Raw genomic sequence first — 72,089 nt, 5'->3', positions numbered from 1 at the left:
CGAGGATCCCTGCGGTACTCCACATGGCAGGGAGAAGGTCTGGGATGTAAAATTGCCTAGCTTTACAGTTTGCGGACGGTTTGCCAGAAATGAGGCCAGGAGGTTTTTGGCTTTGTCTGTGATTCCTATGGCCTCGACACGGTCGATCAAGGTGGCATGGTCGACCGTGTCAAAGGCCGCGGATAGATCGAGGAGTATCAGTACTGCAGCTCCTCCGTTATCCATCGTAGCCCTAATCTCATCTGCAGCTTTTAGTAAAGCCGTCTCCGTTCCGTGGCCTTGTCGAAACCCAAATTGGGTGTCATCTAGTAAATTGTTATGGTGAATATAGTGTGACAGCTGGGTGTTCATAATCTTTTCAAAGATTTTTGCAGGGAATGGGAGGCAGGCAATGGGCCTGTAGCTGGCAGGCAGGAGAGGGTCTAGGCTGGGTTTTTTGAGTAGGGGTTTGATTATTGCTTTTTTCCATACTGAGGGATAGACACCTGATGCCAACATTGCATTGCATATGATGGTTAGAGGTGGAGCAATGACTTCCGGGATGAGGTTAAGGATACTTGGAGGGCAAGGGTCCAAAGGTGAACCAGATTTGGTTCGAGCGATCAGGGGAAGGGTGATTTCGCAGGTGGTAGGTTCAAAAGCTGCAAATGTGGGGCCAGTATCGGCAATCGATTGAGGGGGAGAGCGCACTACGTCAGGTGTAAACGTATTAAAAATGGCTCTGACCTTGTCCTCAAAGAATTTTGCCAATGAATCAGAGAGGGCTTGGGATCCCTCTGACTGGGGGGCAGGTGGGCTAGACAGATAAGTTACTACTTGGAATAGTTTCCCTGAGGAGTTTTTAGCCTGATTAATTTGATTTGTGTAATACGTGGTTTTCTCTATTTTAATGATTTTTTTTATAGTTAGAGAGAGCGCTTTTGTAAGTGATCTTATCAGACGTATTAAAGTTACGACGCCACTGCCGTTCGAGGTTTCTGCAGTGCTGGCGCTGGAGTCTGAGTGATTCAGAGAACCAAGGGGCTGAAGGAAGTTTTCTACTCCGATGGGATGATTTGAAAGGTGCTAATTTATCGCAGGCTTCAGTCAGATTGTCCATGTAGGTTAAAGACTGTCCGCCCCTACTCCCAGTACCTCTAATGGTTGCTGGTGCCAGGAACAGGTTCCAACAAGAAGCACATCCTTACCCGCTCAGAGCCTCATGACGGACCTACCCGCTCCGCTGCCCCCTGGAATGTATCTTGTCACAGCCGGTACCTGTTTAAAAACCTGCCATGGGCTGCGCGGAGTAGGTAAAGTGGCCTCAGATGGTAACAAACTACATCACTTGGAAGTGTGAGGGTGATGTCATAGATGGAACCATGGCAGCCATCTTGGACTGTGTTTATAATTACTCTTGGCCACACAAGAGGTTAAGTAGCCATATCTAATGTCAGATTACATCCCGTGAAAATAGGTGTCACTGTCAATTTGGCCAAGACGGTTATACTGCAGTGTATACATCCGCGTACCATAGCGGCAAGGTGGATGTGATAGTGCATGTGGTACCATTATGGGCGGAACCATGTCAACCATCCTGGGGTATATTGATGATAGATGCGGTTCAGCTGGCAAGGGGAATGGGTATGGGCTCGAATATAATTCAATTCAAAAAGGGGGTGGTGATGAACAGAGTGTCTGAATTAAGCAGACCACTCTTACCCAGTCAAGAGATCAGAGCTTGATCCATCACCGTTATTTAGCTCACTGCATCACCCCAGTTCAGAACCTGGCTATATGCAAATTAGTCTGACCCAGTGCCTCATGGGAACAGGGCAGACCAAACTACCAAGCCAATTCTTCACCGGAAAGGAGACAAGCTTCCGGGGACCGGTTTCTGGCATTTCAGCCGTCGTCGGCCCGGCTTGCTTGAATCCTGGTGGTGCAGTGAGCAAGGGTGTTAGACCTGACATCTTTTGGCGTGATTACCCCTATCTTTTTGCCTCCGCCTCCTGTATTTTTGATGCTGTGCTGGATTCGTTTTTGCTGGTTTAGATGCTTTGGACACTCTGCCACTGCTGATCAGTGCCAGAGTGTAAGTGCTCCTATGTAAATTGTTATTCTGATTGGATATACATGTTTGGCATATTTGTATCACCATGAAGTCCCTCGTAAAGTGCACTGGGTGTGCCAGGGCTGGTGATGACAAATGCTACTAGTGGGCCTGCAGCACTGATTGTGCCACCCACAGGAGTAGCTCTAAAATGGTGTCTCGGGCCTGCCACTGCAGCGCCTACGGGCAGTTTAGAACTGCCATGTCCTCCTGGTCCGCGTCCCCGCTGACCAGGCCTAACCCTTCCCTTTTCGTGCACATCAGTCATCCCTATGGAAGGCGCAAGGTACCCCCCTGGGCAGGGTGCAGTGTATGTGAAAGGTAGAGCATGTACTAGTGCAGGTACCATGCTCTGGTAGTGAATTACAGCCATCCTCGTTCTTCACTATTGTAAGGCTATCTTGCTCCATAGGTTAACATGGGGGATGCTGGCTACAGTGGTTATCGGCATTTCTTCCCATAGGAACAAGATAGGACATGAGTATCTAGTATCCCTGAACTCAGAATTTAATAATGCATCTTTTAGGAAAGATGGTTTTTGGATCCTGTGTTTGAGGACAGCGCTTTTAGAAAGTTGCCGTTCTCTTGTCTGACCCTTCTGTGTGCCTGAGACTGTTTGTGTATTGACTGTCTGGTTTGTGAGTGACAGGGGCTGGGGAGTCCCCCCAGAGACTGGATGAGTCAGCACTAGGCTGAGTGGAGCAATTGCTACCTGAGTGGTGGGAGGAGTTAGCACCTGGGCTGAATAGGGCTGTGCCTGCCTGCCACAATGCTGGCTCCACCTCCTGCTGGGCGGCTGAGGACTCTGCCCCTCACTCTGAAAGGAAAGATGCAGCCAGCAAAACAAAGTGCTCAAGATCCACCCAGAACTGGTTCAGACCGGGCTCAGGGCCCACATGCACAGAGAGAACAAAGACTTTAGGGGTATAAGTACAGGACCCCTGACAACAGAAAATTAGATCATCCTGGAAATCAAGAAGGAACCTCTGCCAAGGAGAAAGCTGACTCTGAAGAAGGAAGACTGTCCTGCTGTTGCTCTGCTGGACTGACCTGCTGTTGCTTTGCTGCCAAGGAGAGGGGAAGGACTTTGCTGTGAGCTGTGTCCCCTGTCTTGAAGGAATCTCCAAGGGCCTGAGAAGAGCTGGCTCCCTGTTTTGAAGTCCCAGGAACAAAAGGGCTTCACCCCCAGTCTCCCTGAACTCTGCTGAGAGAGTTCTGTCCTTCCTAGAGTGCTTGATCCAGTTGTGGGGCCTCTAGAAGTTGAACCTGAGCTGGGAAGCTTGAGACTAAGCTGAGAAACTTGTGAAGCTGAAAAGTGTCGCATCGCTCGCTTGCGGAGCGCATCCCCGACAGTGCGAGAAGTTTCCCGCCGCTACGAAGGTCGAGATCGGCGCAGCGCCTGACATCGCTGCCGGAGCCGTCGCACCCTTCGTTTGCGGGACGCACCAGACCGGTGCGGGAGAATCGAACATCGCTGCGAGTGTCGTCGCAGAGCCTGTCGTCGCTGGGTGAGATCGCCGCACCGCTTGCTTGCGGACCGCATCACGTCGCTGCGAGCATCGTCGCAGAACCATCGCATCGAGGAGCTGCGAGAGAGAGGATCACCGCTGGACCGCGCATCGTCGCCCCGGAGATCGTCGCAGCCCCTACGAGATCATCGCATCGTGCCTTTGCGAGAACAGACTTCCCACGGAACCTACGCACCGGAATCTACGCAAGCTGCCTTCCTCCCCATACAGATCGGATTCGTCGCCACACGCCCGCTGCTGCAGCGGGGCTGTCGCATCGCCTCCCCAGGGTCTCAGGAGTGACGCATCGCTTGTTTCCACCGCACCAGCTTCCTGCTTGTGGAACTTTGTTGCATCTAAAAGGTACTGTGAGTAAACGTGACGCAACTGTGAACTTTTCACGCATCTGTGGATCATTTGATCACAACTTAAAGAACTTTGATTACAACCTGAAGAACTCTTTTGAAACCATATCCTTGAATTGTGTATGTTGGATTTTTGCCGTTTTTGGTCTTGTGTAGTTAACAATAAATATCTTTATTTTCCTAAACTGTTGTGGAATCAGTTTGTGGTGTTTTCACTGTGTTACTGTGAGTGTTGGTACAAATACTTTACGCATTGCCTCTGGTTAGCCTAGACTGCTCAGGCCAAACTACCTTGAGGGCGAGCAGGGGTTATCTGAGAGGGTTATCTCCTTGTCCTGACTAGAAGCAAGGGTCCCTATTTGGACGGTGGTACCTACCCCTGCCAACTAGAGACCCCCAGTTCTAACATTGGTGGTCAGGCGGTGGGATTTGAACTTGTATTTGTACTTGACCCACAGTAACTGGTGTACATCACTAGTGAGTGCAGACCATTACGCCACCGCATACTATTGGTTTTTGAGTTTTTGAATTTTATTTTTGAGTAACTCTTCGAAAAGCATCATGTCTCAGAATGGGAAGGCACCCAGTGAGAGGGCAGAAGAAGCAGAATTAGAGTTTTGCATTGAAGATTTGTGTTCATACAAAGTTGAGCAACTGAGGTACTTCTGCCAGCAGTTTGAGTGCCCCATAAAAAGCGCCTACAGAAAGGAGGAGCTACAGAGAATCTTGAGAGCCCATTGGGAGGCACAAGCGGAAGATGATGTGGATGTAGAAAATGGTTTTCAAAGCAAAGATCTGCCAGTGGGCAGAGTAGGCTCAGGAGCTGGCAGCAACCACTCCGGTAGGGGCCTCACCCCAGAAGAGTTACAGGAAAATCAAAGAATAAGAGAATATGACTTGGAAGTCATGAAAATGAAACTGAGGCAATTGGAGTTGGAGAAAGAAAGGGCAGCGGAAGACAAGAGAGAGGCCCGCGCCTTAGAGGAAAAGAAATTGCTTTTGGATCATGAATTGAGAATAAAGGAGCTGGATCTGAAAAATAAGGAGGTGGATGCCAGTTCTAATGGTGGCAGCGCGCAGCCAGTGCATGGGGGTAAAGTATATATTCCCAAAGACCTGGTACAGAATTACCATAGGAGCGAGGATATTTATGCCTGGTTCACTTCGTATGAAATTGCATTGAAGATGAATGATGTGCCTGACAAGTATTGGAGGGCGGGCCTGTGGAAACATTTTGAGGCGTCTGGGAGGAGTGCTCTAGAGCCTTTAGAGTTGACAGGTGCCATGACCTACCCCAATATGAAGGAGGCCTTATGTCTCAGGTATGGCCTTACTCCAGAGCAGTACAGACTGCAGTTTAGAAACTCCAAGAAGAAAGAGTCTGAGACTTGGATGGAGTGTGTGAATGGGTACTCACGTGCACTGGAAGGTTGGATGAAGGGCAGTAAAGTAACTGATTTTAAGTTTTTTTTTGCATTTAATCAGTTGGGAGCACTTGAGTAGTCTTTGTGTTCCAGAGCTGCGCCAGCATCTTTTAGACAGCAAGCTGACAGACCCCATTGAGCTTGCTAAGGAGGCGGACCGCTGGTCCAGTACCAGGGTCCACAAAGGAATTGTGGGTACCACAGCCAAAGGTGGGCAGGGTCCCCAGCAAAAGAGTGGGGGGGACAAGGGTAACCAAAAGGAGTTCTCACAAGGGCCCCAAAGTAGTTCCCCGGAAAAGGATTCCCAAACCCCCAAGCCTAAACAGCAATGGCCCTCTAAGGGTAGGCGGGACAAGAGAAATAACCAGGGTCCCCCTACCTGCTATCACTGCAACGAGGTGGGCCATATTGCTCCGAAATGTCCCAAGAAGAAGCCCGCACCCACTGGTGCTCCCGCCCCAGCGTTAGCTAGTGTAGCTTTGGGTGGGGATTTGGTTTCTAGTGATTGGGGAGAGCTAGCAGTTATGACCCTTGTCTCGCTAGGAGACCGAGAGATGGTCCCGGAAACCTTACTGCCCTCTAACACTAAGAAATATGGGCAGAAGGTGACCATCAATGGGAGGGAGGTCGAGGCTCTGCGAGACACCGGAGCCAGTGTGACATCCGTGAGGTGTCAGTGGGTGTCTGACGAGCAAATCATCCCTGGCGTACTCCGCCCTGTAGTGGCCGCTGACAGCTCAGTGCGCCTCTGCAAGATAGCGAAGGTTTCCTTTGAATGGGGAGGAGTCTCTGGTCTTTTGGAGGTAGTTGTCAGTGATGCCTTGCCTGTGGACTGTCTGTTAGGCAACGACCTGGAGAGTTCTCCATGGAAAGACATAGAACACCGAACTCACTTGGAGATGTTGGGTCTGCCTGCGTGGATCTGCGTGACCACGCGTGCTATGGCAGCCAGTAAGGGTGAATTAGCAGAACTGGAGCCTGAAACAGTGGCCCAGAGACCTGCCAGGAGAGGAAGAGGCAGAGGGCGCGGGAAACCAGCCCCAGCCGTTCCCACGGTCCAGGAGGAAGCAGAACCTGAGGGGGATGCCCTGGAACCTACAGGGGAACAGGTGGCCGAACTGGGAGACCTACCTGAGCTGACCCATTGGCAGCAAGAGGGTGGTCCCTCCAGGGAGGAGTTCTGCCGGGAGCAGAAGGAATGCCCTTCTCTCATTGGTCTGCGGCAACAGGCTGTAGATCAGGCAGCAGGCGGAGCAGTCAAAGATCACTATGTTTACTGGGAAGGTGACCTACTTTATAGCAAGCCTAAGTTTGCTGAGCCCGGTGCAGCCCGTGTGCTGGTGGTACCCGAGCGCTTCAGAAACTTCCTAATGGGTCTGGCTCATGACGTGCCTCTCGCAGGACATCTGGGGCAAGACAAGACCCTAAACCGGCTTGTCACCCACTTCCACTGGCCCCAGATGAGAAAGCACGTCGGTTCCTTTTGCAGATCTTGCCAAACCTGTCAAGCTAGTGGCAAGACTGGAATGAAGTTGAAGGCCCCCCTTCAACCCTTCCCAGTGGTGAGCACCCCTTTCGAGCGGGTGGGCATAGATATCGTAGGGCCCCTGGACCCCAAGACAGCCTTAGGCAACAGGTTCATCCTGGTCTTGGTGGCCCATGCCACCCGGTACCCGGAAGCAGTCCCTCTCAGGACAATCACAGCACCCGTGGTGGGCCGTGCATTGATGGGGATCTTTTCCCGTGTGGGGTTCCCCAGAGAGGTGGTCTCCGACCGGGGTACCAACTTCATCTCTAGGTACATGAAGTCTCTGTGGGAGGAGTGTGGGGTAACTTATAAGTTCACCACTCCTTACCATCCTCAAGGAAACGGGTTGGTTGAAAGGTTCAATCGGACCCTGAAAGGTATGATTATGGGCCTAGCGGAGCCCATGAGACGTAAGTGGGACGTCTTGTTACCATGCCTTTTGTTTGCCTACAGGGAGGTGCCTCAGAAGTCCTTAGGGTTCAGTCCCTTTGAACTCCTGTATGGCCACCCTGTCAGAGGACCTCTCTCGCTGGTGAAGGAGGGTTGGGAAAAGTCCCGTGGGAAAACCCCCCAGGATGTGTTCAGCTATGTGCTGGCCATCCGCAACCAGACACAACGCTTCAGGAAACTCGCTCAGGCGAACCTGGAAGCAAGCCAGGAAGAAATGAAAAGATGGTACGACCAGAATACCACTCTGGTCGAATTTCAACCTGGGCAGAAAGTGTGGGTGATGGCGCCAGTGGAGCCTTGCGCGCTCCAGGACAAGTGGTCTGGGCCATACGAGGTGGTGGAAAGGAAGAGTGAGGTAACCTACCTGGTTAACCTGAAGACTCCCAGGCAGCCCCTGAGAGTTTTGCACGTGAACCGCCTCAAACCACACTTTGAGAGGTCTGAAGTAACCATGCTCATGGCTACAGATGCAGGAATGGAAGAGGATAGTGATCCTCTCCCTGACCTCCTGGCAGTCAAAGAGCAAGATGGGTCAGTGGATGGTGTGGTCCTCTCGCCCACCCTGACCCCAGAACAGCAGAATGACTGTCGCCAAGTGTTGGGTCAGTTCTCCTCTCTGTTCTCCCTGACCCCAGGAGTCACCAACTGGTGCGTCCATGACGTGGACACTGGAGACAGTCTGCCTGTGAAGCAAAAATTTTACAGGGTAGCTGACAAGGTCAGGGCCAGCATCAAGGAAGAAGTTTCCAAGATGTTGGCGCTAGGGGTGATTGAGCCCTCCAGCAGCCCCTGGGCTAGCCCAGTGGTCTTGGTCCCCAAGAAAGCTGCTACCCCCGGTGGCCCGCCAGAACTCCGGTTTTGCGTGGACTACCGTGGGCTCAATGCGGTCACGAAGACTGACGCACACCCTATCCCCAGAGCTGATGAGCTCGTGGATCGGTTGGGAGCTGCCAAGTACCTCAGTACGTTCGATTTGACTTCGGGGTACTGGCAGATTGCCTTAACTGACGGGGCCAAAGAGAGGTCAGCATTTTCAACGCCAGAGGGGCACTTCCAGTTCCGTGTCATGCCCTTTGGGTTGAAGAATGCCCCTGCCACGTTCCAGAGACTGGTTAACCAGGTACTGTCCGGGCTGGAGGAATTCAGCGCCGCATACCTGGATGACATTGCTGTGTTCAGCTCCACGTGGGAGGAACACTTGCAACACCTCTGCGAAGTGTTAAAGGCTCTGCAAAAGGCAGGCCTCACTATCAAGGCCAGTAAGTGCCAGATAGGGCAGGGATCTGTGGTGTATTTGGGACACCAGGTGGGGAGCGGCCAGGTGGCGCCCCTACAGGCTAAGATTGATACCATTCTGGCTTGGGAGCCCCCCAAGACCCAGACAGAGGTGAGAGCCTTTTTAGGACTCACCGGGTATTACAGACGGTTTGTCAAGGGATATGGCACCATTGTCGCCCCCTTGACAGAACTCACTTCCAAGAAGTTGCCCAAAAGAGTTGACTGGACTGACGCCTGCCAAACTGCTTTTGAGGCCCTGAAGACTGCAATGTGCACAGCACCGGTGCTCAAGGCACCTGACTTTTCGAGTGAGTTCATAGTTCAGACGGACGCTTCAGAGCATGGTGTGGGAGCAGTACTCTCACAAGCCACTGAGGAGAATGGAGACCAGCCAGTAGCTTTCATTAGTCGGAGGCTACTCCCCAGGGAACAGAAGTGGAGTGCGATTGAAAGGGAGGCTTTTGCTGTGGTCTGGGCTCTGAAAAAGTTGAGGCCCTACCTGTTTGGGACTCACTTTCGTGTTCAGACCGACCACAGGCCCCTCAGGTGGTTAATGCACATGAGGGGTGAAAATCCAAAACTGTTGAGGTGGTCCATCTCCCTACAGGGAATGGACTTCACGGTGGAACACCGCCCTGGTACAGAACACGCCAACGCTGATGGTCTGTCCAGGTTTTTCCGCCTTAGTGAAGAGAACTCCCAAGAGGGTGGGTAGTTCTCCCCACTTTCAGCTGGAGGGGACACGTGTTAGACCTGACATCTTTTGGCGTGATTACCCCTATCTTTTTGCCTCCGCCTCCTGTATTTTTGATGCTGTGCTGGATTCGTTTTTGCTGGTTTAGATGCTTTGGACACTCTGCCACTGCTGATCAGTGCCAGAGTGTAAGTGCTCCTATGTAAATTGTTATTCTGATTGGATATACATGTTTGGCATATTTGTATCACCATGAAGTCCCTCGTAAAGTGCACTGGGTGTGCCAGGGCTGGTGATGACAAATGCTACTAGTGGGCCTGCAGCACTGATTGTCCCACCCACAGGAGTAGCTCTAAAATGGTGTCTCGGGCCTGCCACTGCAGCGCCTACGGGCAGTTTAGAACTGCCATGTCCTCCTGGTCCGCGTCCCCGCTGACCAGGCCTAACCCTTCCCTTTTCGTGCACATCAGTCATCCCTATGGAAGGCCCAAGGTACCCCCCTGGGCAGGGTGCAGTGTATGTGAAAGGTAGAGCATGTACTAGTGCAGGTACCATGCTCTGGTAGTGAATTACAGCCATCCTCGTTCTTCACTATTGTAAGGCTATCTTGCTCCATAGGTTAACATGGGGGATGCTGGCTACAGTGGTTAACGGCATTTCTTCCCATAGGAACAAGATAGGACATAAGTATCTAGTATCCCTGAACTCAGAATTTAATAACGCATCTTTTAGGAAAGATGGTTTTTGGATCCTGTGTTTGAGGACAGCGCTTTTAGAAAGTTGCCGTTCTCTTGTCTGACCCTTCTGTGTGCCTGAGACTGTTTGTGTATTGACTGTCTGGTTTGTGAGTGACAGGGGCTGGGGAGTCCCCCCAGAGGCTGGATGAGTCAGCACTAGGCTGAGTGGAGCAATTGCTACCTGAGTGGTGGGAGGAGTTAGCACCTGGGCTGAATAGGGCTGTGCCTGCCTGCCACAATGCTGGCTCCACCTCCTGCTGGGCGGCTGAGGACTCTGCCCCTCACTCTGAAAGGAAAGATGCAGCCAGCAAAACAAAGTGCTCAAGATCCACCCAGAACTGGTTCAGACCGGGCTCAGGGCCCACATGCACAGAGAGAACAAAGACTTTAGGGGTATAAGTACAGGACCCCTGACAACAGAAAATTAGATCATCCTGGAAATCAAGAAGGAACCTCTGCCAAGGAGAAAGCTGACTCTGAAGAAGGAAGACTGTCCTGCTGTTGCTCTGCTGGACTGACCTGCTGTTGCTTTGCTGCCAAGGAGAGGGGAAGGACTTTGCTGTGAGCTGTGCAGCGGGGCTGTCGCATCGCCTCCCCAGGGTCTCAGGAGTGACGCATCGCTTGTTTCCACCGCACCAGCTTCCTGCTTGTGGAACTTTGTTGCATCTAAAAGGTACTGTGAGTAAACGTGACGCAACTGTGAACTTTTCACGCATCTGTGGATCATTTGATCACAACTTAAAGAACTTTGATTACAACCTGAAGAACTCTTTTGAAACCATATCCTTGAATTGTGTATGTTGGATTTTTGCCGTTTTTGGTCTTGTGTAGTTTAGAATAAATATCTTTATTTTCCTAAACTGTTGTGGAATCAGTTTGTGGTGTTTTCACTGTGTTACTGTGAGTGTTGGTACAAATACTTTACGCATTGCCTCTGGTTAGCCTAGACTGCTCAGGCCAAGCTACCTTGAGGGCGAGCAGGGGTTATCTGAGAGGGTTATCTCCTTGTCCTGACTAGAAGCAAGGGTCCCTATTTAGACGGTGGTACCTACCCCTGCCAACTAGAGACCCCCAGTTCTAACAAAGGGACTCATGTCTGAGTATACCCTGCCACACTTGTGGTGGCCAAAAACGATTCAAAAAGGGGGTGGTGATGAACAGAGTGTCTGAATTAAGCAGACCACTCTTACCCAGTCAAGAGATCAGGGCTTGATCCATCACCGTTATTTAGCTCACTGCATCACCCCAGTTCAGAACCTGGCTATATGCAAATTAGTCTGACCCAGTGCCTCATGGGAACAGGGCAGACCAAACTACCAAGCCAATTCTTCACCGGAAAGGAGGCAAGCTTCCGGGGAACGGTTTCTGGCATTTCAGCCGTCATCGGCCCGGCTTGCTTGAATCCTGGTGGTGCAGTGAGTAAGGGACTCATGTCTGAGTATACCCTGCCACACTTGTGGTGGCCAAAAACAATTCAAAAAGGGGGTGGTGATGAACAGAGTGTCTGAATTAAGCAGACCACTCTTACCCAGTCAAGAGATCAGGGCTTGATCCATCACCGTTATTTAGCTCACTGCATCACCCCAGTTCAGAACCTGGCTATATGCAAATTAGTCTGACCCAGTGTCTCATGGGAACAGGGCAGACCAAACTACCAAGCCAATTCTTCACCGGAAAGGAGACAAGCTTCCGGGGACCGGTTTCTGGCATTTCAGCCGTCGTCGGCCCGGCTTGCTTGAATCCTGGTGGTGCAGTGAGCAAGGGACTCATGTCTGAGTATACCCTGCCACACTTGTAGTGGCCAAAAAACGATTCAAAAAGGGGGTGGTGATGAACAGAGTGTCTGAATTAAGCAGACCACTCTTACCCAGTCAAGAGATCAGGGCTTGATCCATCACCGTTATTTAGCTCACTGCATCACCCCAGTTCAGAACCTGGCTATATGCAAATTAGTCTGACCCAGTGCCTCATGGGAACAGGGCAGACAAAAACTACCAAGCCAATTCTTCACCGGAAAGGAGACAAGCTTCCGGGGACCGGTTTCTGGCATTTCAGCCGTCATCGGCCCGGCTTGCTTGAATCCTGGTGGTGCAGTGAGCAAGGGACTCATGTCTGAGTATACCCTGCCACACTTGTGGTGGCCAAAAACGATTCAAAAAGGGGGTGGTGATGAACAGAGTGTCTGAATTAAGCAGACCACTCTTACCCAGTCAAGAGATCAGGGCTTGATCCATCACCGTTATTTAGCTCACTGCATCACCCCAGTTCAGAACCTGGCTATATGCAAATTAGTCTGACCCAGTGCCTCATGGGAACAGGGCAGACCAAACTACCAAGCCAATTCTTCCCCGGAAAGGAGACAAGCTTCCGGGGACCGGTTTCTGGCATTTTAGCCGTCGTCGGCCCGGCTTGCTTGAATCCTGGTGGTGCAGTGAGCAAGGGAATCATGTCTGAGTATACCCTGCCACACTTGTGGTGGCCAAAAACGATTCAAAAAGGGGGTGATGATGAACAGAGTGTCTGAATTAAGCAGACCACTCTTACCCAGTCAAGAGATCAGGGCTTGATCCATCACCGTTATTTAGCTCACTGCATCACCCCAGTTCAGAACCTGGCTATATGCAAATTAGTCTGACCCAGTGCCTCATTGGAACAGGGCAGACCAAACTACCAAGCCAATTCTTCACCGGAAAGGAGACAAGCTTCCGGGGACCGGTTTCTGGCATTTCAGCCGTCGTTGGCCCGGCTTGCTTGAATCCTGGTGGTGCAGTGAGCAAGGGACTCATGTCTGAGTATACCTTGCCACACTTGTGGTGGCCAAAAACGATTCAAAAAGGGGGTGGTGATGAACAGAGTGTCTGAATTAAGCAGACCACTCTTACCCAGTCAAGAGATCAGGGCTTGATCCATCACCGTTATTTAGCTCACTGCATCACCCCAGTTCAGAACCTGGCTATATGCAAATTAGTCTGACCCAGTGCCTCATGGGAACAGGGCAGACCAAACTACCAAGCCAATTCTTCACCGGAAAGGAGACAAGCTTCCGGGGACCGGTTTCTGGCATTTCAGCCGTCGTCGGCCCGGCTTGCTTGAATCCTGGTGGTGCAGTGAGCAAGGGACTCATGTCTGAGTATACCCTGCCACACTTGTGGTGGCCAAAAACGATTCAAAAATGGGGTGGTGATGAACAGAGTGTCTGAATTAAGCAGACCACTCTTACCCAGTCAAGAGATCAGGGCTTGATCCATCACCGTTATTTAGCTCACTGCATCACCCCAGTTAAGAACCTGGCTATATGCAAATTAGTCTGACCCAGTGCCTCATGGGAACAGGGCAGACCAAACTACCAAGCCAATTCTTCACCGGAAAGGAGACAAGCTTCCCCTTTTCTGAATCGAATATAATTCAAGCAGCAATAAAAATTATTACTTTAGATACAATATGGAAAAGACAGTTGATGCTGTGCTGGTCAGTTCATTATGATGGATAATGCGGTAGTAGGGGAACCTCTAGGAGACTATAGAGGCCAAGTTGTAGTGTATATAAACCTTCCAGAGCCCGCTGTAAGTTTAGTACTATCTATTACTTGATGGTGCTCCAAGGAATATAATCATTTAGGCCACCATTGGCGGAGTCAAGGCGAAACACCCACTTTTATTCCATCCTGAACAGGACTGTGGATGTGGGGGAACAATCACAGTGCCAAAACGCACACAAGGTCACTGATTACATTTTCTTGAATTCCATTATGTAGCTGTATTGTAGAATACACACTGGACATTTACCCAAAGAGTTAGCACTTAGTAATTAACCAGTGAAAAGTACAGCATTTTGGTAGATATTTTGTGCAAAACTGTGGACTCTTTGGATAAAGGGGCAGATGTGGTTCTATTGTGACCCAATCACTGAACCAGCTACTGAAACTTAGACACCAACTCAGCACTCACACACCCACTGACAAACCCATTGACACTGATACACCCACTCACAGACCCACTCAGACATCTCATATGCACTCATAGACCCACTCAGACACTTATGCACCCACTCACAGACGCACTCACACCCACTCACAAAACCAGCCAGGCACTCCAAGACCCATTCAGATACTCAGGCACCCACTTACAGACCCACTCAGACATATATACCCACTCAGACATTCATGCGTTAACAGAAGAACTTCTACTCACACACCCATTCACAAACCTACTCAGAGACTCACACACTGACTAACAGACCCAATCAGAGACTCACACACTCAATCACAGACGCAGACACACAGGCACTCACTCAGAGACAGAATCCCACACTCATGGAGGCACTCCCAAACCCACTCAGACACTCTCACACCCACTCAGACACTCATGCACCTACCCAGACACTCACGTACCCACTTTCATACCCACTCAGATATGTACCCACTCATGCCCATTGAGACACACACACATGCACTGAAACACTCATGCACTCACAAACTCACTCTCAAAGGTTACAGTTAGGAAATAAAGTTAACAAAATAACCTTATAAATTCAGTAAAAGAACAAAGGTTACAGGGACGTTATAGTTAGGAAATAACATTAAAAAAACATGGAAATTCGCAAAACATAAAGGTAACAGGGATGCTATAGTTAGCAAATAACGTTAAAAAAAGTAGAAATTCCCTGAAAAAAACAAAGATTACAGCGACGTTATAGTTAGGCTCAGATTTAATTTGTACAAAACTAGTGAAATTCCGCAGTTATAGTTATCTGAGCTTGCTATTACTTACGTCCCGGCAATGCAATGGTTATTATCTCACATATTACATCACTCATGACATGGTCAGTGATGTCTCTGATGAGCCACACAGAAAACACTCTTGTTTCAGTGAACTGAAGTTCACGGAAGTACAAATAAAGGGGTTAAGTAGTTTATTACTCGATAATTAGTGGGCAAGCCTCTTGAGTACAAGGGGGTAAAACACTTAAGAGAAGAAACACTGAAATGAAGTTGGGTGGAGAAGAGATGTCGGCCAATGTTAAAGTAGTTATGTGAAAACCCTTTTCAAAGCGTAGGTGGTCAATAGCAATTTAATGCCTGGTTCAACCCCCAAAAAACAATAAAAAAACAAAAAAACAAAGGATGGTGGGTATGGGAGGAATATGGTACATTACAATGCGATGCATTACATCGCGTGCTTTTACAACGCAGTCGTTACAACTACCACGTTGTTAGTACGCGATGCATTTACATCTCAAGCCATTACAACGACTTGCACTAGGGGACACGCTGGAATTCGGAATAGTATTATTTACTATTCCTACTCCAGTTTGCGCAACAGTAGAGACGGTGTTGGAATTAATTTCCAATACCTCATCCCCCCTAGTGCAAGTTGGTGTAATGACTTGCGATGTAAATGCATCATGTACTAACAACTCAGTCGCTGTAACAACCACATTGTAATAGTACCGTGATGTAATGACAATGTTGTAAATGCTGTTTCCAGTATGTGAGACAATGGAGGAGCAGATTTTGATGAGAATAGGCAGGTAGTGGGTGGCAGCCGGGAAAAAGCACACGTGGGAGAGCAACACGAGGCACAGAAGAAGCAACTAAATGAAAAATCAACACAGAACATTGGGGAACCACACAATAGATTTACAACATGAGGGAGACCGCAACGCAGAGTTTGGAGTTGGAATTGGTGAGAAGAGAAGCACATAAGGGATAGATCTTGAAAAAACCTGAACTTACATGGAGTATTTAAGCTAAAAGAAAAAAGTAGTTCCCTAAAAGTGGCAGCCAATCAGAGATGGTTAAGAGGCTATGCTCCTAGGGAGGAAAAACACAGATGAACAAGCTGGGACAATGAAAGCCCTTGAATAAGAAGCAATCAAATGAACCAAAGGTAAGCAACAGGTGTCCTGCAAGCCCTGTACGTTCTTGGTAAGTCCACAATAGGATTTTGCAACACGTTAAGGACATTTTCTTCCTATAGATTTTCAATTATCCATGCTTCAGGCTCTAGCTTCATGGTGCTGTTGGTCCTGGGTTCCTACCCCTAGCAGGATATTTGTAACAAAAGCCCAGATGGGATAACAAGTTACAGAAGAACCTAGTGGTACTATCAGCAGGAGCATAACTGTATGCTGGATCTTTGCATAGTTTGATCCCCAGGTTCAAGTTTGAAAGAGAGGGGTTTTCTTACGAGCAGAGTTTAGGGATTGCCAGTTACTGCTCCTGTTGGCATCCTCACCTGTAATTTGTCATGATTGGTTACAGTCACTCCATTATCCTTCGTGAGATGTTATCTGCAGGCTTCTTAGTGAAGAGGATGGGCACCCTCACTCCTACGCAGTATTTGAGTCCGGCAAGCAGGAAGAAAGACAAGCAGAGGCAAACTCCTCACCTACTGCCTGACATGCTGTGTAAGCTAGCTGCCTTCTAGCAAGTTATGCCTTTATGACTTCAAATCTCTGCCTTTCCTATTTTATATATATATATATACATTTTTGAAGAGACATCTTGGAGTATATGTTAAGGTATTCTGTAATATATACCCTTGTCAGGCAATAGTCTTATTAGGTTGTACTACTACACCCACAAACCCTGTGTGGAAAACATTCCTGATCCCTTATCTCTTCAGCCCCTTACTTAACAAATACTCTCTCCTCAAAAGTTTTTTTGAGCACTGCAACTCTATCTGATCTATGTATTCATAGTTCATGAATTATTCCATGGTTTTAGGCCCAATATTTCAAAGTTGCAACAATTTTCCAATGATTCTAACTTTTTTTCAGAAATATATATCACTGGTACAGGACCTGGCCACAGCTACTGAGGTCCCAGCTGTGTCATATAAGGCTTCTACTTTACCCACCCTGTATTCCTCTGTACATTTTATTTATCCGTCAATGCAACATATTTTTGATCTGTTATCAAAACAACTTCACAGATTCAGTCATCTTCAGACTCTGTCTTCAGTAACATTCAATTTCCTGCGCCGACTGCGCCTTCTCCTCCCTCATCACGGAGTGCTCATCCTGCAAAAACTAAAGAAGAATTTACCTGTATATTTTCCTGTACAGGGCCTTATACCTGATGCTTCATTATTTTCTCCTTTAGTTGTGTTTATTCATGTAAAAAAAAAAATGTTTTACTTTTTTCACCCTGATGGTCCCTGGATGTGGACATTAATAATCTGGCCAGTGTTCACCTCATTATAACCCTACATGTTTTTGTTGGCTGACCTTGTTAGGAACTGATGGGTTGGCTTCAGAGCCATGCTGAATGCCATAACTGTCTGTCCCCCATGCAATCCATATTTAGGGTTGATTTAATAGTCTTCTCAATTCTTAAAATTGTCTGCCTTCCTTGCAATCCATATTTATTCCCCCCACAAGCCTGAAACTGCTCTGGAAGGCTCTGGAATGATACTTTAAAAATCCATTGCTAAGCAATTGCAAGAGCATGGCAAGATTTACTTCTGGCTCTGTTGGTCTCTTGTTCGTCAGTCTACTGCATAGGTCATGTTACCCTATTAAACAAACCTCCCAGTGTTGAAATAACCTTGGAGTCATTTGACCCCACATTATGATGATGACTACCTATGCATTGATCTCCAGGAGGCCATTCGGCTCAATACTTCCCCTGATATTATGTGGATCCTCCAATCCCCCCACATGCTGCCAGCAGAAGTGCTTCCACTGCTGTGATGATTAGACATGCAGCTGAGGCCTTGGACCTACAAATTTCTTCTCTGGAGAAGTTGCAGCCTGGGAAGAACTCATCTGAGCGCTTACTACAATTTAATAAAGCTCTAACACCCACAGTACTGGGCAGCTGGTCTAAACCCTGTTCTTCCCACAAATGAACAGGCAGGTAGCTAGACAACCCTTATTTTTTGAGTCTACATCCTACTCTAGAGAGTCTGCTGGTATGGGCCTCCACCAGCAAGATGAGCCCGATTCATTCCCTACAACCCCCTCTGTAGGAAGGTGGCTACCTGACTATGGTTACCCCAGATTTTTTGCCTTGTGTTTAGCTGGTTTTCGACTTAGTTGGCCTGGTTCCCTGCTAATCAGGGCCCCAGGCTATCTGCTCTCTCTGTAAAATGGATTCCATGTACCCTAGGTGCATAACTAGATTGGCTTGGGTCACCTTATCAGCCCCTGTACAGAGCACTATAGGTGCCCAGGGCATAGGTGCATCCAAGGCCTACCAGGGGCTGCAGCATATCTTTTGCCACCCCTGGCTGGCTATCTAAAATTGACACAACTGGCTGATCACTCAGCTGGGGCAAGGTGGTGTAATCACCCCTTGCTTAGATATAGTATGCCTATATCTAAACCTATCTGGACACATATAAACCTGTGAGCCACTCCTATGGCAGGCCTTAACAATTCTGAAGGCAGAGTGCGAGGTTTAATGTGAGATGGTGCTCTAGCATGAGCTGAGCCTGTCTGCAGCTGTCGGGACCAATTCCCTCAGCTGTTCCGGGATAATGCCAAACCATATACTATTAAGTGCATTATAATCCTCGCGGTTATATGTCAACTTTGGTTTGGCTTTATCAAAACATGTCGTGTAAGGTGTCATACGATTTGGAATACTACCCCCTCGCCAGTCCTGGCGACGGGGGTAGCATTCCACCCCTCTAGAGGGGACGACATGTTACTTTTGCTAAAACGCGGTTGATTTTTAAAAGAGCCTCAGATCCACAAAATGGATGCTTCTGCCACAGACACATGTCTGACCTCCTGCTGCTGACCGAAACTCAGCAGAGGAGGCCTGGACAAAGGATTTCCTGTCACAGGGAGGTGTGACACCACCCCAGACAGGAGATAGTGGATTGTAGCAGGGAGGTTTGAATGAAACCAGACAGTGCCTGGGGAGCACAAGGCTTCCCCTTGCATAATCCGGTCAAAGCGGTTCTGGGGCAGCCCAGCCCCAGCTCCAGTGAGACCTGGACAAAGGAAAGGGGGTGTAACCACCCCCCTTCCTGGTCCCACCCATAGGGGAGGGACCTAGCAGGAGATCCACCCCTCAGATTGGAATAAGAGTGGGAGCAGTGCCAATGCAACTCAGATCATCCTGAAATCAACTTTAAACTAAGAAGACGACTGGACTTCGACATTCTGATGACAGAAGACTGAAGAGCATCTCCCTTGTGGCCTAGGAGGGGCCACCCTGTGAACACAGGCATCACCCAGCACCTCAACATCTGCTTTGCTGCCGCCTCCCGCCGGAGTCCGAGTGCAGAGCCTGACAAGACCCAGCTTCCCAGACTTCTCCCAGCCCGATCCACAGTCCCTGCAAAAAAGGGACCCGTGGAGGCACCGAGAGACGTGGGAGCGGCCATCTTGAAAGACCCCTGAGACGCTGACTGCGCAGCACCCGAGGCACCCTCGACTCTGTGCTTTGGGGTTTGAGAAGCCCCACAACCGAGCAGCATTTGCACCAAAGATCAGCCCTCCAGCATCTCCACGGTCTGCGTGGGGCCCTTTTGTTTTGTGCCACTTGACTCGCCATCCCGGCCGCTTGTCACGTGGTCAGCGGCCATCTTGGTGACGAAACCTACAATTTACACTATGGGTCTGGTTGCTTTAGACCTGCCCTCGCTCCTGTAGAAAGGAGTACCCGCTCTGACCTTGCTGGTCCGAGTAATAAGCCTTTTTCACTTTCCCCGTGGCTTGCATTAGCCAAGGCTTTTTTGCATCAATCGAGTTGCCGACACCGCCATCAGCTAGAGCCTTCGAGGGACAGCTCGTGATCGACTCCTGGACATCCTTGACCTCTTCGTGTCTACGTGGCTGCAGAGAGAAGCAACCCCTGATCACCTGTTTGCACCCGACTTTGCCTGGTTCCAATCTGGTTCCACGGTGGTCACTGGTCAGTGACTTTGAACATTGTCCCCTCTGCTTTCAGGTCTTCACCACTTCAGATCCACCCTTGGATCCACCGGACACTTCTGCTTCACATCGCCTGCAGCATCTTCAGCTCCAAGCGCCAAGAGCCTGCGTGTCAAAACCCGACGCCACTTCGACCCTGTGCACCCACGGCCTGTGGGTGAGGTAACATTGCAACGCCGGTGTACATACACTGGTACACACCTCTAGGGTCTGTGTCTAAAGTTTTGTTCCTCTAGGTTCAGCGGAAGTATCTTTTAATTCACTTAATCTAACTTTTACGCACCATTGACATTGCATTGGTGCGAGCCGCACTTTCCGTGCTGCACCCGTCTCCTGTGGGCTACTCCCGACTTCAGCATTGCTAGTCCTGACTGCTCCCAGCGAATCTCTAGGCCCTAGGCCTAACCACTGTTCGATTGGTGGTCCTTATACCACTTTTTTAGTATATGGTTTGAGTGGCCACCCGCCCTCATCCATAATTGTGCAACTTTATATGTTTTACTGTGCTTTTGATTTAACGCTTGTGCCCCTTTCCTCATAAAGAGTACTGGGGAGTAATTTAGAAATAAATACATATATTTTTATAATATATACTTGTGTGGTGTCCTTTCATTTGATTACAGGATTGTATGTGGTAAAACAGCTCGCTTAACACGACCTCTTAAGTTAAGCCTTTAAGGCTGCTTAGTCCATGCTACCACTAGGATAGCTTGTCTAACAAGGTTGACTTACAACCAGACATCTTTGGGGTTTGTTTGGACTGATACCAAGTGGTTCCAGAATTGGAAACACTACATATCAGGCCAACTTCTCACATTGGTGTGCAGCGGTGCGGATTTGAGCTTGCTGTTTGTTTTACCATTGCAATCTTTACATCAAATTGAAAGATCACATCAAGTACCTTAGGTACATATAAATCAAAAGCTTAGCATATTAAGTTCTACTGAACTTAGTAGTTGTAGATTAAAGGGATTAGCACACCCTGACTACAACTCACTAGCAAGGTACAGTAGGAAAACACTTAGTGTAGGTAAGTGCACCACTTACACCTCACTAGCAGCCATGTCTGACACAGGAAGAGCTTCAGGCTCTGCCCCTGTGATAGTTGACCCTACCAAGGCAACTTCCAGATATGACAACCTTAGCCACAAAGACTTGTGTGCCTTGTGCACTGCAAGAGGGCTAAAAAGGGGCAGAGGCCCTACCATTCCTTCCCTGATAGCCATCCTGGAAAAGGATGACTTAGATAAGGTGAGTCAGGCTCCCTTAGAGTCAGAAGATGGAGTGAACCCCACTGAGACTGAGACCACCCCAGAGGTGGAGGAGGAGGAAGAAGAGGAGGAAGAAGGCTCAGATTTAGAGGAGCCTGAGAATCAGGATCAGAGGGTAACACAGGCACAGGTTGGTAGGCTTAACCAGGCCAACTTGGACCTACATAGGGGTGGAGAGGGCCAGCACCTCCCCAGATCCCATAACCTAATTCTCCCAGGCAATAGAAGGAGGAGATCTTCATCAGGAGACTCTCATGTTTCTAGTGTCTCAAGAGAATCTCAAAGGGGAATGACTTCCCCCCAGAGAAAAGAGCATAGGGCCAGAATGAGGGCTGTCCAACTCCAGATAGAGAGGGAAGAGGTAGCCTTGGCCCAAGCTAAACTTGCTTTAGCAAGGGAACAGAAAATGTGTGGCTTAGATGCCACTGGTGGCAGCAATATTCCTAAAGAGAAACCCAGGTCCTATGATAGTAGAAACCTGACAAAGATTGTGCCCCCCTACAAGGAAGGGGATGACATCCACAAATGGATGACTGCTCTTGAGAGAGCCTGCATGGTACAGCAGGTTCCTGAGGAACAGTGGGCAGCAATCTTATGGTACTCCTTTTCAGAGAAAGGGAGAGATAGGCTCCTCACTGTCAGACATGAGGATGCCAGCAATTACAAAGTCCTGAAGAGTGTTCTAATAGATGGGTTTGGCTTAACCACTGAACAGTACAGGTTAAAGTTCAGAGACACCCAGAAGACACAGACTCAGGACTGGACTGATTTTGTTGATTGTACAACTAAGGCTCTGGAGGGTTGGCTAAATGGCAGCAAAGTACATGACTTCACAGGATTGTATAATTTGATTATGAGGGAGCAGATCCTAAGTAATTGTCAGAACCAGCTCTTACACCAGCACCTGGTGGACTCAGATTTGACCTCTCCCCAAGAATTGGGAAAGAGGGCAGATAAATGGGTCAGAACCAGGATTAGGCCTAAGAATCAGGACAGTAACCAGAAGAAGGAGTCTACCAAGCCTCAAGATAAGGGTGGGGATAAAAGTAAAGAAAAGACTTCCCCAGGGCCCCAAAACTCCAAGAATGGGGGTGGGTCCCAAGACACTTCATCAACTGAGAAAAAACCTTATTGTCATGCCTGTAAACAGGTTGGGCATTACAAAACAGACAGCTGTTGTCCCAAGAATGGCAATAAAGAAAGCATACCTCCAAAGCCAGCTCCAACACCTCCTGTTACTGTCAGCAGTAATCCCCCAGGAGGTGGGAGCACACCCAGGAATCTGGGTGGGTTTACCTTTGGAGCCCAGGGGGACCCTGGCCTATCCAGGTCCCCCATCCCCAAATGATCTTGTTTATGAGACTGGCATGGGGTTTGCCAACTTCTCTGATTGCCCAAATACCTTGAGCAAATATAGACAAGAACTCATCATCAATGGTTTGAAAGTTGAAGCTTTCAGAGACACAGGGGCTAGCATCACCATGGTGGCTGACTGTATAGTCCCCTCTAAGCAACTTTTACCTGGTGCCAGATACCAGGTAACAAACATTGATGGCATCCAAACAAATCATCCCATGGCAGTAGTAAGTCTCAGCTGGGGAGGTGTCATTGGCCCAAAGAGAGTGGCAGTGTCACCAAACTTGCCTGTAGACTGTCTACTGGGTAATGATTTGGAAATCTCAGCCTGGGCTGAGGTTGAACAGGAAATCCATTCTAGAATGGTAAACTCCAATGGAAAGGTTAGTGGGGCTGTACTGGCTATAGCCCCAATTCAAGATGTCCTTCCTGAAAGGGTTGGTAGGGCTGAGCAACTCTCTGCCCCATCTTTACCAGAAGCTCTTCCAAAACAGAATAGCAAAGCTGTTATGATAACAGCAGAAACCCAAACTGAGTCTCCTCCTGAAAAGGTTGGTGGGGCTGTGATGGCCACAGCCCAAACTCAAACAGATATGTGTGTTGTGAAGCCTGAAATGATGGATCACTCCACCCAAACTGAGAGCATGGAGGAGGAAGAGAAATCTCCCCCTCACCAGACAGTAGGACAGGATCAGCCTCCTCAGGGAACTGATCTTACCCCTGATGAAGGAACTGCCCCAGAGGTTGTTAGGCCTGGCCTGACAGAGCCTCTGATGGCAGTGGACCCTTCTCAGGTGGGATCCAGTCTGGAGCAGGTAACCTGCCCCTCTCTACCTTGCCTTAGTCAGCCCAGGGCTGCAGAGGACAAGAAGGACAGTGAGACCCAGAGGGCCCCCTGTCAAATGAAGCACCCCCATCAACAGATTAGGGGCACCAAAACTAGTAGCCCTAGTGAGGTGAAAACTTTAAAAACTCCTGAGGGAGCCCCCTTAAAAGTAGTTAGGGACCTCCCACAGATGGATTCTGTTGGACACAGCCAAACCTGGGACCCAAAGGGCCCAAACCTGAACTGTCCCTCCAGCAAGCCAAACAGAGGGACCCAGCCTCCAGCTTTAGGTAGACAGAGGTTGACCCTGAGAGCACAGTGCAACTCAGTTGAAGAGAGAAGGGCACACATGGGGGAAGATAATTGGAGGAAGCTGAGTCCTAAATTAGTGGAACCTCACTTCAAAACTCCATATCCAAACCAGCCTTCTAACTTGCAAAGACACACCCAAGGTAGTGATTCCCTATGGTGGAGACCCTCTGATACCCCAAGGGCGAGGGACTGCTTAGTGGACCATGAGACAGGGGGTACCCATGCTAGTGCAGGTACTTCCTTATATGGCCACTCAGGCAATAAAGGCTTACCTGGACAAGGATAGCCTTATCTCTTTTCGTTTGGGGGGGGTTGTGTAGGAAGGTGGCTACCTGACTATGGTTACCCCAGATTTTTTGCCTTGTGTTTAGCTGGTTTTCGACTTAGTTGGCCTGGTTCCCTGTTAATCAGGGCCCCAGGCTATCTGCTCTCTCTGTAAAATGGATTCCATGTACCCTAGGTGCATAACTAGATTGGCTTGGGTCACCTTATCAGCCCCTGTACAGAGCACTATAGGTGCCCAGGGCATAGGTGCATCCAAGGCCTACCAGGGGCTGCAGCATATCTTTTGCCACCCCTGGCTGGCTATCTAAAATTGACACAACTGGCTGATCACTCAGCTGGGGCAAGGTGGTGTAATCACCCCTTGCTTAGATATAGTATGCCTATATCTAAACCTATCTGGACACATATAAACCTGTGAGCCACTCCTATGGCAGGCCTTAACAATCCTGAAGGCAGAGTACGTGGTTTAATGTGAGATGGTGCTCTAGCATGAGCTTAGTCTGTCTGCAGCTGTCGGGACCAATTCCCTTAGCTGTTCCGGGATAATGCCAAACCATATACTATTAAGTGCATTATAATCCTCGCGGTTATATGTCAACTTTGGTTTGGCTTTATCAAAACATGTCGTGTAAGGTGTCATACGATTTGGAATACTACCCCCTCGCCAGTCCTGGCGACGGGGGTAGCATTCCACCCCTCTAGAGGGGACGACATGTTACTTTTGCTAAAACGCGGTTGATTTTTAAAAGAGCCTCAGATCCACAAAATGGATGCTTCTGCCACAGACACATGTCTGACCTCCTGCTGCTGACCGAAACTCAGCAGAGGAGGCCTGGACAAAGGATTTCCTGTCACAGGGAGGTGTGACACCACCCCAGACAGGAGATAGTGGATTGTAGCAGGGAGGTTTGAATGAAACCAGACAGTGCCTGGGGAGCACAAGGCTTCCCCTTGCATAATCCGGTCAAACCGGTTCTGGGGCAGCCCGGCCCCAGCTCCAGTGAGACCTGGACAAAGGAAAGGGGGTGTAACCACCCCCCTTCCTGGTCCCACCCATAGGGGAGGGACCTAGCAGGAGATCCACCCCTCAGATTGGAATAAGAGTGGGAGCAGTGCCAATGCAACTCAGATCATCCTGAAATCAACTTTAAACTAAGAAGACGACTGGACTTCGACATTCTGATGACAGAAGACTGAAGAGCATCTCCCTTGTGGCCTAGGAGGGGCCACCCTGTGAACACAGGCATCACCCAGCACCTCGACATCTGCTTTGCCGCCGCCTCCCGCCGGAGTCCGAGTGCAGAGCCTGACAAGACCCAGCTTCCCAGACTTTTCCCAGCCCGATCCACAGTCCCTGCAAAGAAGGGACCCGTGGAGGCACCGAGAGACGTGGGAGCGGCCATCTTGAAAGACCCCTGAGACGCTGACTGCGCAGCACCCGAGGCACCCTCGACTCTGTGCTTTGGGGTTTGAAAAGCCCCACAACCGAGCAGCATTTGCACCAAAGATCAGCCCTCCAGCATCTCCACAATCTGCGTGGGGCCCTTTTGTTTTGTGCCACTTGACTCGCCATCCCGGCCGCTTGTCACGTGGTCAGCGGCCATCCTGGCGACGAAACCTACAATTTACACTGTGGGTCTGGTTGCTCCAGACCTGCCCTCGCTCCTGTAGAAAGGAGTACCCGCTCTGACCTTGCTGGTCCGAGTAATAAGCCTTTTTCATTTTCCCCGTGGCTTGCATTAGCCAAGGCTTGTTTGCATCAATCGAGTTGCCGACACCGCCATCAGCTAGAGCCTTTGGGGGACAGCTCTAGATCGACTCCTGGACGTCCTTGACCTCTTCGTGTCTACGTGGCTGCAGAGAGAAGCAACCCCTGATCACCTGTTTGCACCCGACTTTGCCTGGTTCCAATCTGGTTCCACGGTGGTCACTGGTCAGTGACTTTGAACATTGTCCCCTCTGCTTTCAGGTCTTCACCACTTCAGATCCACCCTTGGATCCACCGGACACTTCTGCTTCACATCGCCTGCAGCATCTTCAGCTCCAAGCGCCAAGAGCCTGCGTGTCAAAACCCGACGCCACTTCGACCCTGTGCACCCACGGCCTGTGGGTGAGGTAACATTGCAACGCCGGTGTACATACACTGGTACACACCTCTAGGGTCTGTGTCTAAAGTTTTGTTCCTCTAGGTTCAGCGGAAGTATCTTTTAATTCACTTAATCTAACTTTTACGCACCTTTGACATTGCATTGGTGCGAGCCGCACTTTCCGTGCTGCACCCGTCTCCTGTGGGCTACTCCCGACTTCAGCATTGCTAGTCCTGACTGCTCCCAGCGAATCTCTAGGCCCTAGGCCTAACCACTGTTCGATTGGTGGTCCTTATACCACTTTTTTAGTATATGGTTTGAGTGGCCACCCGCCCTCATCCATAATTGTGCAACTTTATATGTTTTACTGTGCTTTTGATTTAACGCTTGTGCCCCTTTCCTCATAAAGAGTACTGGGGAGTAATTTAGAAATAAATACATATATTTTTATAATATATACTTGTGTGGTGTCCTTTCATTTGATTACAGGATTGTATGTGGTAAAACAGCTCGCTTAACACGACCTCTTAAGTTAAGCCTTTAAGGCTGCTTAGTCCATGCTACCACTAGGATAGCTTGTCTAACAAGGTTGACTTACAACCAGACATCTTTGGGGTTTGTTTGGACTGATACCAAGTGGTTCCAGAATTGGAAACACTACATATCAGGCCAACTTCTCACACCCTCTCAAGGAGAATCAGAGTATTGAGACATTCGGGAAATTAACATTCTTGTCAGCCATCCTAGCCTTAAGGCTGGTAAATGCCGGTTGATTACTCTGATGTTGCACACATGCCCTCTGGGAAATAGCAAGATCTTGATAGCAGCCTCTGAAGAGTTTAAGACCCCCCTCACTGAAACCATTCAGTATGGTCGGAAGGCATCCAAATATGTAATTTGTTCTGTGAAGTGAAGTGAAGTGAAGTAGTGTGGCTCACTGGTTAGAGGCGGCAGACCCGAGAGCAGAGGACGGCCCGGGACCAGGGTTCGATTCCCGGCGCGGCAGGTTTCTGGACCAGGGTCAGCGGACTCGATAATTCTCTCGCCTCGGTGCCCACTCTGATCAGCGATCACACTCGGCAACTCTGGGCATTAGATTGCCTCATCTTCACTAACGGCCCCACCAGACCGCTGGGGATGCCTGGTCTCACCCTGGAGATACCCATTAAGGGACCATCTCTCAGGGAAGTCAGGAAGGGTTTCGCAGCGGTCGAAGCGCCTTGGGACCCTACGGGTAAGTAGTGCGCTATATAAATGCCTATACATTCTGGCCTCGGTACCACTGATTGCTTGGGTCAAGTAATCAGAACGAGTGTGATGCTCCTTCACCATGCATGGGTGAGGTCTATGGGTTTCTCTGGATGTGTCCAGACATCCCTTATGGATACACCTTTTGATGGATGTCGCTAATTTGATGAGAACGTTGAGTCTGCTCTGGAATACTGGAAGGAGATTGGGCTACGGCACATTCTGTGGGCCCTTCAACTTCTGCTAGAAAGTTTCCTCAACAATTTCAACCCTTGGCAGGATACTAGAGAAGTTTACCATACAAGCAACGTCAAACCCCTCCCAAACACATTGAAGAGTCAACCCAGTCCTTTCAGGTTCAGGATGGATCAAGCAGTCTTGTGCAGGACACCTTGGGCACAGATCTTACCAGTCCTCTCCTGTGGCATCAACTTCCAAACTGCTTTAGTTTGCCCCTTGTGGCACACAACCAGCTTGTGAGAGGCAGAATCAGATGTACTCCAGGGAGGACAATATATCACATAACACAGATGGGTCCTTCAGATTGTTCAGTGGGTCTATGCCCTTCCATTCTTTTATGACCTGCCGCATCTGTCCGCATCAGAGTGGCTTTCACTGGAGCACCTGTCCATCTTGTTGTAAAAGGTGCAAGCTTTACTGCTCAAAGGGACCATAGTGAGTGTACCGACTCGAAAATTTGGACTGGTTGTTGCTCCCTCTATTTCCTCATAACACAAAAGGATGGAGGTTTTTGTTTCATTTTAGATCTTTATCCTCAAAATGCCTTCCTGCAGAAGGACATTCAAATGCTCACACTTGCTTAGGTTCGGCCTGCCCTGAGTCTGGGCAACTGGATGGTGTCCTTGGACCTGTAGGACGAGTACTTTCATGTATCTGTCTTGGAGTCCCTCAGATGTTACAACAGTTCAAAGTAGGCACAAGCATGTTCAGTTTGCCATGCTCCCCTACGTACTTATCAGCTCTACATGAATGTTCATGAAAGTCATGTCAGTCATTGCCGTACATCTTCTGAGGCTGGAGGTATCAGTGTTCCTCTGCCTTGATAACTGGCTATTAAAAGCAAGACCACCTCCGGACAACGGCAAACCTTTTGACGGTTTTAGAATTCACAATCAACACGACAAAGACACACCTGACTCCTTCATAGAGGCTTCCTTTCATAGGAGCTATCTTGGATACTATGCAGTGCAGGGTAGTCCCTCTGTTTTAATGAGTCTGGGGTATTTGGGCTATAGTTCTAATGCCACAGCCCCAGTCCTCGGATTCAGTGAGAGCAGTTCTGAGGCTTCTTGGCCTCTTGCATCCTGATTGTTGACCATGCCAGATAGCATATGCAGGCTCTGCAGTGAAATCTGAAGTCTCAGTGGGTCCAAAACAAAGGAAATCTCTTGGATTCCATCCAGGATTTGGATGCGACCGTAACAGATCTGCAGTGGTGGCTGCTCGACCACAGTTGGACCAGCTGTAGATCCCTAGCCCCACCCCGAGCTGATGCTGGTGAGGCATGCATAATTGCTGAGTTGGGGATGTCACCTGAGAAAGGTGGAGATCAGAGAACTCTAGTCTCCGGCAGAAACCCTACTCCACATCAATCTATCGAAGTTGAAAGCCATTCTCCTATCACTGAAGGCTTTCCTTCTGCTCATCAAGTGGAGCCTAAAACAGGTTCTCTCAGACAACATCACTGACATGTGGTACTGCAACAAGCAAATAAGGTTTAGAGACACAGCCAACCTTGACACAGAACCCACAGCCTTCACGGCCTTTTCCATCCTTACTCCTCATTTTGACACTAACAAGGCCACCAACAAGTACAACTCCTGTATGGAATCCCTTATGGTCAACTGTGCACACATGAAGCGCAAATTATCCAGATCAAAAGCCTCTAATCCCTGGTTCTCAAAAGACCTTTATGAAGAATTAAATCTTATCAGAAGATGCGAGAAAGAATGGAAACCAGCACCATCTCACATGAGTATGAGTAAGCTTCACAATGCAAGAAAACAGTACAAAGACGAAATCCTCAGAGCCAAAGACTTCCATATCAGAGCCCTTGTGAAATCTGCATAGAATAGATCGAAGGACCTGTTCCAGGTCATTTAACAGTCTCCTAACCCCTCTATGACTTCGGTTCCTAAGTCATCCGTGGCCCGTTGCAATGACTTTATGGATTTCTTTGATATAAAAGTTAGGGACAGTCACATCACGATTCCCATTAAAGACTCCCATGAAACAATTGAGTCTCTCCCATGCAACGCACTACAATCATGGTCATCTTTCTCTTCAATCTCCGAGCAAGACTTACTATAATCTATCTCCAAAATAAAACCCTCAAAATCAGTATGCCATTCCAGGCTCATCAGCAAATCTTTTGCTACACACCTACTCTCCATATAAACCACCATGTTCAATTTCCTGTCTTAAACAGGGCCTCTTCCCAGAATGACTAAAAATGGGTCAAATCACTCCGCTGTTGCAAAACTAACCTCTTGATTCAGAGAACCCGAATGACTATCGTCCAGTCTCCACATTCCCATTTTTAGGCAAAGTTATCGAAAGTTGTGTGGAATCCCAACAAGCCTCGTGCATTTGAAGAAACAAACTCCTAGACACTCTCCAATCAGGTTTCTGCAATCATCTAAACAGTCTATGACTTACTTAGAATTTCAGCTCTGAAAGCAAAAACTCCTGTACAACAATGGATGGCCAATTTTCCTGCCCTAGATAGAAGTGCCACCATTTTTCAGAGTGCCAGATCACTCTGCATCAACCTTGATAGTTATCTTAATCTTCACAGCCACAAAGCAGCCATGGCCAACAGCACACAACACCAACTTAGGCAGCTTTGGGGAATCAGACAATTGATATCCGAACAGTACCTTAAAACAGTGGTGCAGTCTCGCGTTCTTACTAGACTAGAGTATAGAATTGCCCTTTTCTCGGGCATTTCCAAAGTTCATCTAGGCCCACTGATAGCAACATTACATGCTGCAGCACATTTCATCTTAGGTCTCAAGAAATATGATCTCATTTCCCCTACCCTACTAACCTTCTTATGGCTCCCCACTGATGCGTGGCCCAATTCATAATTCCTTGTATTACCCAAAGCGCGCTGCACTCTTCCTCCCCCTCTTATCTAAATGAGAAACTGAAAATCTTCAGAGCAGATAGGGGTGCAAGAAATGCCCAAACCCTGCTCCTGGAACATCCCCCACCTTCAGTTGAGAACAGTACATGAACCAGTCTTTCTCTGGTAGTGCCACTAGATCCTGGAAATCTCTGCCTTCCTGATTCCGTCTAACCATTGGCCTAGCAACCTTCAGAAAAGACCTTAAGCTCCTCCTATTTGACAGCCATCTTGATTAATTTACCCTTGACCAGACTTAAGTACTTTCTGCACTGCGCCCTGATCTGCCTTTGTTAGGTGATATACCACTTAAATTAATGCTTTAACTGTGTATGTCATCTGCCCAATTTTTGTAACTGTCTTGTGATAGCTCTTGTTCACATCCACTGATATAAACGTCAGAGTTTAACTACTATTTTTGTGACACTGTATCCCGTGTATTGTCAATCACTCTGATGCCTTCAGGCCATGTCAGCGCTATATGAAACTGCAAAAATAAATAAATAATAAACATGAGTAGTGACTCCAAATTTGCAAGGACAAAGATTAATACATATATGAAAGAAGTGGTCTGCCGAATGAGAACCAATTGTCTTAAGTTCAATATGGATAAGACTGAAGTACTAATCCTAGAAGGTGAGTGCTCCAGGTGGTGCCAGGCCTAGTGACTGACTTCCATGGGAGAATAATCAGTGCTGGCAAATGAAGGTAGAAATTTGGGATTAACCTGTGACACATTGGACTGTGTAAGCTGACATTTGTAGCGATCTGGTAATAGTGGGCTTTGCCCCGATTACTGTAATTCTCCTTACTTGACTTGACTTTAATTCTCATTACTTGACTTTACTTTTTGTATGGTTACCACCCACTTTTGTGCCTGACATCTGATGCAACCTGACCTGATGCACCCTGGGTCCCTGCCAATCAGTTGCCCAGGGCCTGTGTTCTTTCCCAAAACTGTACCTTTGTACCCACAATTGGCACATCTCTGGCCACAGGTAAGCCCCTTGTAAAAAGTACCATGGGTTCCAAGGGCGTTGTGACCGTAGAAGAACTCTTAGGGCTGCAGCACTTATTGTGCCACTCTTAGAGGCCCTGTACCTTAACACCCACACACTGCCATTTCTGGCAGCGTGTTTTGGTACAGAGAAAAGTGAAGCATCGACATGGCATACATCCCTGTGTGTCATGCCTACAACCCACTGCCTGAGGTCTAGGTAAGCCATCCCTCTAGCAGGGTGCACTAGCCCTCCGGTGAGGGTACAGTGGCATGAGCCCTGTGCCCCTACAGTCTAAGTCCATTCTTAGACATTGTAAGTGTAGCAAAGCCATGAAGAGTATATAGTCTGGGAGTTGGTCATTACGAACTCCACAGCTCCATAATTGGCTTTACTAAAACCTGGGAAGTTAAATGTACTCAGAGGGCCTCTTAGAGATGCCCCCGGAAACATTACCAGCCCTGGTGTAGTTCCTGAATGGCTGCCTGCCATTTGCCTCTACCAGACAGGTTTCTGGTCCCCTGGGTAGACAGCCTCTGCCCTCTCGGAGTCCAGAAGCAAAGCCCCTCTGGGCTGTGCCCACGAAGGGGAAGCTTCAAAGGCCTGCAGGCTTTGTGATCTGTCCCTGCCTTTTGCTGCCCCCAGCAACTGGCTTCTACTGGTTCTACCCCCCCACGTTGGGTGGGAGAATCGACTGAAAAACCAAGCTAGGAGGAGAGGTATGCCCACCTTTAGCAACCCCACCCCTCAGGTGGGGAGGTGAGGTGAAGCACACATCTCAGTCCCCTCCATCTTGAAGATGAGGGGACCCAGCCAATCAGAAGAGGCTCATGCCCATTCTCCCACTGGAGGGTGGCATAATAGGGGTTGTACTCACCACAAAGAAGGGACCCATTGGTCCTCACCTGCACACTCCTTTAAACACCCCTTAATCTAACATTTAGGAGCCACATTGAACCTTGACTCCTAAGGTTCGAGGAAGAAAGAAGAAGGACTGAAGTGACCTGCTAACCCATGAAGAAGAGGCCAACTGGGTCAGCATGGCACTGCTTTGGCCCCAGCCCTACCGGCCTGTCCTATCTAAGACCTGCCTATAGCACGGATTCCACAAGTCCAGCAGCCAGCAACCCCCAGAGCCCGGAGGACCTGCCCTGCAACCAACTTACAGACGCTGTTGTCCGTGAGCACCGGATTTGCTCAAGCCAAGACTCACCTACAGAATCCGGATTCCGACGACTCCACAATTCAACACCACTCTGCACCTGATGCCCACAGCCCGAGTTCGAGTGGCTCAATACCACGAGGAGGTCTCCTCAGCTATGCTGACCTGGGATCTGGTGATTCCCGACCTCCCTCAAGCCTTAAGATGACGCTTGCACTCAGCCTGATTGGCCCCCCAGACTGGAGCTAGTAAGAAAACCCAACGCCAGAAGACACCCCTGCACCCGACATCCCATGGCCGTAGGTGGCCCAACTGACGGTGTCCATGCATCCCCCAAAAACCTAATTTAACTTCTCCAGATGGTGGTCCCCTTCAGGAAGTCTCCCTGCCCGAGCTTGCAGCAACTTTGCCGAACCGAGGGTCTCCGTTGAGAACCACAGGGCCCCGTCGTCTCCTTGGCACCCTGCACCCGGCCGCCCCAGTGCTGCTGGTGGTGCAGCAGCTGTGCTGATTGTTGGCCCCTGCAGTGCTGACCTTAACCCCAGGAGTTTTGCTCCCACACCCGAGTGGCATGCTCGTAAGCAGCCCCTAACCGAAGGCACCATTTGCCCCATTGGCTAACATTGGGGTCCTGCACTCTTCAACCAGATGTCCCAGTGCCGCTGGTGGTGCAACACGAGTGCCTACCTAGACCTTGGGGAACCTTGGTTCTAACCCCCAAAATCCCCACTTGTAAGACATTTACTTAACCTGTGAAACCAATAACCATTTTTCTTCCATAGGAACCCATGTTATGAGATGGTGGGCCTAAAATGTTTTGTTAAACTGTTGTTTTGTATGGGGAAGCAGTTACAATTACTTAAGCCAAGAAAAGTCTTACCTTGTATCGTGAGATCCTAAGGTTCGGTATCTAGACATACCACCCCGAATACTCGATGTAATCGGAAAGTAATCAAAAATTATTCTAAATGTAATTACTGTGTCATTAAAACTGCATTTTAAAGTCATACCAACCTGTAACAACTGCTAATCCATTCCCAATTATATTACTGTGTAATTTACAATTTTATATTTTACCTACTTGTACCAAGTCCTTCTTGGTTCTAGTAATAAAAGAGAAGAATACCTTTTTTTATACTTAGCCAAGAAGTCTGAGTTCTGTCTCTGAGTGTGTGCCATCAGTCTTGATTGTGTTAATACAATACATGCTTAACACACACTCCTGATATGCCTAACTGCTCGCCCACACTACCACAAAGAGAGCCGTTAGTACTTACCTAATTTACGCTCTGCTATACCTCTGGGGACTCCCTGGACTCTGTGCACACTATACCCTGCTTTGGTATAGTATATACAGAGTCAGCTTCCTACACTTGCACGCTGAAAATTTGATGAGTGAAGAGTATTGCTGGGATCCCGTGTTATATTTCGGTCTCACATCAGCTCACACCACCGTTTGGTTGTTGACTGATAAACACGTCTCTTTTGAAGCTTTATGTGTCTGCCATAAAGTTAACCATGGAAAGACCCCTGCGTTTATCAGGAGTTTATTTTATTTATTTACTGTATATGCCCCTGGGTGTCATTTGTGGTCAGCCAAGCTTGCAGGATTACACTGCCCATTTTCCTCTGCGGCATCTATGCTACCTAGCCATCCATGCCTCACTGAGGAGGATTTGACCGTCAGGAGGTTGTTTTGCTGTTTAAAATGTTAGCATGGTGGTTGATTTTTGTCAGTATGTCCAGTTTTAGCACCAGGATGGCATCCTGGCATTAGCGCATTTTACAGGACACAAAACGTAAATTAATAGCTGCTCCCATTCTGATGTGCAAAGATTACTAAAATAAAGCAAAATTAAATGTACCAATTGAACCTTAGAGAGCGCCGTTAAGCTGGATTTTAATGATCTTAAAGAAACAAGGTCATGAGAAACAAGGTGAGTGGAATTGGACAGCACCTGATGTGACTCTAGCATCCTCGTTCAGACTGTCTGGAACTGCGGCATACCGGGGGAAAATATGCAGACAGAATGGGCTTGGTCGTTTCAGTTTTCCTCGCACTCTCACCATGTACGCACTGGTTGGCAAAGGGTGGTGAAATGGGACCTATAAATGAGATGGAGAGGAAAATATGCAGAGAAAGTGTGGGCTTTACCTTGCAGTTTCCCTGCACATTTCCCCCCTCTGCCTACTTCTGGAAGATCTAATGGCTTCCATGTAGGCCAGAGGCTGCATTTATAAGCCAGATGCATTGAACTTGTGGTATACAAAAGAAAAAATGTATTTAAAACAGCAGATGAGTTGAATCTGCTCCCTAGCGTATGAGGGGTCGCCGTTGTCTGCTCTCAGCAAGGAGCACAGGGCGGTTGCTCTTATTATTACAGGAGGTGCAGTGGCACCGGGACCCGGTTTGGTAAAGAACCAAAAGCTGCCTTCTTCTAGCACACTTTAGGTTTGCCGCTGTCAATAGCGCTCCAGGTGCAATGGAACAGTAGCATGGGCAGCCTGCTCCCATCTCAAAGCATGGGTCATTACTATCAGTAGTGTAGAAGGTGCAATGGCACCGAGACACCGGTTTGGTGGAGAATCAAAAGCAACCTTCTCCTAGCACATTGCACATGGATGCTGCTGTCGATAGTGCTCCAGGTGCAATGGAAGTGTGGCGCGGGCAGCCTGCTCCTAACGCAAAGAATGGGGTTATTACTACCACTAGTTCAACAGGTGCAGTGGCACTTGAGCACGTGGGAACCCACTGCAGCCAGCTCCCTACACAGAGCACAGGAGCACCGCTATCTGTATTGCAGCACGTGCACATGTAACAGGCCACAGGCAGTCCTTAATTTGAGCCGGCGGTTTCCAGGGCTCTGCACCTGCACTGTATTGTGCCAGCCACAGCTGATGGCTAAAGACTGCTAAATTAAAAAAAGGAAAGATCCAGACCGCACTAAGGAAGTCACCGAAAGACCACACTATTCATAATGATGACTAACGACAACTATGGTGCTTGAAAAAGCCCCGCCTGCGCACCTCTAGGAGGCGAAACAAGTGTCTTCATTGCAGAAGAAAAAATACTACTACAGTTATTAAAATTAATATTTATTTTTAAGAGTCTGCAATGTCTCCGTATGAGTAAATGTGATAATGTGGCTTTGGAACATCCTGAAGTGAACCAATAAGGATATTGAATTCTGGGTAGAGGCATTCTTACCAATAGTGTGTTGCAAAACACACTTACCCCGGTAATGCTAAGCTTGTGTGCAGGCGACATGAGCACGCGCAAAAACATTATAATAACTATTATGCACATTAAGGTGCAGCTGCCGGTAATGCCAGAACACTACACCTTTAAAAAAAGATATATATTTCCATAATTACTGTGCAAAAACATTCTCCACTCATGCAGAATCAAAAAGACCAAATACGAGGGTAATTTAAAAAACATCTGATCAGTGGCCAGGTTTGAATGAAGCTAAGAGATCATATGTGCCCAATGTTGCATCTTTATTGTGTCTTTTTAATATTGGTTCCAGGCACATTTTACCAAAATATTGAATGCACCACATAGCTTCGAAATATCCTCAGTCATATGTGATGTCTTAAACCAGTTAGTGTCTATGTAAACTGTTGTAATATTTTCTTATTACAGCTACCAGTTCTTTTAAACTCAGGAGGGGAAGACCTCAGATTATGTGTCGATCTATTTGGCCTCCACTTCCCCATATCCATGAAATTGTATCTTTAATCAGGGATGCTTTTATATTTAGTGTACTTGATTTATCCTCAGCCTGTCATCATTTTGAATTACATCCTTCCTCATGTCATTTAACCTCATTTGTTATTCTCCTGGGTACTTATAGGTTTGCTAGGATGCCATTTGGTCTAGCGTCCCCTGCGGCTGCATTCCAGCATATCACGCAGCAAGATCTTAGGCATTTAAATTATGTACTCTGTTTAATAAACTAATGTTTGCTATGGATGAAGCTAGTCACAACCACGCTTTAAGAAAAGTTAAAGCAGGCTAGTTTTACAATAAAGAAAGAAAAGTGTTGCATGGGGTTGGATCAGTGGAAAATCTGGGACATATTATCTCACAAGGTGGTATTAAACCCAAAATGAACCTACTTGAAGCCATTAACAAAGCTCCCAAACCATTAAATAAAGATTAACCTAAATCCTTTCCAGTCCTGATGGAATTGTACTCGAAATTTGTTTAAGACGTTTAAAGCATCATTGAACCATTGCGCTATAGTTAAAAAAAATGCCCATTTTGTTAGGGAAGTATTGTGCAAAGATCCTTTAATCTCATAAAAACCTCTATCAGTAATGTCCCTTCCCTGGGCAGATTTGACCTCAACAAAACGACAATTCTCACTACCGTTGCAAGTAGTGTTGGCCTCGTTGCCAACTCAGTCAATAGGGTGAGCGTGAAAAACATATTGTAGCATTCGCCTCAAGATCACTTAAAGGTACAGAACAACACTATTCTGTAGTTGAACGTGAAGCTTTGGGATGTTTTTAGGCAGCAAAGCATTTTAAATTCTTATGGGGCATACCATTTATCATACGTAATGATTATAAACCCCTCATTTTTTCTTTCACTACCAAGGGGTCAGAACATACCATGCTTAAAATATCAGAGTGGCTACTAGGATGAGAAGGTTAACATTTTAAAATGCAGTACATACCATGTAGCAGGAATACTATTGCTGACTATCTGTCAAGGCTATCTAGCAAACATGCTATGACTTCTGAGGAAGTTAAATTGAAGGAATTTGTTCTAGGGATCAATTTCGTTGGAGTACATTGAAGGAATGGGTGTTGAATGGGAGTACTTTGAAAAATCTTACAAGTATAACTTTTCATTGGGAGAAGATAGAAAAATAAAGTTAAGAATCTCTGAACTCAGAATTTTGGTAAAGATGGTTTTTATATTGTGTGTTTCAAAATGCCATTTTTAGAAAGTAGCAAAAGAAACAATTGATGGACGGAATGCCGAACAATGCAAACATTCACCCCAAGTCACAAAGATATGGGTTTAATCCATCGTTCTTTTGCTCACCACGCCACCCCAGTTTGGACCCAGCCAAATGCAAATCAGTCTGCTCCAATGGGAACAGTCTAGCTTGAATTGCCAAGCCCAGGTCCTCCATGGTTCTGAAACAAGCATCCTGGGCCCAGTTTTGGGGCATCACCCCTCATCATCGACTCCCACCCACTCCGCCGGACACACGCTTGACCCCATATTCTCCGCCAGCAACCACGTCACCTTCAGTCGCACCACCGTACTCCACTGGACCGACCACCCCTGCGTCCACTTCAACTTCGAGAAGCCTGTCACGCACCACCACACACAACAGGCCCTCCACCGCAGCTGATGCAAAGTCACCGAAGACCAGCTAGCCACCACCCTCGCCCGAAACCCACCAATGGACACTACCGACACTGACTCAGCCGCCCTCAGGCAATGGATCAATGACTGCGCCAATACTCTCACCCCGATCAAGAAGCCCTCGAGCGAACGCACCAACAGAAAAGCCATCTGGTTCACCGCCGACCTCCAGGCATCCAAACAGGCCTGCCGCAGGCTCGGGAAGAAGTGGCACCACGAACAGACACCAGACAGCAACACAGCATACAAGAGGGCCATCCGCAGACACCACCAACTCATCTGTACCTCGAAAAGGACCTCCTTCAAAGAGCGCATTGACAACAACAGGCACAACAGCAAAGAGCTCTTCAACATAGTGAAGGAACTCTCAAACCCCAGCTCCAACTCCGACATCTCGCCTTCACAGGACCTCTGGGACTCCCTAGCCACCTTCTTCCACCGCAAGATTGCAGACATCCACGACAGCTTCAGCAACCAGGCCCCTCTGACAGACACAGACACCTCAGACGCACTGCCCCCCAGCCACATCGACATTTACCCCCCTGCTCTCCTGGACCCACGTCAACGACGAAGACACCATCAAAATCATGAATACCATCCACTCCGGTTCACTATCCTACCCCTGCCCACACCACATTTTCAACAAAGCAAGCTACTCCATCGCACCCCATCTCCGCAAGATCATCAACAGCTCCTTCGAGACCGCCACCATCCCGGAGAGCTGGAAGCACACGTAGATCCACGCTCTACTCAAGAAACCCAGAGCTGACCCCAGGGACCTCAAAAACCTCCGGCCCATCTCCCTCCTCCTGTTCCGGGAAAAAGTCATTGAGAAGATCGTCAACTGGCAACTCACCTCCTTCCTCGAAGAGAACAACATGCTGGACCCATCCTAATCCGGATTCCGAAGCAACCACGGCACCGAAACGCCCTCATCGCCGCAACCGACGACATCAAGGCCATGATGGACAACGGAGAAACCGTGGTCCTAATCCTTCTGGACCTCTCGGCCGCCTTCAACACCGGCTGTCACCACACCCTCCGCACACACCTCCACAACGCAGGGATCCACGACAAAGCACTGGACTGGACCACCTCCTTCCTCACCGGTGTCGTAGGGATTCAGTTCTCATACAGAACTGTGCATAGAGACTTGGAACCTCAGTGAATTAGGGTGTGCCAAAACTCACCTTAGTACCCAAAATCCCCTACCAGCCTAGCTACAGTGTCTCATTGGGTATCACAAACTCCCAATGCTTAGACAAACCAGAACATGGACTTAGTACACCTCAGGTAACGTGGAACACATGAACACTCTTTCGTTATACAATTGTTTCAATCCAGAACAAGGAGTAAAAGAGGACACGTGCATATTTGCAATATTTATTCACTAATGCAGTGTTCTCAAACGCAGTATCTTAGCTAATACAAGCAAACGTATTATAAGAAACAAAGTAATCAGCATAGTCACTAGTCCTTACAACACAAAAGGTGAAAGCATGGTATAATGCTAAAACGAATAGGGTTCAGTAACACCTAATTCTCACCCTCCCTAGCTAGTATTATATTATATCTAAGAAGGTCTCTTTGGGTGTTAGCAGGGCGACCCCATACCTCAAGATCCTAGTGGTAAGGGATCACATCATCTTCCACCAGCTCGCTGCATGCAAAGCACCATCAAGTGTGTTTCTATGCTCTTGTGCAAAGCAATATAAAACGCTCCTAAAGCCAGAACTTGGCCGCAGCTGCATGTATGTTATGTCTAGGAACGTGCGAAGATCAGACCTCACAACAACCACTGTGTTGAGATATCCTTGAAGGTTTCTGCACTCCTGTACAGACACAGCTCACCAAGCAAGGCTGATATCAGAGTAATCACATATTATTCTCGCATGAATCAAAACATTCTACTAGGCTCAAAGCTAAAGCAACAGCTATGTGTCGTGTGCAAGCGCAGCAGAAAGGTAAAATGGCGTTTCAACTCCTAATAAGCTCATGCTAACTTAACACAGCATATAGGCAATGTATATCTATATGACACCGGCAGAACCCAGAGTGTCCGCCTCCCTCCATTCCGCTCTAAAGACACCAAGATCATCAGCGGCGTACCCCAAGAATCGTCTCTCAGCCCGAGACTCTTCAACATCTACATAGCACCACTCGCCAACATCGCCAGATCGCACAACCTTAACATTGTCTCATATGCTGACGACACCCAGCTGATCCTCTCCCTCACCAAGGCCCCCACCACCACCAAATCCAACCTCCACGAAGGAATGAAGGCCATCGCCGAATGGGTGATGATCATCAGCCTGAAAGTGAACTCTGACAAGACGGAAGTCCTCATCATCGGATCACCCCCTCCACCTGGGAAAACTCCTGGTTGTCGGCCAAACTGGAAGCTGCACCAACGCCCACTAACCACGCACGCAACCTGGGAGTCATCCTAGACTCCGCTTTGCCAACGACCCAGCGAGTGAACGCCGTCTCCTCCTCCTGCTTCAACCCCCTCCGCATGCTCCGCAAGGTCTACAGATGGATCCCCACTGGTACCAGAAGGACAGACACCCAGGCCCTCATCAACAGTCTCACCTTCTACACCCCGAACCGCCAGCTTTGCTCGGCTGACCTTGCAACCATCCCCCGCATCCATCGAGCGACAGCCGGCGGCAGGTGGTTTTCCCACCTTGCCGCCAAAACCTGGAACACCCTCCCCATCCGCCTACAACAGATCCAGGACCTGCTGGCCTTCAGGAGACTCAAGACCTGGCTGTTCAAACAGTAGCAGCACCCCCCCAAGTGACTTAAGACTCTCTCGAGTGAGTTGTGCGCTCTACAAATGGATTGATTGATTGATCAGCGAGGCTAGCCTGAATCCAGTGGCGCAGTGAGCATGGGACCCATGTCTGGGCATACCCTTCCCACTTCCCAAAAAACTATGGATTTAGACCCAGATCTCTGTACTGGGCTGAATGTTGGGCATTGTTCAACATTATGTCTATCAATTGTTCTTTTTGAATCTATTACCCAGAGTGCAAACAGTATGCCCAGACGTGGGTCCTTTGCTTTCCATGCCACTGGATTCAAGGTAATCTGGGTGATGATGGGTGAAACCCTGAAATCGGTCCTAGGATGCTTGTTTCCAGTCCAGGGAGGACTTGGCCTGGCAGTTCGGGTTTGACTGTTCCTATAGGGACTAGGAGCAGGGTCAAGACTAATTTGCATATGGCTGGGTCTAAACTGAAATTGCTTGGGGAGAAAAAAACGATGTATTAATGGCCCAGATCTCTGTACTGGGGTGAATGCTTGACATTGTTCAACATTCTGTCCATCAATTTCTTTTTGCATTTGTCACCCTGAGTGGGACGGGTATGCCCAGACGTGAGCCCTGCACCCTCCATGCCACTGGAGTCACAGTAGCGTGGCTGCTGAGGGGTGAAACTTCAAAACTGGTCCTAGGATGATTGTTTCCGGTCCAGGAGGACCTGGTCAGGCAGTTCAGCTGGACTGTTCCCATAGGGAGCAGGATCAAGACTAATATGCATATGACTGGGTCAAAACTGGAATGGCATGGGGAGCAAAGAAGTGTTAGATTTAGGCCCAGATCTCTGTACTGGGGTTAATGATTGCCATTGTTCAACATTATGTCCATCAATTGTTCTTTTTGCATCGGTCACCCAGAGTGAGAACAGTATGCCCAGACGCGGGTCCTGTGCTCTCCATGCCACTGGATTCAAGGTAGCCTGGGTGATGAGGGGTGATACCCCGAAATCGGTCCTAGGCCAGGAGGACCTCGCCTGGCAGTTCGGGTTTGACTGTTCCCATAGGGAGCAGGGTCAAGACTAATTTGCATATGACTGGGTCAAAACTGGAATGGCACCGGGAGCAAAAAAACGATAGATTTAGGCCCATATCTCTGTATTGGGGTGAATGTTTGACATTGTTCAACATTCTACCCATCAATTGTTCTTTTTGCATTTGTCACCCGGAGAGGAACAGGTATGCTCACATATGGTTTTGGAGTGAAAAAGAATCTCCAAGGGCCTGTGTGTGCTAGCCTACTGTTCTGAAATCTCAGGGACACAAAGACATCACCCCCAGCTCCCCTGAACTCTACTAAGCGTTCTGACATGCCAGGAGGTGCCTATTCCAGTTTTGGGCCTCTGGAGGTTGTTCCTGCTGTTGGAAGCTGGAAGAAACCTAAGAGAAGTAAGAAAACCTGTCTCGGACGCTATCAGCTATGCCACTGTGATGCCTTGACCTGCACCAAGACCCAGGGTACTGCTCGTGAAGTGAACAATGCACCACCCGGCCTGCACCGCAGCTCCAAAGCCCTTCAATGCCTGCAGTTATCGGCATTTTTACTCCGTCATTGCCAGTGCCTGCATCCTGTTATTGCGACACCGATAACCACCAAAGGTGTCTCCATGAACTCGCCAACTTCACATCGTCACTGGAATCGATGCCTCACCGATGTCAAAACAGTCTTTCCCTGTCGAGGACTCAAGATGTCGTCTCCTCGCGGATACGGCACCTCGCCTCCCCTCGTGGCAGCCAGGCAGCCAGCCTTGACCTTCCCACCGACAGCTCACCTCCACGATGCCGTGCATCATCATAGACTTTGTTTCCAAAGTACAGTTTGTTTGGGGGTCCATGTGACTCCGTACCTGATGATGCTCTCCTCGCTGTCGGCGACATACTTTTGGATTTATTGCTGTCACAACATCGCAATAGCCCCAGGTGGAGATATTTGTTTTTCACAAGCTTTATTTTTGCAAATAACTGTTCTAAAATCATATCTTATTACCTGTATTTTGGATTTTTGTCATTTTGGTCTTGTTGAGTTTAGATAAAGATGCTTAATTTTCTAAACTGGTATGGTGTTCGTTTAGGGTGTTATCACTGTATTACTGTGTGTTTTAAGCACAAATACTTTACACATTGCCTTTGGGATAAGCCTGTCTGCTTGTGCCAAGATACCCAGGAGGTGAGCAGAGGTTATCTAAAGTGTGTATTCCTCTCACCCTGACTAGAAGCAAAGGTCCCTATTTGAACAAAGATACTTACCTCTGCCAACTAGAGACCCCCATTTCTAACATTGGCGGTCAGTGGGGAGGATTTGAACTTTATTTGTACTTGACTAACAGTGATTGGTGTAAATCACTAGTTTAGTGCAGACCACTACGCAACCATATACTATTTTTTATTTTTGGTTCTATTTGTGATCTGACCCTTGACGTATCCACACACCATGTTTCTAAATGGTAAAACAGCAGAGGAAGCATAATTGGAGTTTAGCATTGAAATGTGGCATACCTACAAAGTAGAGCAGCTCAAGCAACTTTGCAAAAACGTTGGGTTCCCCATTAAAAGCACTTCTGGAAAGAGGAGCTGCAGAAAGCCTTACATGCCTGGTGGGATGCTAGAGTAGCTGGGGAGACAGATGATGCAGATGTAGATGGGGGTTTGCCAGAAGGCTGTTTCAAATCCCAGGATTTGCCTGTTGGGAGAGCAGCCTCTGTGGCTGGCAGCAGTCATTCTTCTAGGACTTTTTCTCCAAAGGATTTGGAGTAAAGGGCCAGAGAACATGAGTTGGAGGTCATGAGGCTCCAGGCAAACGCAGAGGAGAGCAAGAACACTTATGCATTGGAAGAGAAGAAATTGATCTTAGCACATGAGCTGAGAATGAGAGAGCTTGATGAGGAGCTCAAAAGACTTGAGGCCATGAGTGTCTTAGCCAAGAAAAAGGAAATGTGTGCAGCTCACAATATGAGCTTGGCTGAGTTGGAGGTGGCGTCCAGCTCAGATGATGGCTGCAATGGTATGCAGTGTCCATAACGTGGATTGGGGAATTGGCACAGGGGTTCTGTTTTTAAATTTGTTTTATTAGGTTTTGATTACAACTAAAACAGAACAGATTAAAGCTTTCCATACGACATAGCAAGGGCAGTCTCTTCCAGACCATTTAGACATGACGTAACCAGTGACATAATGACGTTTCTTATAGCATATAGCACCCAACCACAAGAAGCTACACCAGATCAGTTTCTCAGATAAACCCAGTCTAGATGAGAGGTGCAGGGAGAGAGGTTCCTACATGGTAGACGTCCTGGTATGCTTTTGTGGAGACTTCCCAGAATAGTGTGGGTTGAGTGACAGGGACAGTTAGACACTGTCTTGCCTGTCTCAGGAGGGTGATAGGGTGATCTGAGGTGCTTGTATGAGGCTCTGGATGGTGAGGCAAAGAGTAGCTTGGCTAAAGCTTGTGTGGGGCTGTGTGATTCAATTTTTGGCAAGCAAATTTAAGTCCCTGTTTTCCAGAGCTATTCCAACACCGGTTGGAGGGCAAGTTCTCTGACTCCCGGGAGCTTGCACTGGAGGCAGACCTTTTGGTGGATTCCAGAGGGTCTGAAGAAGCTTTTGGGAGTGATCCTGAACGGGGTGGGCTTAGGTTTTCCCCAACCAGGTGAGGTAGGGGAGTTTGGAGTAACTCAAATAGGTCCCAGTGTAGTGGGATGGGAGAGGAGCCCATGCCCTGTCTCTGAGTAGAGGGAGTGGGGGTGGGCTGAGTCCCAAGGTGTCCAAGACCCAGTCCCAGGGCTTGGCTGGTTCCATGAGTGAATACCAGGAGGGGGACCTAGATTGTACCAGGAAGCCATCCCCTGAGGGGGATCCCAAGGTGTCAGTTGAGTTGGCGGAGACAGCTGGACCAAACATCCCAATAGTTCTGGTGTCTGGCAGCACCACTCCAGTTTGTAGGGAAAATGAGTCCAGAGAAAGGGAGAGAGGGAATGCAGTCCCCAGTGGAAGGACCAGTGGGTCAGGGGTTACTAGCTCTGAGGTCAGAGCACCCCAGGACTGACCCTGGTGGGGCCATTTCTGGCCTGGGGGGTCTTCATGCACGGTCAGGTGAACTGGAGGCCCACTCCAGGCAGACCCTTGCACAACTCATGAGGAGTCTGTTTCCCTAGGGAAGGTTGAGTGTACTCCACCAGAAGTCCTGGCTTGCCAGGCACAGGTCCAGCCGAAGGGTACATGCCTTAGGTTGGATGGCAGGTTCAGGGTGTCACCCCTGGCCTGGAGGAAAGGGCGACTGCTAGCAGCGCCCCTACCGGTTTGTCTTCTGGGGTTATTTCTCCATGTGGGAGGGTGTAGGGCCCCAGGAGGGGGGCAGGGAGAGGGCAGCCTGACCCCTTGAAAGCCTAAGGTTACAGACCCTAAGCTGGTGTACCAGTTGCAGCATAACACTAACCCTGGGTGAAGTACTACGCTACGCTCGCGTAGTTTGCGCTACTTCGCACTACGCGAATTGCACGTAGCACAGTGCAAACATGTGTAGCGGTAATTTTTTGCTTGCTCGCGGTCCTCCACATCAAGTTGGCGACAGCGAGCGAGCAAAATGACATACCTGCAAGACTTTTTTCTCGTTCACAATCAGCAACATCAAGTTGCCGATCGCGAGTGGGGAAAAAAACCTCCCGGCGAGATTCTCAACGCGGGGAGGTCAGGTTTCTCATTGCAAGTGGTCGCGTATGCTCGCTATGAGAAAGTACCAGTCCGCGCTGAGAAAGCTGCCGCTCGAGTAGAAATCTACTCGAGCGGCAGAAAACGACCGCTTGCACTGTGCAAGATGCGGTTTGCACTGATTGCACAGTCCGGACAAGCATCCGGCACTGTGCAATCAGTGCAAACAGCATTTTGCAGAGTGCTCTACGCAGTTCGTGAAGCTCGCATAGTGCAAGGTGCACTTCGCGTAGCTACGCATAGCGCTACTACACGAACTACGCCCAGGGTTAGATAACACCCTTGAACTGGTTGGAGAATTTTGTGAGACACTTGCCACAGGTGCCCTGACAATTATGGAGTCTGGCGGTACTTCTCCAGGTGGGAAGGTGCAGAGCACCAGAGAGGAGGACAGGGTGTGGGAGAGCTACCTCAGTCTCCTAGCCAGCCTCGGGATACAGATCCTGGGCTGGTGGGTCAGTGTTAGGATGTCATCCCTGACCTGACAGGAAGGAGAGTAGACAAAGGATGCTACGCACCTAGGGCTACCACCCCCCACTCTCTGATGCCGCAGAGGGTAGAGAGCCCTGGGAGGCACAAGTCTTGGCTCTCATCACTGACAGTTGTCAGTGTTCTCTGTGGCTTGCTGTCCAGGAGGACAGAGTTGCACCTGGGAAGGGGACAGGAATCATACCCCTGGGGTGGACTGGACCACACCACTGTGTTAGCCATATGGGGACTGTCTGCCTGTTGGGACACATCTGTGAGCAAAGTAAGTGTAGGCGTTACACAGATGGGATCCACAAGGCTTAGAACCAGAATGTGCCCCTGCTCTTGTGGACCAGGTCTATGTTCTATCGCCCCAAACAGGGAAGTCCATCAAGGGATTGATTTGTCTACTCTGGCTTTATGCTAGGAGGGGGCTGTGTCTGACTTGACTTTTTCAGTGCTTTCACCCCCAGACATTTTGCTTTTTGGCCTCCTGTATTTTTCTGCACCAGGGGCCAGATGTAGGAACCCTAATACCGGTCTGTAACGGCCGAAATTACAGAATTTCGTCCATTAGCGGCTGTTATTAGGCATTTGGGATGTAGGTGGCTACATTTCAGATTCGGTAATGTACTGAATCGGTATTTAAGGATTCGGTAAATTACCGAATTCTGAAATACCGATTTGGTAAATTACTGAATCTGCAATGTAGGAAGCACTCAAGTGAGTGCTTTTCACCTTTAAGGATTCGTTATTTACCACCAACTACAAGTTGGTGGTAGATAACGAAAACCGTTAAAAAAGCAAGTTTTGTGCTTTTTTAACAGTGCCATGTGGCAGACATAGGCATGTATGTGTACCACATGTGCACCCATGCACTATTCAGGGGTGCAACAGGGTGTCAATGTGACACCCTCTCACGCTTGTAGGTCTTCCCCCCTTGGAGGCCCATAGGAATGAATGGGGAATACCGATTCGGTAAATACCGAATCTGTATTTACTGAATTTTACAGATTCTGTAAAAATTACCGAATTAATACCTACATACCATTTACCAATTCTAAAATACCAAATCAGTAACATTCGGTATTTTAGAATCGGTAAATGGTATTTACCTACATCTGGCCCCAGATACTTACCAAAAGCAAGAAAGAGGAAAACACACAAGAGAAAGTCATAAAACCATCAAAAAGGGTGAAGATAGGAACCTGCAAGAGGGAGATAAAGGGCAGAGACTGCCTGGTGTGGGATTACAGAGGAAGGTGGGGGGGGGGGGGGTTTAAAACCACCCAGCATTGGTATTTGGCGCACCAATATTTAATTGTTCCGAGCAGAGCTTTGGACACCAGCACTCATTCTTTTACAAATTAAGCACTGTCTGTTCCATTCCTTCAAAGGCCGAGGATTTCCAAGACTTAAAAAAATTCTGATTTTATTATCGCCCTAGTTGCCTTCATAGAGAACAGCGGTCTGAGGAGGAGATTTCTGCAGACAGTGCACAGTGCCATCTTTGCAAATGTTAAAACTGTTGACATTTGTCCATTTCTTCTGGGTGATTACCAGGAAATGAGCCGACAATGCCTCCAAGATCTCGAACACCACCAAGCAGAAGGGCAGGAGCCACAGTCTTCCCTGGAGGCTTACTTCATTGTACCATAAAGAAACAACATACGCTCCAACGGTGGCAGGGCCCAGGGACTAGGATTTGCGGGGTGTATTGTTTATCCACTCTACAGGTGGCAGGGCCCGGGCTCTAGGACTTGTGGGGTGTATTGTTTATCCTCTCTAAAGGTGTTAGGGCCTGGGCTCTAGGACTTGTAGGGTGTATTGCTTATCCACTCTAAAGGTGGCTGGGCCCGGGCTCTAGGACTTGTGGGGTGTATTCTTTATCCACTCTAAAGGTGGCTGGGCCCGGACTCTAGGACTTGTGGGGTGTACTGCTTATCCGCTCTAAAGGTGGCCGGGCCCCGGCTCTAGGACTTGTGTGGTGTATTGTTTATCTGCTCTAAAGTTGGCAGGGCCCCGGCTCTAGGACTTGTGGGGTGTATTTTTTATCCACTCTAAAGGTGGCCGGGCCCGGGCACTAGGACTTGTGGGGTGTATTGTTTATTCGCTCTAAAGGTGGCAGGGCCCCCGCACTAGGACTTGTGGGGTGTATTGTTTATCCACTCTAAAGGTGGCAGGGCCGGGCCCGGGCTCTAGGACTTGTGGGGTGTATTGTTTATCCGCTCTAAAGGTGGCAGGGCCCCGGCTCTAGGACTTGTGTCGTGTATTGTTTATCCACTCTAAAGGTGGCCGTGCCCGGGCACTAGGACTTGTGGGGTGTATTGTTTATTCGCTCTAAAGGTGGCAGGGCCCCCGCACTAGGACTTGTGGGGTGTATTTTTATCCACTCTAAAGGTGGCAGGGCCGGGCCCGGGCTCTAGGACTTGTGGGGTGTATTGTTTATCCGCTCTAAAGGTGGCAGGGCCCCGGCTCTAGGACTTGTGTCGTGTATTGTTTATCCACTCTAAAGGTGGCAGGGCCCTGGCTCCAGGACTTGTGGGGTGTATTGCTTATCCACTCCAAAGGTCGACGGGCCCGGGCTGGTAAGTGTATTTCATCATTCGTCTACCTCTAGTGCCCAAAGGTCCATGGACTCAGTTTCTGCAGCAGAGGGGGACCTCAGGTGGAACACTATGAGGTGAAATGATAAACAGACATAATATCGATTCAAAAATATCGTTTGGACAAAATATCGAGTAAAAAATATAGACTAGCAAAAATATCGACCAGACATAATATAGACTACAAAAATATCGAGTAATATCGATAATAGCCAAAATATCGAATCAAAAATATAGACTAGACATACTATCGACTAGATAGAATATAGACAAAAAAAAATCGAAAATAAGGTAGTTATTAATAATTTTTAATAATTGTGTAATATAAATCTGTAGCGGGTTGTGGGTTTATAGGGGAATAGGGTGGGAAGTAATTTAATTATAATTTATTAATTATGTAAATTAATAATAATTGTTAATTAATTAGTAATTGGTAAATAATTAAAATGTAATTGGTAAAAAATAATAATTAATTAATAATTAATTTTTAGTAAATCATTTACTGTAGCGGGTTGTGGGTTTATAGGGGAATAGGGTGGGAAGTAATTTAATAATTAATTAATTATGTTAATTAATAATAATTGTTACATAATTATTAATAGGTAATTAATTAAAATATAATTGGTAATTAATTATAAATATTTAATTGATAAATAATTAATATTTAGTAAATTATTTTCTGTAGCGGGTTGTGGGTTTATAGGGGGATAGGGTGGGGAGTAATTTAATAATAATTAATTAATTATGTTAATTAATAATAATTGTTAAATAATTATTAATTGGTAATTAATTAAAATATAATTGGTAATTAATTATAAATATTTAATTGATAAATAAATAATATTTAGTAAAGTATTTTCTGTAGTGGGTTGTGAGTTTATAGGGGGATAGGGTGGGAAGTAATTTAATAATAATTAAATAATTATGTAAATAATTAAAATAGTTAATTAATAGTCATTTTAACCCCTACGCTATCCAGCGCTTTCCCTACTGTTGCACCCCCTGGAGTGGGAATAGTAATTTTAACCCATACGCTATCCAACGCTTTCCCTACTGTTGCACCCACTGGAGTGGGAATCGTAATTTTTACCCCTACGCTATCCAACGCTTTCCCTACTGTTGCACCCACTGGAGTGGGAATAGTAATTTTAACCCCTCCGCTATCCAACGCTTTCCCTACTGTTGCACCCACTGGAGTGGGAATAGTAATTTTTACCCCTACGCTATCAAACGCTTTCCCTACTGTTGCACCCACTGGAGTGGGAATAATAATTTTAACCCCTCCGCTATCCAACGCTTTCCCTACTGTTGCACCCACTGGAGTGGGAATAGTAATTTTTACCCCTACGCTATCCAACGCTTTCCCTACTGTTGCACCCACTGGAGTGGGAATAGTAATTTTAACCCCTCCGCTATCCAACGCTTTCCCTACTGTTGCACCCACTGGAGTGGGAATAGTAATTTTTACCCCTACGCTATCCAACGCTTTCCCTACTGTTGCACCCACTGGAGTGGGAATAGTAATTTTAACCCCTCCGCTATCCAACGCTTTCCCTACTTTCTGCACCCACTGGAGTGGGAATAGTAATTTTTACCCCTACGCTATCCAACGCTTTCCCTACTGTTGCACCCACTGGAGTGGGAATAGTAATTTTAACCCCTACGCTATCCAACGCTTTCCCTACTGTTGCACCCACAGGAGTGGGAATAGTAATTTTTACCCCTATGCTATCCAACGCTTTCCCTACTGTTGCACCCACTGGAGTGGGAATAGTAATTTTAACCCCTACGCTATCCAACGCTTTCCCTACTGTTGCACCCACTGGAGTGGGAATAATAATTTTTACCCCTACGCTATCCAACGCTTTCCCTACTGTTGCACCCACTGGAGTGGGAATAGTAATTTTAACCCCTCCGCTATCCAACGCTTTCCCTACTGTTGCACCCACTGGAGTGGGAATAGTAATTTTTACCCCTACGCTATCCAACGCTTTCCCTACTGTTGCACCCACTGGAGTGGGAATAGTAATTTTAACCCCTCCGCTATCCAACGCTTTCCCTACTGTTGCACCCACTGGAGTGGGAATAGTAATTTTTACCCCTACGCTATCCAACGCTTTCCCTACTGTTGCACCCACTGGAGTGGGAATAGTAATTTTAACCCCTACGCTATCCAACGCTTTCCCTACTGTTGCACCCACTGGAGTGGGAATAGTAATTTTTACCCCTATGCTATCCAACGCTTTCCCTACTGTTGCACCCACTGGAGTGGGAATAGTAATTTTAACCCCTACGCTATCCAACGCTTTCCCTACTGTTGCACCCACTGGAGTGTGAATAATAATTTTTACCCCTACGCTATCCAACGCTTTCCCTACTGTTGCACCCACTGGAGTGGGAATAGTAATTTTAACCCCTACGCTATCCAACGCTTTCCCTACTGTTGCACCCACTCGAGTGGGAATAGTAATTTTTACCCCTACGCTATCCAGCGTTTTACTACTGTTGAATTCACTATAGTTGTTACAATAAATTTTAACCATTTTGCTATGCTACGGTAAAAATATTATATATGTTTAGTTAATAATATGTATTTCTATATATATATATATTTATTATTTTTGTTATATTTTTTTGTAATTTACATTAATTATTTATTAATATTACATTTATTTAATCATTTTAATTAAGTTTATATTAAATATATTTATTATTATATTAGTTTTAACTTAATTTAAAGACATAAAAAAACGATATTTTGACAGTCTATATTATTTACAGTCGATATTTTAGAGTCAATATTTTTGTACTTACCTGTATAAAGATAGAAACTCGATATTTTATCCCTCGATATTTTGTCATCGATATTTGTGTAAGTCGATATTAATGGGCTCGATATTATTTCAGTGATCCAGGTGAAATATGTGGTAAGACGAAATACAAAAACATTAATGCTTTGTAGGTGCTAGAGAAAGATAAATTGCACGTGTTTGTGAGGACAACAGAAACTGAGTCAGTGACAGAGCAAGACATAGTGAGAACTGGATGAGATCGAGAGACTAAGTGAAAGTCAGTGAGTGTTAAGGGAATATAGGATGGTCACGTCCTGAAAGGAGCATGCATGCTGACAGAACACCAGAACGGGATACAGGGAGGAGTACACGATGATAGCGGCAGAAGGAGGTAGAGGGAGAGTGTCATGGTGACAGAGCAACGGAGGGAAGTGCAGGGATGGGTCTTTGTTGGCAGAGCAGCAAACTGGGATGGGGGATGAGCACATGGTGACAGAGAACAGCAAAAGGTAGTACAGGCTGGCAGTGGTTTCACATTTGTTCCCCTCTGAACAATATTAGGATGATAGCATTCTCAACTGTGAAGACAAGCATTTACAATGCAATGGTCTCAGCATTCTTGAAGTTAGAGCTATTGGCATTGCTTATGACATTATTTTAATTTATGTTTTCGTTTTTAAAACATAAATAAATGGCATTGTCATTTACAATGCCAATAGCAGGGCAGGAGAGCAAGCACAACGAACGAGGGGGCAGGATAGCAAGCACAACGAACGAGGGGGCAGGATAGCAAGCACAAGCAACGAAGGGACAGGACAGCAAGCACAAGCAACGAGGGGGGGCAGGACAGCAAGCACAAGCAACAAGGGGGGGCAGGAGAGCAAGCACAAGCAACGAGAGGGGGCAGGACAGCTAGCACAAGCAACGAGGGGGCAGGACAGCAAGCACAAGCAACGAGGGGGGGCAGGAGAGTAAGCACAAGCAACGAGGGGGCAGGACAGCAAGCATAAGCAATGAGGGGGGGCAGGAGAGTAAGCACAAGCAACGAGGGGGCAGGACAGCAAGCACAAGCAACGAGGGGGCAGGACAGCAAGCACAAGCAACGAGGAAGCAGGACAGCAAGCACAAGCAACGAGGGGGGGGCAGGGGAGCAAGCACAAGCAACGAGGGACAGGGCAGCCAGCACAAGCAACGAGGGGGCAGGACAGCAAGCACAAGCAATGGGGGGGAGAACAGCAAGCACAAGCAATGAGGGGGGGCAAGAGAGCAAGCACAAGCAATGAGGGGGGCAGGACAGCAAGCACAAGCAACGAGGGAGCAGGACAGCAAGCACAAGCAACGAGGGGGCAGGAGAGCAAGCACAGGATATGAGGGGGGGGTAGGACAGCAAGCCCAAGCAACGAGGGGGGCAGACAGCAAGCACAAGCAACGAGGGGGCAGGACAGCAAGCACAAGCAACGAGGGGGCAGGACAGCAAGCACAAGCAACGAGGGGGCAGCAGAGCAAGCACAAGATATGAGGGGGCAGGACAGCAAGCACGAGCAACGAGGGGGCAGGACAGCAAGACCGAGGGGGGGCAGGAGAGCAAGCACAGGCAATGAGGGACAGGACAGACAGTTTGAATGGTGTTTAAAAGTCAATGTTTTTCCGTTGATACAGCATGTTTTGGTAGCTTGGGTGGTAGCGCACGCTAGTGTCCAACTATAGGAGCCAGACCCCAAATGTTTGGAAGGGTGTTAGGTTTAGGTTCAGTATAAGCCTTAACCAGGTGATCCCTTAAGTTTCTTCCCCTTTTAAACGCAAATCTTGGCATAGCCAATTGGGGTTCAACTTTTTTAATCAGATGCCAGTTGCTTCTGATAATTTTGGTTATTGCTGTAGATTCTGTACCAAAGGTCAACACACACGTAGTCTGCTCAGTGTTGGACTCAGAAACTCTCAATTGATTTTTCTGCAGTAAAGCTTGTCGGTCATAAAACCTGGCACGCTTCATTGCGTGTTTAACCAGCCGGTAGGGATATGCACGCATCACAAGTTTCTCTTGTAATATTTTGGCTTCCCGGAAATAATCCTCCCTTCTGGTACAGTTCCTCCGGATGCGGAGAAACTGGCCAAAAGGGAGGTTATCTCGTAAACTGCGGGGGTGATGGCTGCTGTATTTTAAGAGCGTGTTTCGAGCCGTAGGTTTGGTGTATAAACAGACGGCCAGTGTCCCATCCATATGCATGATATTCAGATCAAGAAAATTGATGCTATTAGCGTTACTTTCCAAGGTAAACTGTAAGTTCATATCTTTTGTATTCAGCCACCGGTGAAAATCTTCCAATTTGGCTTGTGTGCCATCCCAAACTATACAGACATCATCGATGTACCTTAAATAGTTGGACAGGTGTATTTGGAAAGGATTGTTGTTAAAAACTACTTGCTCCTCAAAATTTGCAACAAACAAATTCGCTATTGTGGGGGCAAAAACTGCCCCCATGGCCACGCCCTTCAATTGCACAAAAAAATCACTATTGAAAAGAAAATAATTTTCCTTTAATGCAATCCTAGCACACTCGGTAATGAACCAGGTGGGTACTTGGTGGGGCCGTGGGCGAGTCTCTAAGATGTAATGAATCATTTCCACTGCTTCAGCCTGATGTATATTAGTGTATAGACTTTCGATGTCCATTGTAGCCAGGATGTTATGTACTGGGCTATAATGGACACCTTCAAGTTTAACAATAACGTCTCTACTGTCTTGAGTGAATGACCTAGTTTTTGGGACAAAGGGCTTCAGAAAATGATCAACATATTCTGCCAGCGGTTGCAACACCGACTGGCAGCCAGCCACTATAGGTCTTCCAGGCGGCTGTTGGCTATTCTTATGGATCTTAGGAAGCGTATAAAACGCTGGAATACTAAAATCATCTTTATTGAAGTATTCGAATTCTTTTTTACTGATCCATAATCCCTCGTAGCCTTTGGTGGTAAGGGTCAAGATACGTTTTCTGATTCTGGTAGTGGGGTCACAAGGGAGCTTTTTATAGTGGTCAGGGTTGGCAAGTTGTCTCAAAGCCTCTTGATCATATGAAGTTTTATCCTGTAAGATGATCCCACCGCCTTTATCGGCTGGCTTGACCACTAGGTCTTCCCGCTCGGCCAATGTTTTAATGGTAGACATATCATCCTTGGACAGATTGAACCTAACAAACTTTCTGTTTTGGAAGAGCTGTTCAATTTCAGTCAAAACCACATTCTCGAAAGTGATCATTTCTTTTGGAACCAAATTGTTGGCTGGAAAGAATGTTGAAGGACATTTCAGGCCACTGATATTAACGGGCGTGTTGCTAATTGTTTTGTGAAAAAAGTGTTTTAATCTTAAGGTTCTGAAAAATCTATGTGTCTCAACCAAAATAGAAAAGAGATCATTACGATTCGTAGGTACAAATGAAAGACCATGGCTCAACACTTCAACTTCCCTGGTACTTAATTGGTACGAGGACAGATTAAAGATGGGTACAACCTCCATATTCGAGTGGTTAGTGATGATGGTGTTTGTCCTTTCACTAGGTGCCGTGCTTACCACTCGTAATAGTTGTTGCGGGTCTGTCTGAACCCTGGAGTATACTGGTTCCGAAACCAGCCTCGTCTGGGGTTCCGAGCTCGTCCCCTGTGTGGCGCCTGACCTCTTCCTAAAAAAGGAGTAGAATTATTACCTCTATTCGATCTGAATGAGGAAGTAGATCTATTCAAATTATCCTCAGAATTAGAGGAGCCTGAGTCCGAAAAAGTGGTGTGCTTGGGTCCTTGGTACCCTTGATTGTTTGTTTGCTGGAAAAAGTCTTTTTTTAAGTACGGATAAGTACGTTCACGGCTATAATTTCTCAGATCTTTTTGTAGTTTATCTGTTTTTTTAAGGATATTAATCCGTTGAAACTCAGCTATGGTAAGATCAAGTTTACTTAAGAAATCATTCGCATCAGTAATCGCTGGATCTTCACGTATTTGTTTCTCTAAGTCAGCGATTTCAGTCTTAAGTTTATCAATAAGCCGTGTCGCTGTCTCTATACTGAGCACCATCCAACTTATGGAACATTTGTTAGAAACAAAACTGAATCCGGTCTTATATTCCTCGTCTTCTACAAAGATACAAGGTATATTTCTAACTTGTAAGCCTATGGGGATAATGTTATTCGCAAGGCAGTCTCTTAGAAATTTTGCGTGTAATTCAGTACGAATTAATTTTTTGTGCAATCTTTCTAAATTATTGCGTAGTGTACTCTGTACAGAGCTTGGGCCACCAGTATTCGGTTGGGGACCTAAAAGGGAGGGTCCACCTGCGATTGTTTTGATGTAATCGTCTGTGTAGGTAATGGTTTCGAGTTCCGACATTTAGATGATTACACCCCAATAAATGTGTTGAACAAAATAATATTTACAACTTGCAAGAAAAAATAAATATACACAAATATACAACAATACAACAAGATGTGTGAGCTGACATATATACTCCAACATAAACGACAAACCACTTGTATAAAGGGCCCTTGCAGACAGCGTCTGCGCTTTGTAACAGTTTTAGAATAGAGCAACCCAATAATCCCACCGGGACTGGGTAATATCAGATATATAAGCTAAATGTCCAGGTAGGAATCATTCAAAACAACCACTTTGCATTTATATATGTCACGTGCGTGATCACACAAATCACTAGGGTAACCAAAGGGCTTATATCAAAAATATACTTAATTTATTTTTGATTCTCAATTTTCGTTTTTTTTTAAATACATGAAAGAAATTGCAGAACTGGCAACAGACAGACTACCATAACATGTAAACTGATTGATAGTCTACATACACCTTCAGCATAACATGTGGCTACGATCTACGGACCACATCAAAGAAATATTTACACATAAAAATTCACAAATCAAATTATACAGTGAATTATACAGTGTATTGCATGTCAGGTGTTAAGCGTCGACGTTTCGGTCCATGCTGGTCAAGTCGATCCGTCGGACCATCTTCAGGACAGAGACGTTGCACAGCAATGTCTAATACAAACATAATAACAACAATAATAAACCCTGAGGCACACGGAGACCAATATCCAGCTCAACACAAAAAACCAACAAAGTGATACCAAAACTAATGATCCAAAACCCGTGTTAGTTAAAATTCCGGGAAGCCAAAATATTACAAGAGAAACTTGTGATGCGTGCATATCCCTACCGGCTGGTTAAACACGCAATGAAGCGTGCCTGGTTTTATGACCGACAAGCTTTACTGCAGAAAAATCAATTGAGAGTTTCTGAGTCCAACACTGAGCAGACTACGTGTGTGTTGACCTTTGGTACAGAATCTACAGCAATAACCAAAATTATCAGAAGCAACTGGCATCTGATTAAAAAAGTTGAACCCCAATTGGCTATGCCAAGATTTGCGTTTAAAAGGGGAAGAAACTTAAGGGATCACCTGGTTAAGGCTTATACTGAACCTAAACCTAACACCCTTCCAAACATTTGGGGTCTGGCTCCTATAGTTGGACACTTTCCTTGCGGTAGCTGCACGGCGTGCGCTACCACCCAAGCTACCAAAACATGCTGTATCAACGGAAAAACATTGACTTTTAAACACCATTCAAACTGTCTGACCAAAAATGTGGTCTACTGTATCCAATGCCCATGTGACCTCTATTACATTGGAAAAACAACGCAGGAAATAAGAAAACGTATTACCCAACACCAATCCCGCATCAGATGTAAAGTCAACACTGCACCACTAGTAGAGCATTATAACAACATGTCTCATGCTCCGTCTGATATGAAATGGTGTGTAATTGAGTCTGTAAGAGGCACAAGGAGAAGACCCAATGTCGAAAAATTACTGACACAAAGGGAAAACAAAATGATTTGGTTGTGTGATACAGTCGAAAATGGGCTGAATAGCCTTATTGAATGGCATACTCTAGCCACTCTTACATGACTGGCTTCACGCCTGAAATACATACTTGAAGATGATTTTTGAAGATGATTGTTATTACATTGGTTATCTTGACACTACTTGTTTATTCGCCTCACTATTTGAATATTATGTAGGAATGATTAGCCTGAGTTGGCTACTGTTGTTGTTTCCGACATTTGCCATATAGACACTGTGGTGGTTGTACGTCTAGTATGTGTGGTGAACTTTGCACCTATTTAACCGTCTTTATTATTTGTGTTATTAGTTTTAATTTTGAGTTTTGTACACGCTCACTACATTAGTTGACTAGGTTAAGATGGCCGCCGCTCTCGCGGGCCGCGATGATGTCATCACTCTAGTTTACTTAACCACGCTATGGGTGGAGATCACTTGGCGTCCCGAGTATTCACCGGGGATCGAGCACGGACTCTGTAGAGCCGGCGCATTGCTGTTGTTCCAGTAAGTAATATGCACCCGCTCCGTTTCTGGGGCCTGTTCCGTTTTTCGGACTGTAACACGTCTGTTTGTGCAGGCGATTGCTTTAATGCTTTACTCTGTACTTTTTTAGACCCCGTGGCGACAGTCCTAACTGTAAGTTGGTCTCTGTGGCTATTGGGTGTATTGGTGTAAGGTTACGCAGCCTTAGGCATGATTTAGGAACGTCCCCCTGTAATTTATGTTTATGTTATGTTTTGGTTTAAAGGCAGAACGACCCGTGTGGCGTTTTAGTTATCGTGAGTATTGCCCAGTTATTCTTTCGCTGATATTCTCTGGAGCATGCGATATAGATACACCACCTTACGAGTTTTACCCCGCATGTTCACCTTTGGTTGCATGTGGTGAGAGTTACATATTGGCATGGTAACTTTTTTAACTAACACGGGTTTTGGATCATTAGTTTTGATATCACTTTGTTGGTTTTTTGTGTTGAGCTGGATATTGGTCTCCGTGTGCCTCAGGGTTTATTATTGTTGTTATTATGTTTGTATTAGACATTGCTGTGCAACGTCTCTGTCCTGAAGATGGTCCGACGGATCGACTTGACCAGCATGGACCGAAACGTCGACGCTTAACACCTGACATGCAATACACTGTATAATTCACGGTATAATTTGATTTGTGAATTTTTATGTGTAAATATTTACTTTGATGTGGTCCGTAGATCGTAGCCACATGTTATGCTGAAGGTGTATGTAGACTATCAATCAGTTTACATGTTATGGTAGTCTGTCTGTTGCCAGTTCTGCAATTTCTTTCATGTATTTAAAAAAAACGAAAATTGAGAATCAAAAATAAATTAAGTATATTTTTGATATAAGCCCTTTGGTTACCCTAGTGATTTGTGTGATCACGCACGTGACATATATAAATGCAAAGTGGTTGTTTTGAATGATTCCTACCTGGACATTTAGCTTATATATCTGATATTACCCAGTCCCGGTGGGATTATTGGGTGGCTCTATTCTAAAACTGTTACAAAGCGCAGACGCTGTCTGCAAGGGCCCTTTATACAAGTGGTTTGTCGTTTATGTTGGAGTATATATGTCAGCTCACACATCTTGTTGTATTGTTGTATATTTGTGTATATTTATTTTTTCTTGCAAGTTGTAAATATTATTTTGTTCAACACATTTATTGGGGTGTAATCATCTAAATGTCGGAACTCGAAACCATTACCTATACAGACGATTACATCAAAACAATCGCAGGTGGACCCTCCCTTTTAGGTCCCCAACCGAATACTGGTGGCCCAAGCTCTGTACAGAGTACACTACGCAATAATTTAGAAAGATTGCACAAAAAATTAATTCGTACTGAATTACACGCAAAATTTCTAAGAGACTGCCTTGCGAATAACATTATCCCCATAGGCTTACAAGTTAGAAATATACCTTGTATCTTTGTAGAAGACGAGGAATATAAGACCGGATTCAGTTTTGTTTCTAACAAATGTTCCATAAGTTGGATGGTGCTCAGTATAGAGACAGCGACACGGCTTATTGATAAACTTAAGACTGAAATCGCTGACTTAGAGAAACAAATACGTGAAGATCCAGCGATTACTGATGCGAATGATTTCTTAAGTAAACTTAATCTTACCATAGCTGAGTTTCAACGGATTAATATCCTTAAAAAAACAGATAAACTACAAAAAGATCTGAGAAATTATAGCCGTGAACGTACTTATCCGTACTTAAAAAAAGACTTTTTCCAGCAAACAAACAATCAAGGGTACCAAGGACCCAAGCACACCACTTTTTCGGACTCAGGCTCCTCTAATTCTGAGGATAATTTGAATAGATCTACTTCCTCATTCAGATCGAATAGAGGTAATAATTCTACTCCTTTTTTAGGAAGAGGTCAGGCGCCACACAGGGGACGAGCTCGGAACCCCAGACGAGGCTGGTTTCGGAACCAGTATACTCCGGGGTTCAGACAGACCCGCAACAACTATTACGAGTGGTAAGCACGGCACCTAGTGAAAGGACAAACACCATCATCACTAACCACTCGAATATGGAGGTTGTACCCATCTTTAATCTGTCCTTGTACCAATTAAGTACCAGGGAAGTTGAAGTGTTGAGCCATGGTCTTTCATTTGTACCTACGAATCGTAATGATCTCTTTTCTATTTTGGTTGAGACACATAGATTTTTCAGAACCTTAAGATTAAAACACTTTTTTCACAAAACAATTAGCAACACGCCCGTTAATATCAGTGGCCTGAAATGTCCTTCAACATTCTTTCCAGCCAACAATTTGGTTCCAAAAGAAATGATCACTTTCGAGAATGTGGTTTTGACTGAAATTGAACAGCTCTTCCAAAACAGAAAGTTTGTTAGGTTCAATCTGTCCAAGGATGATATGTCTACCATTAAAACATTGGCCGAGCGGGAAGACCTAGTGGTCAAGCCAGCCGATAAAGGCGGTGGGATCATCTTACAGGATAAAACTTCATATGATCAAGAGGCTTTGAGACAACTTGCCAACCCTGACCACTATAAAAAGCTCCCTTGTGACCCCACTACCAGAATCAGAAAACTTATCTTGACCCTTACCACCAAAGGCTACGAGGGATTATGGATCAGTAAAAAAGAATTCGAATACTTCAATAAAGATGATTTTAGTATTCCAGCGTTTTATACGCTTCCTAAGATCCATAAGAATAGCCAACAGCCGCCTGGAAGACCTATAGTGGCTGGCTGCCAGTGGGTGTTGCAACCGCTGGCAGAATATGTTGATCATTTTCTGAAGCCCTTTGTCCCAAAAACTAGGTCATTCACTCAAGACAGTAGGGACGTTATTGTTAAACTTGAAGGTGTCCATTATAGCCCAGTACATAACATCCTGGCTACAATGGACATCGAAAGTCTATACACTAATATACATCAGGCTGAAGCAGTAGAAATGATTCATTACATCTTAGAGACTCGCCCACGGCCCCACCAAGTACCCACCTGGTTCATTACCGAGTGTGCTAGGATTGCATTAAAGGAAAATTATTTTCTTTTCAATAGTGATTTTTTTGTGCAATTGAAGGGCGTGGCCTTGGGGGCAGTTTTTGCCCCCACAATAGTGAATTTGTTTGTTGCAAATTTTGAGGAGCAAGTAGTTTTTAACAACAATCCTTTCCAAATACACCTGTCCAACTATTTAAGGTACATCGATGATGTCTGTATAGTTTGGGATGGCACACAAGCCAAATTGGAAGATTTTCACCGGTGGCTGAATACAAAAGATATGAACTTACAGTTTACCTTGGAAAGTAACGCTAATAGCATCAATTTTCTTGATCTGAATATCATGCATATGGATGGGACACTGGCCGTCTGTTTATACACCAAACCTACGGCTCGAAACACGCTCTTAAAATACAGCAGCCATCACCCCCGCAGTTTACGAGATAACCTCCCTTTTGGCCAGTTTCTCCGCATCCGGAGGAACTGTACCAGAAGGGAGGATTATTTCCGGGAAGCCAAAATATTACAAGAGAAACTTGTGATGCGTGCATATCCCTACCGGCTGGTTAAACACGCAATGAAGCGTGCCTGGTTTTATGACCGACAAGCTTTACTGCAGAAAAATCAATTGAGAGTTTCTGAGTCCAACACTGAGCAGACTACGTGTGTGTTGACCTTTGGTACAGAATCTACAGCAATAACCAAAATTATCAGAAGCAACTGGCATCTGATTAAAAAAGTTGAACCCCAATTGGCTATGCCAAGATTTGCGTTTAAAAGGGGAAGAAACTTAAGGGATCACCTGGTTAAGGCTTATACTGAACCTAAACCTAACACCCTTCCAAACATTTGGGGTCTGGCTCCTATAGTTGGACACTTTCCTTGCGGTAGCTGCACGGCGTGCGCTACCACCCCAGCTACCAAAACATGCTGTATCAACGGAAAAACATTGACTTTTAAACACCATTCAAACTGTCTGACCAAAAATGTGGTCTACTGTATCCAATGCCCATGTGACCTCTATTACATTGGAAAAACAACGCAGGAAATAAGAAAACGTATTACCCAACACCAATCCCGCATCAGATGTAAAGTCAACACTGCACCACTAGTAGAGCATTATAACAACATGTCTCATGCTCCGTCTGATATGAAATGGTGTGCAATTGAGTCTGTAAGAGGCACAAGGAGAAGACCCAATGTCGAAAAATTACTGACACAAAGGGAAAACAAAATGATTTGGTTGTGTGATACAGTCGAAAATGGGCTGAATAGCCTTATTGAATGGCATACTCTAGCCACTCTTACATGACTGGCTTCACGCCTGAAATACATACTTGAAGATGATTTTTGAAGATGATTGTTATTACATTGGTTATCTTGACACTACTTGTTTATTCGCCTCACTATTTGAATATTATGTAGGAATGATTAGCCTGAGTTGGCTACTGTTGTTGTTTCCGACATTTGCCATATAGACACTGTGGTGGTTGTACGTCTAGTATGTGTGGTGAACTTTGCACCTATTTAACTGTCTTTATTATTTGTGTTATTAGTTTTAATTTTGAGTTTTGTACACGCTCACTACATTAGTTGACTAGGTTAAGATGGCCGCCGCTCTCGCGGGCCGCGATGATGTCATCACTCTAGTTTACTTAACCACGCTATGGGTGGAGATCACTTGGCGTCCCGAGTATTCACCGGGGATCGAGCACGGACTCTGTAGAGCCGGCGCATTGCTGTTGTTCCAGTAAGTAATATGCACCCGCTCCGTTTCTGGGGCCTGTTCCGTTTTTCGGACTGTAACACGTCTGTTTGTGCAGGCGATTGCTTTAATGCTTTACTCTGTACTTTTTTAGACCCCGTGGCGACAGTCCTAACTGTAAGTTGGTCTCTTTGGCTATTGGGTGTATTGGTGTAAGGTTACGCAGCCTTAGGCATGATTTAGGAACGTCCCCCTGTAATTTATGTTTATGTTATGTTTTGGTTTAAAGGCAGAACGACCCGTGTGGCGTTTTAGTTATCGTGAGTATTGCCCAGTTATTCTTTCGCTGATATTCTCTGGAGCATGCGATATAGATACACCACCTTACGAGTTTTACCCCGCATGTTCACCTTTGGTTGCATGTGGTGAGAGTTACATATTGGCATGGTAACTTTTTTAACTAACACGGGTTTTGGATCATTAGTTTTGGTATCACTTTGTTGGTTTTTTGTGTTGAGCTGGATATTGGTCTCCGTGTGCCTCAGGGTTTATTATTGTTGTTATTATGTTTGTATTAGACATTGCTGTGCAACGTCTCTGTCCTGAAGATGGTCCGACGGATCGACTTGACCAGCATGGACCGAAACGTCGACGCTTAACACCTGACATGCAATACACTGTATAATTCACTGTATAATTTGATTTGTGAATTTTTATGTGTAAATATTTACTTTGATGTGGTCCGTAGATCGTAGCCACATGTTATGCTGAAGGTGTATGTAGACTATCAATCAGTTTACATGTTATGGTAGTCTGTCTGTTGCCAGTTCTGCAATTTCTTTCATGTATTTAAAAAAAACGAAAATTGAGAATCAAAAATAAATTAAGTATATTTTTGATATAAGCCCTTTGGTTACCCTAGTGATTTGTGTGATCACGCACGTGACATATATAAATGCAAAGTGGTTGTTTTGAATGATTCCTACCTGGACATTTAGCTTATATATCTGATATTACCCAGTCCCGGTGGGATTATTGGGTGGCTCTATTCTAAAACTGTTCATCTCCACAACGGCCCCTCACATACGCCGGGGATGCCTGGTTTCACCTTGGAGATACCCAGTAGGGACCATCTCACAGGGAAAGCCAGTACGGGTTCCCCAGCGGTCTACTGCGCAGAGATACTCCTTCGGGACTCGATTCTAGCGCATTACAAACCCACAATTAAGCAACGAGGGGGGGCAGGATAGCAAGCACAAGCAACGAGGGGGCAGGACAGCAAGCACAAGCAACGAGGGGGGCAGGACAGCAAGCACAAACAACGAAGTGGGGGTAGGACAGCAAGCACAAGCAATGAGGGGGCAGGACAGCAAGCATAAGCAACGAGGGGGCAGGACAGCAAGCACAAGCAACGGTGGGGCAGGAGAGCAAGCACAAGCAACGAGGGGGCAAGACAGCAAACACAAGTAACTAGGAGGCAGGACAGCAAGCAAAAGCAACGAAGTGGGGGTAGGACAGCAAGCACAAGCAATGAGGGGGCAGGACAGCAAGCATAAGCAACGAGGGGGCAGGACAGCAAGCACAAACAACGAAGTGGGGGTAGGACAGCAAGCACAAGCAATGAGGGGGCAGGACAGCAAGCATAAGCAACGAGGGGGCAGGACAGCAAGCACAAGCAACGAGGGGGCAGGAGTGCAAGCACAAGCAACGAGGGGGCAAGACAGCAAACACAAGTAACTAGGAGGCAGGACAGCAAGCACAAGCAACGAGGGGGCAGGACATCAAGCACAAGCAACGAGGGGGGGGGCAGGAGAGCAAGCACAAGCAACGAGTGGGCAGGACAGCAAGCACAAGCAACCAGGGGGCAGGACAGCAACCACGAGGTGGCAGGAGAGCAAGCACAAGCAACGAGGGGGGGACAGGAGAGCAAGCACAACAAGCGCGGGGGGGCAGGAGAGCAAGCACAACTAGCGAGCGGGGGGGGCAGGAGAGCAAGCGCAACCAGCAAGGGGCGGGTGCAGGAGAGCAAGCACAACCAGCGAGGGGCGGGTGCAGGAGAGCAAGCACAAGCAATGAGGGGGCAGGACAGCAAGCGCAAACAACGAGGGGGCAGTACAGCAAGCACAAGCAACGAGGGGGCAGGAGAGCAAGCACAAGCAACCAGGGGGCATGACAGCAAGCACAAGCAACAAGGGGGCAGGAGAGCAAGCACAAGCAACGAGGGGGCAGGAGAGCAAGCACAAGCAACGAGGGGATAGGACAGCAAGCCCAAGCAACGAGGGACAGGACAGCAAGCACAAGCAACGAGGGGGCAGGACAGCAAGCACAAGCAGCGAGGGGGGCAGAAGAGCAAGCACAAGCAACGAGAGGGGGCAGGACAGCAAGCACAAGCAGCGAGGGGGGCAGGAGAGCAAGCACAACCAGCGAGGGGCGGGTGCAGGAGAGCAAGCACAAGCAATGAGGGGGCAGGACAGCAAGCGCAAACAACGAGGGGGCAGTACAGCAAGCACAAGCAGCGAGGGGGGCAGGAGAGCAAGCACAACCAGCGAGGGGGGCAGGAGAGCAAGCACAACCAGCGAGGGGCGGGTGCAGGAGAGCAAGCACAAGCAATGAGGGGGCAGGACAGCAAGCGCAAACAACGAGGGGGCAGTACAGCAAGCACAAGCAACGAGGGGGCAGGAGAGCAAGCACAAGCAACCAGGGGGCATGACAGCAAGCACAAGCAACAAGGGGGCAGGAGAGCAAGCACAAGCAACGAGGGGGCAGGAGAGCAAGCACAAGCAACGAGGGGATAGGACAGCAAGCCCAAGCAACGAGGGACAGGACAGCAAGCACAAGCAACGAGGGGGCAGGACAGCAAGCACAAGCAGCGAGGGGGGCAGAAGAGCAAGCACAAGCAACGAGAGGGGGCAGGACAGCAAGCACAATCAACGAGGGGGCAGGAGAGCAAGCACAAGCAACGAGGGGGCAGGACAGCAAGCATGATCAATGAGGGGGCAGGACAGCAAGCACAAGCTACGGGGGGCAGGACAGCAAGCACAAGCAATGAGGGAGGGAAGGAGAGCAAGCACAAGCAACGAGGGACAGGATAGCAAGCACAAGCAACGAGGGGGCAGGAGAGCAAGCACAAGCATTGAGGGGGGGGCAGTAGAGCAAGCACAAGCAATGAGGGGGTCAGGACAGCAAGCCCAAGCAACAAGGGGGCAGGACAGCGAGCACAAGCAACGAGGGGGCAGGAGAGCAAGCACAAGCAATGAGGGGGCAGGACAGCAAGCACAAGCAACAAGGGGGCTGGACAGCAAGCACAAGCAACGAGGGGGGCAGGACAGCAAGCACAAGGAACGAGGGGGGGCAGGAGAGCAAGCACAAGCAACGAGGGACAGGACAGCAAGCACAAGCAATGAGGGGGCAGGACAGCAACACAAGCAACGAGGGGGGCAGGAGAGCAAGCACAAGCAACGAGGGGGGGCAGGAAAGCAAGCACAAGCAACAAGGGGGGGGCAGGACAGCAAGCACAAGCAACGAGGGGGGGTCAGGACAGCAAGCACAAGCAATGAGGGGGGACAGGAGAGCAAGCACAAGCAACGAGGGGGCAGGACAGCACGCACAAGCAATGATGGGGCAGGACAGCAAGCACGAGCAACGAGGGGGCAGGAAAGCAAGAACAAGCAATGAGGGGGTAGGACAGCAAGTACGAGCAACGAGGGGGGCAGCACAGCAAGCACAAGCAACGAGGGGGCAGGACAGCAAGCACAAGCAATGAGCGGGCAGGACAGCAAGCACTCACCGGAGGACTCGCAAGCTTCTCGACTTCTTGCGGCGGCGGTTGGGCTGAAATGGCGTCAGAAAAGCGCTGACATTTTCGCATTCGGGGCGTGGTTTTTGCTGTTGAATGACGGATGACGTCACAGCGAGAAAACTGCAAAAAACACGCACCCGAATCCGAAAAAGACGGGGCTTGAAACGAGTGACGCCCCTCTCCTCCAATGGCTTGCCTCCGTTTAGGAAGCCAGCCAATGGAGAAGAGGGGCTGGTTCAAGTCCCACTCTAGGAGACATTAAATCCCGGAGCGAGACTGCGCAAGCGCAGCCTAGGGTCCGAGACTTAAAAAAGCAGCTTGGTGCAAACCATTACGTCTACAGCCTGCTGCTTGGGCAATATAGCAGCTGCCACCTCTCACAGCAGGAACCTTTTTTAGGTTAGACCATCCGCATGCCGGCTTCATGGCTGCGGGAAGTTTGGAGCTGGCCCACTGAAGTAAATTAGAACGCAACAGCCACAATGCCACTTCCTGTGATGTTACTATTTTGAAGGTCATGTGAAGTCACTATTGTAGCGTAAGAGGTGTCACCAGGTTAGTGATCATGCAATATCACGTTCTATGATGTCATTTGGGGGTCAAAGGGCATGAGATGTCACTTCCTCTACCCCTGGCATTTTGGTGAATTGACCTACTTTGAAAAGAGATCTTTTCATTGCTTCCCTATCTTAGACAAGGTCATCTTTATGGTGGACTTTTTGGGCCTTACAGTCGCATGAGCCCAGCCGTGCTAGGATGAGGAGGGATTTTGTCTCAGTGCCTCCATTAGAGTTCTCATCAATGAGCAAGCCCCATTTCTCAGTCCTGGTTGCATTGATTAGGAAGGGCTGGCCAGCTAATATTCATTTTACGTCTATCTGACACATTTCAGTCGCCTTCTCGTGGTGCATGTCTGCGAGTGCAGATAACTACCAGCACCTAGAAGGTTTTCTGATGTTGGACTCCCCTATATAAGTGCAGGGAGCAAGATATTTGCTCCCTGCAACATAGGATCTCCTTGTGAACACTGAAGTTACTGCCTGAGTTTTTCACATTTTTAGACACGGGACCACTTGACACACCAATAGAAACATTTGAAAAAAACACAGCAGGCTGTGACAGCTGGTACAAAGAGTTACGACATTTCACCCCAAAGCATGTTGCTGTAGACTGGGCGCTTCTGATGCTACCTTGCACTATGTGTGTGATTTGCAGGCGTGACCACAACAGTCTGTTTTCCAGGCGCTGCCGCCACAGGTGAGAGCATTGGGGCGGTAGGGAGTCATCAGATGAACGGAGAGGTAAAATAAAATAAAACCACTTACATTGTGCTCGTCCCATCGCCGAGTCGGCGATGCTGTGAGCGCAAGGTAAGTGGCTTTATTACGTTTTTTATTTTATTTTACCTATCCTGTAGTCTATTGACTTACCCCCTCACAAATCTCGCCCCACCCCTCTTATCTGTGCCTACCACGCCTGCTGGTTTTTAAGAGTCCAATCTGCTCCTTTTATAAATGTATGAAAACCGTACCCAAGCATGACACAGAGATAATCACCCAGTAAATGTGTTCACCTTGTTAATCAATGTGACTTACACCTCTCCACACATTTGGTCCCTCATGAGAACAGACACCACTACATTCTCTCATTATGTAATGATATTTTACCTTTAGGGGTTTATATGGAAAGGATTAGGCTGAAGAGGGTGATGGAGTGTTGTATGGGAGATATTAGTGTGTGCTATATGTAGTGTCAACAATGCAGTGGTGGCTCATCTAATTTAGAAGTTGAGCAGCAACACGAACGCGGGGGGTAATATAAATTAATGCACTCACCTGCCGCTGCTCCCCCCCCCAACTCTGGTGCACACTGCACAGGCTCCCAGGGGTAAATCACGGAACTGCTCTCTTGCTGGTACCAGGGGTGGCTCCTCTGCTATGGCGGACTAGAGTCACCCCACTGCTTTCTCACAGTGTGAGAAGCCAAAACATAAAATGGTAATAACTTTCCATTATTCCCATTTTGTGCTTGCTTTTCAGGCAGGCGAGGCTGCTCTGCTCTCCGAGTAGGGTAGGGGAGGAGTGGTTTGCCCACTCCTGTGTGCGCAAAGACTGTTTGGTCGGCCCTCTTGGGCTGCCCAAACAAGTCATGCACACTTTACCCTTCTCCATGCAGGCTGCAATGCAGCCTGCATGGAGAAGATGCAGACCCCTCCAGCCCCTAGCTTGACCGCCATGTCACAGCACTCCAGATCGATCTGCATGCAGTTGTTGTGATTGGCTTAGGGGAGGGAGCCTGGCTTCCTGCTTCCTAGTCGGAGGCAGGAGTGCAGGAGCAGTGAAGATGCGGGACCTGGCAGAAAGGAAATGGAGCAAAAACTGAAATTATGCTTCTTGGCAACGTGGCCCCCCATCAATATAGACTCCTGTTGGCCTAACAGTCTGGGTCCTCTCCCTACCCCGAAAAAGCATATAAAAAGCTTAGGAGTCGTGCTCGATTCCAACTTAAATCTTAAGGAACAAGCACGGAAAGTGGCAGGCACCTGTTACGGCCTTTTGCGGATGATCAGAAAAATCCTTCCCCTACTACCTTTCTTGGCTAGAAGATTACTAGTACAAGCATTAATCCTGTCTCGCTTGGACTATGCGAACGCCATTTATCTTGGAGCCCCACTTTCTACTACTAAAATATTACACACAGTCCAAAATTGAATGTTCCAAATCGGCTTTCAGCCAATCCTGCTCTGGCCTCATTACACTGGCTTCCAATCCAAGAGAGGATTCAATTCAAAGCTATGTGCATTGCAATTAAAGCGCTAGGTGGGAAAGGATCCCCAATGATTCAGGCTGTGATTCATCCCTACTAGCCCAAAAGAGCCATAAGATCAGAGGGTAAATACCTACTGACAGTCCCAAAAATCAAACGAACGAGAAGTTGAGGTCGCTTGTTTTCTTATAATGCCGCCAAAATTTTGAATCTCATTCCACTTCACATCCGCTCTCAACCTAACAACCAGAACTTCCGTAAACTGTTAAAAACCTTCCTATTCCCTTGATTTGTTATAAATATGGTTTAGCATACTCCTTAGCGCTGGGATGCCCTCTGGTTACTAGGCACTCTACAAGTGCTTCCTCATCCATTTATTCATTCATTCCTCATTCATTCAAAAGTAGTTTTTTAATTTTTTTATTATAACCACTGTTTTTGCCTCCCCCCCTTCCTGACCAGCAAGCCATACCAGCTGCTACTGGCTGGTACCAGCATGAGAGCAGCACCATAATTGACCTAAGTGGGCTGAATTTAGGCTTACTCGGGCACAGGAAGCCTGTGCCTCTATGTCATGTAGTTCCTAAAAATACATAGGATCTGCGCATTCGTAGGTAACACAGACTAAAGGATTGGTGTCTAGACTGATTCCAGACACCCCCATAAGATATGTCAGCCTATAGACCAGATAGCTCACAGTGCCACCATAAACCCCCTAACCTTACCAAGGAGCGAATAGCTTCTGGCAACCATCGAACATGACAACCCTTGATCCTTCAGGGATCTTGAAAACAGTACAGTACTTTTTGCTCAGGCAACCGTGCTCACTTAGCCTCACAGAGATTCACAAAATAAAAGTTCGGGACGTTTTCTATAAGCATTTATTGAACCAGCGTCATTCTAGTATAAAATATGTTTTACAGAAGCTAATGTAAAAGATTACCAGCACCAACAGAGTACATAGAAGGTAGAATTCTACCATGGTGCTAAAACAATGAATATGTGCAGACATATAAATATGATAGTAATCAAGTGTACTCCTACAACGTGGACCCTACCCAAATGTACCTAAGTATACCTAGTATGTCTAAACAAGCAATGATCCCGCACTCCACTCAATATTACAGAGCAATTTATAAAAAGACAAATTGTCAGGAGCAGAAGAAGCAGGTCGTAGTTTAACTTCTTTATTTAAAATTCTTCTCTTTTTTTAAAATGACACGCAGTAGCCACCGCGTTTCGTCCTTACAGACTTCTTCAGGGCTACAAACCAATGCATATAAACATGATTTTAGACATTATATACTGAATTTATCGTGTATAAATATTTATACAAATTTACAAAAGTATACATTTGAAACACAACCATTTTATTAAAAACACAAATAAAACATTAGACTTTGCTAAGTACCACAAAGTATGCTTTCTATATTTCTGTGTACAAAAGTCTAAAATAAAAAAAATTAGACAGGAGTAGTCATGCAAAACAATGGGAAGCAAATAGGGTCCTATCTATGTATAACAAAGATTTAGACCTGCTAGTTCAAAAGGAATCTCAGTTTTATCCTTTGAATATTACATCAAAGAAATTATAAGAAAGGAGGGTCAAAAAAACCTATTTAGGATACAGTAATTTATGAGTAAAAAGATGTTACATATTACCATATGCAATGCACAACAACATGGGGTACCCTGGGAGACATCTCTATTTTCACCAATAAATATTCTCATGGAGAGTTCATAATCATAATGCGCATATGAATGTAATACGCCATAATTAAGCGCTTACCCAGTTCATTCTTGCTATGTACTTTCCAAACTCTAAATAGGATAATTTTCGACCGTTCGTAGCGTAGAATTTATCAATGGATTTCAATATTTCCCTAAACAATAAAAAAAAAAAATGTGTAATGTATGTCAGACTTTTTACATCTGCCATTTGGAATTCAAAGAGTGGGCATATTTATATGTCTATGCACATACCTTGCAGGAAAGGATACATTAAAGAAAAGTTGTATACTTAGGCTTTCCTGTTTTCAGTTTCTATTTTTGGTAAATTCTAGTGGGGTTTTTTCAGTTTTTTCTATACCTTAAAAAACACTGGTTATCAGTGGTTACACATTTTCGTGCCATTAAAAACAACAGAAACAGTGTTTTTCCGGTGTTTATGGAATTTTAATTTAATTTTAATTATTGCTTGCTTTCTGCACTGATAATGCATGTGTATAGGTAGCGTATGCATAGGGTATATGAGGTCCAAATACATTTTTACTGCACCAGAATGAACTACAAAGTTAATAGCATTCTTCATTAACTCTGAACATTGTAAAGATGCTTTCAGCATACCATCTAGCACGTGACGAGGATCTCTTACAAGGAAGCACTTCAGCTCAGGTATCGATTTTGACAGACCATCATACAACTTTTTCATATACATAACTGAATTGCTGCAAATACAAACAATATCACTCAAATCTTTATTGAACTTGGAAGGAATTTTTTTCAGCAACATTCCAAGTGACGCTGTGTTCCAGGTTTACCAAACGCCTGGTGTAATGTTTTCACCACTATCTCAGATGCTTGGTGACAACATTATTTTCACATATACCTGTCACTACATCTTGCATTGTATGTTTCAAGACTGGGGTGTTTGGCAATTCACTTACAATCAATACTGAATCACTAGAAAGGGAGTTGATGTATCAAAGGATTTCACCCATTCTCTGTCAGTGGGTAATTGTGATGGTACATATTTTGAAAGATTCTTATGAAACCAGCCATTTTACCTACTAGTGAAAGTAAATGTAGCCAACATTTTAAATCTGATTTTGATACTTCCCGATTCTCACAGTTTATAAAATAACGAAATAAGACCTAAACATGATTCTAAACACTGCATCTTTAGAACAAAGACCACAAAATTGAAAAAAGCAGAAGGAAGAAGAGAAAATGTTTTAGCAACATCCTTGA

This window comes from Lissotriton vulgaris, chromosome 1_2, assembly GCF_964263255.1.
Source record: "Lissotriton vulgaris chromosome 1_2, aLisVul1.2, whole genome shotgun sequence".
NCBI lineage: Eukaryota > Metazoa > Chordata > Amphibia > Caudata > Salamandridae > Lissotriton > Lissotriton vulgaris.
Note: the sequence above shows the minus strand (reverse complement) of the source record.